This window comes from Diceros bicornis, chromosome 32 (genome assembly GCF_020826845.1).
Source record: "Diceros bicornis minor isolate mBicDic1 chromosome 32, mDicBic1.mat.cur, whole genome shotgun sequence".
NCBI lineage: Eukaryota > Metazoa > Chordata > Mammalia > Perissodactyla > Rhinocerotidae > Diceros > Diceros bicornis.
In genome coordinates this window covers 5,677,137-5,749,225 of record NC_080771.1, presented here as the reverse complement: position 1 = coordinate 5,749,225, position 72,089 = coordinate 5,677,137, and positions in this window count along the sequence as shown.

Genomic DNA, 72,089 nt, shown 5'->3' with positions numbered 1-72,089 from the left:
CATGAATGTTTGACCTTTTAACATTGTCCCACAGGTCTCTGTCACTCTGTTCATCCTTTTTTCCTCAATCTTTTTTCTCTCTATTATTTAGATTTAATATTTCTATTGATCTATCTATAAGTTCACCGATTCTTTCTTCTGTCATCTCCATTCTGCTATCAAACCCATCAAGTAAATGTTTTATTTCAGTTGATGTGTTTTTCAATTCTAATATTTATGTTTTGTTCTTTTTTTTTCCTTTTATATCTTCTATTTATCTGCTGAAACTTTCTATCTTTTCATTTTTAAAAAAGATTATTCACTCTTACTTTTTGGAACATGGTTAAAATAGATGATTTAAAGTCTATATCTGATAATTCCAGCATCCATGTTATCTTCAGGTTGGTGTCTGTTTATTGTCTTTTCCTTGTCCAAATGTTGATATTTTTCTGGTTATTTGTATGTAGATTAATTTTGAATTGTTTTCTGGACTTTTTGAATATTATGTTAGGACTTTCTTGCTTTTATTAAATAATAGGGAATATGCTATTTATTTGTTTGTTTGTTTTAGCAGGCAGTCAACCAGATTTTGTTCAGACTGCAAGTTCCTACCTGTCTCCTCTGAGCTATTGTTCCAATGTCAGTCTAGTTTTCAAAGCCTTTGCAGAGCTCTTTTGGTCTATCTCATGTGAGTGCCATCTAGGTGCTTGTTTGGGAATGGGATGGTGGTCTACCATATAGTTCAGTTCTTAAAGTTTTTGGCATGTTTTTGGGGATCAGATGCACATATGCATAGCTCGGGGTGAGAATAGGAGATCATACAAGATGTTTTGGCATCATTTTCTCAAGCTCTGTACTCTCTGTGACATCCCAGATGATAACTGGCTTACAGGAATTTCCTTTCCTGGTCTTTTGACTAGAAAGCTATGACTTAATTTCTCCTCTCTGTTATGCCCTTCCCACAATATCTGCTTCTGAGGCTAAGTGGCAAAAGGATATGCAGAGAAAAAAAGCAATGGGCATTACCCCCTGCTCTTGGGACCAGTCTCTCTGGTCAGAAAGAAGGATTCCTTTCCTGCAAGTTTTAGGCAACTGCTCAAATTCTGGTGCCATTCCTACCACCATCATTGTGTGATTAGCTGGGAGCTGAGGTGAGAGAAAGTGGGAAAAAAATGAGAGTTTTCCAACTCTCTTTTATCCAGAGGCTCCCCCCTTCCCACTCCTTGGACTAGAAATAGAGCTCTTTTGGAGCTCTTCCTGTCTGCTCCTCATACTCATTCTGTGTTTCAAGATGCCTTTGAGTCTGAGTCAGGAGATACTAGAAAGGGGAAAGTGAGGAGCTTACTACTAGTGTAGTAGTTCTCAGAGTTCTGGTTTCCTTCCCTAGTCTGCCTGCTGCCATTTACTTTTCAGGGTCCTCAACCAGCTGCTTCATGCATTTTGTTGGGGGTTTTAGTTTCATTGAGTGCCTACTCCATTTTGAACAGAACCTGAGCTTTCCCTCAATTTTGGCAGAAGAAAAAGATGTTTTGATGCTGTAGCTAAACTCTGGCCACTTTTTAATTGTGAAAATTATGTAGAGTGGTAGTTAAGCACAGGGACTCTGGAGCCTCTGTTTGGGTTCAAATCTTGATTCTGTCACTTTCTAGATGTGCAGCATTCAGCAAGTTACTTGATCCCTGTGACTCAAAGTGACATCTTTGATAATAATAGAAGCTATTTCATAGAGTTAATATTATACAAGTTGATATTTGTAAAGCATTAGAACCTTTCCTGACACATAGTAAGTGATATTTAAGTGTTTTTTTTTATATAAACTAATATCTATTGGCTCCATAGATTATAAGGAAGGAACTTCCCTTTTGTATTTTCTAATTTCCTTGGTGTCTAACATAATTTTGTTTGTAGAAGGCTACAGAGTAGAGTAAAAAGACGATGGGCATTAAAATCAGGATAATCTGAATTATCAAGTGTAAAATATCTAGCCCAATAAACATCACATGTGGAGAGCATTGTAAATGTTTCCTCCTCCTTAATTTAAAAGAAAATGTACAATGCCCAAAGCCCACCATTCTTGATTGTTGCCCTAGACCTACTTCCTCATGCATTCATCCATTAATTCATTTCTTCATTTGTTTATTGATTAATTCACTTGTTCATTTACTTTTTAAAAAATGTGTTAAGTACCTACTTTGTGCCAGGATATGTGCTAGGTGCCAGGGAAATAATGAGGAGCAAAATATACATGATTCCTGCCATCATGGAGTTTACGTTAATCAAAGAATCATCTACATATACAATTACAAAATATGATGGGTATATTGAAGAAAAAGTACGTAGTGCTTTCTGAACATATAACAAAGGGATCTAACCTAGTTAGGGGAGGTGAGGGAGGAAGGTGGTCAATAATGGCTTGGGCTGAGATCTGAATAATGAATGGGAGCTAAATTGGCCAACTGGTGGGGAAGGACAGGGTAGAGGAAGGGGGAAGAGTGTCTCTGATAGAGAGGACATCACTTTCAATGGCCCTGTGGTGGGATGAGAGTGACATGATCAGGAACTAATATAGTTGATGAGGTGGTTATTGAGGGAGTTCAGAGGAGAACGGCACCAGAAGAGAGTGAAGCAAGCTGGAGATTTAGGTTGGGCAGGCCTCTTGAGCTTTGTGAAGGACTGTATTGTAAGAACCTGGTAAAAGAATCGAATATTTTTAAATGGGGAGGGGACAATGATGTGATCAGATTTCTCTGGAAAATGATACCCATGACTGCCCCAATGAGGGGAATAGGAGACTTATAGTCATTGCTCCAAGTCTCGGTTTGCTTAGAATCAATGTCCTCCACAATTACTTCCTCTGGGCTCTTAAGGGGCACCACCAATCTCTCCACGATGAAAGCCAAAAAGGTTGGCATCAGCATCTAGAAATATGGTTGGTGATGTCACCCACTGCCTAATATTCTCCCCACATCTTCTGGATATATTTTGTTGGTTTAGGCAAATCATCTTCCTCTGGAAGCTAACATCAAAAATTGCAGGACTGAGTTTTCCTTGTGCTGGAAAATAATGAAACAGACCCACCAAGAGAGGTACAAACTGGGGATGAGAGTCCTCATGATATTTGAATTTCTGGACCCAGTCAATCCTGAAACTGCTTCCACTCTTTTTTTCCCCCATAGTTTGGGTTTCCTGGGCCAACAAATTTCTTTTTGTACTTAAGCCAAATTGCAACTGAAAGATTCCTGTCTAATACACTCTTTTGGGAAGTTCTCAGGGAGCGAGTTTTACTTTGTGTGCTAATTAACTTAACTCAAGGATGAGCTGGGGTCATCCTGTCCTTTGGATTTAAATAAAATTGGCACATACTCCCATCTCACACGCAGAGGAAAAGGCAGTATTTTCCCCTTGGGACTCATGTTTGTGTGGGGGGGACAGGAGATGGGGAGGGGGAAGGAGGGAGGGTGTGAAAGTTCTCTGGCACCTGGTTCTGCCCTCAGTGAACTCTCAGCCATATTCAGTTCTCATGTCTGGTTACTGTTCTCTTCCTCTGTGGATCGGCAACTCAGCCCCGTTACCTTGATTACCCCAGATCATTCTCACCAGGCATCCGTGTGTTGGGTAAATCTTGCTCCAAGTCTGGGTGGTAGAGATGTTGACATTTTGAAATTGCAAACAACTTTAAAGTACACATGAGACTTCTTAAAATATGCCAGAATTTCTCAAGATCACTCTTTGTTTTATGCTTCTGCCTCCATCATGCTGTTCTCACCTTACCCCTTGCTGCGTTGTCCAGTCCTAAATCCTTTGAACTTCCTATGCAGACAAGTTTCCTATCTTCTGATTTCACTGTCTCCTTATAGAACCTCCCACCCAGAGAGGTTCTATACAGTCCCCTCCTTGAGCAAAACTCCCTACTAGCCGTTACATAAAGGGTTTTTTCTACCCCACTACATTATCTATCTATATTCTCTGTTTTTACTTCTTTGACATCTCTTTCTCTTTCTATCATTTATTTTTAACCTCTCCCCCCAAATTCAGCAAAAAACAAACAAAAATCTCCTGGCATTGATTCCTAATGGTGTGCTTTGCTCTCATTGAGCAAATGGCTTTGAAAGGATTATTTTCACTCATCTACTGGGATCTAGGGAGAGGACCCCTCCTCCCCACTCCTGCAACTCAGTAATTCTAAGGTACCAAGTTGGCATCAGCTCTGAACAGTCTCTTTTGCGTCCTGCAAACCTTCCCCTTTCCTCCCTCCCCCCATGCCTAATAGGAGATTTGGCAAAAGAAAGAAAAAAAACCTGACTGGGTTCCAGCTTTTCTCTTGCCTTTTTCTTCCAGGTCTCACATTACTTGAATGAGGGGGCTCTCTGCGATTGAACCTCCGTGTTCAGCTGTTTAAGCTGACAGCTTCCCTTTCTTCTCCTGCCATGAGAAAACTTTCGGGGGCTCAGGCATGCTAGCTCTTCCCTGGCACAGAGATGGAAGAATGCTCCGGCTCAGATCGGCCTCAGAAGTATAAGATTTATCAGCCCCTGACCCCGCAGTAGCTGGCCCTGGCTCTGCTGTCCCTCTGCTGTCTGCTCATGCACCTTGTTCCAGGAAACACCAATATTGGTGGTTGATCTTTCATCCCAGGCATAGCTTTCTTCTCCTCGGACACATGAGAAGGAAATGCAGGGAGGGCAGAGCCGTGAGGTATACCTTTTGTGGCACAAACACAAGGCCTTACTAATGTCAGTGGTTGAGTAGATTTTCCTAACAATTACAGCCAGGAAGAATGCCTGTAGGAGACAGAATAAGCTTGTAAACACTCTTTTCACGTTTCCTTCTTCCCTTTAAGCTGTAGAATGCAAGTGTTATGCATTATTTTTGCATGCCATAAAATTCCTAGCCCATACATTCCCCATGCCAGATCCTAAAAAATGTTCAATTCAATATAAAAGGTGAAAAGATGTCAGGTGTCACTAATAATGTTAATCATAACAATTAATACTTGTTGACACTATAACTATTTATTGAGCACTTAGTTATACACCAGGTACTGTGCTAAGTCAGATGTCCTGGGAGGTATCTTTGAAGTAAAATTGGAAGTTTAGAGATTCCTTCTCTCATCCCTAACACTGCATAAGTGTTTTAAGGAACAAGAAAGCCAGAGTTTTGGTGTGCAACGTAGAAACGCAAAGCAGAGAGCTATAGAAAGGTCCAGAGTTTGGATTTTTGCAGGAAACTGAAAGGCGTGGTGACTCCTCACTGTAGAGGGAATTTGTAACTCTCTCATTTAGTCAGCATCAAGCAACCATGGGCCAAGCTCTGCCTGTGAGCTAAGTATTGTGAGTGTAGTGTGATAGCCTGGCCCTTGTCCTCTGGGGCTTACATTTTAGTGCAGATAGACAGATAGAAACAAGCAAATGTGGTGGTTTCAGGTAGTGGTAAATCTGCCACGTGGAGAGTAAAGTAACAGGATAGATAGAGACTGGCTAGACCAAGTCAACTGGGAAGACCTCTTGGGGTGGTGGGGACAGTTGAGCTGAGGCCCCTTGACAAAAAGAGTCAGCCGTGTGAGGTGTGGAAAGAACCCTTCAGAGAGGGAGAGCAGAAATCACAAAGGCGATGAGCCAGGGATGAGCTTGACATGTTTGAGAAACAGAAGGAACGCCAGTGTGACTGGAGAACAGCTGATGAGGAGGGTGTTGTGAGAAGAGGCCAGGGCTGGATGAAGCCGGGCTTTGTAGGGCACTGAGGGCAGTTTGGGGAAGCCACTAAAGATTTTATAGCAAGGGATTGACATGATCCACTTTCCATTTTTAAATGAATGTGCTGGCTGCTGTTTGGAGAATAGATTGTTGTGGGGCAATCTCAGAGAGGAGCAGGGAGACCATTAGGACGCTACTAGACCTAGACAGGTGAGAGATGATGGGGACTCAGAATAGGGAAATAGTAGTGGAGATACAGAGGAGAGGACAGATGCAAGATCTTTTGCCCATTTTTTAATTGGGTTGTTCTTGTCTTGTTGAATTTTGAGAATTCTTTATTTATTTTGAATACTAGTCCTTTGTCACATACATGGTTGCAAATATTTTCTCCCAGTCTTTAGCTTTTCTTCCATTCTAACAGTGTCCTTTGAAGAACAGAGGTTTCTGATTTTGAGGAAGTCCAACTTATCAACTTTTCCTTTTATGAATCATGCTTTTAGTGTCACATCTAAGAAATCTTTGCCTAACTCAGAGTTGCAAAGATTTTTCTCTTATGTTTTGTTCCAGAAGTTCTATAATTTTGTGTTTTAAATTTCAGTCTATGACTTATTTTGAATTAATTTTTATGTATAGTGTGAGGTATGAATTGAATTATTTTTTGTTGCATATGAATATCCAATTGTGAAAGCACCATTTATTGATGTCTAACTTTATCCACTGATTTTCTTCTCGAAAATCAGTTGCCCATACATGTGTGGATCTACTTCTGTACACTTTATTTTGTTCAATGGTTTGTTTGTCTACCTTAATGCCAACACCACCCTGTCTTCATAACCGTAGCTTTATAAAAAAAATCTTAAAGACAGGTAGTGTTAGTCTCTTAACATGGTTCTTTGTTTTCAAATAAATTTTAGAATTAGCTTGTCAATTTCTACAAGAAAGTCTTTTAGATTTTTTTGAGATTGCATTGAATTATTCATCAATTTGGGGAGATTTACGTCTTAACGTAATGAATCTTTCAATCCATGAACATGGACTATCTCTCTCCATTTATTTAGATCTTCTTTAATTTCTCTCAACAATGTTTTGTAGTATTTAATATACAGGTGTTGCATATCTTTTATCAGATTTATTGGCAAGTATTTAGTATTTTTTCTTTTTTAATAAAAATTGTTATATTTAAGGTGTATAATATGATGATTTGATATACAGAGTGAAATGATTACTACAATCAAATTAACATCACCTCCTCACAGAATTTAAGGAACCTCCACACTGTTTTCCATAATGTCTGTACTAATTTAGATTCCCACCAGCAGTGCTCTAGGGTTCCCTTTTCTTTACATCCTCACCAACACTTGTTATCCTTTATCATTTTGATAATAACCATCCTAACAAGGGTGAGGTGATATCTCATTGTGGTTTTGATTTTCATTTCCCTGATGATTAATAATGTTGAGCACGTTTTCATATACCCGCTGGCCATGTCTTCTCAGGAAAAATGTCTATTCGGGTCCTTTGCCCATTTTTAAAATTGGGTTGTTTGTTTTTTTTGCTTTTGAGTTTTATAAGTTCCTTATATATTATGGATATTAACCTCTTATCAAATATCTTCTCCCAGTCTGCAGGTTGCCTCTTCATTTTGTGGATGGTTTCCTTTGCTGAGCAGAAGCTTTTTAGTTTGATGTAGTCCCACTTGTTTATTTTTGCTTTTGTTGCCTTTGCTTTTGGTGTCAAATCAAAAGGTCATTACCAAAGCCAATGTCGAGGAGATTTTCCCAAATGTTTTCTTCTAAGAGTTTTACAGTTTCAGGTCTTACATTTAAGTCTTTAACCCATTTGAGCTGATTTTTCTGGAAAGAGTAAGATAAGGGTCTAATTTCATTCTTTTCCATGTGGATATTCAGTTTTCCCAACACCATTTATTGAAGAGACTATCATTTCTCCATTTTGTATTTTTTGGTACCCTTGTCAAAAATTAATTGACTGTGTTTGCTTAGGTTTATTTATGGGCTTTCTATTCTGTTCCATTGGTCTATATGTCTGTTTTTATGCCAGTACCATATTGTTTTGATTACTATAGCTTTATAACATAGTTTGAAATCAGGGAGTGTAATGCCTCCAACTCTGTTCTTCTTTCTCAAGACTGCTTTGACTATTCAGGGTCTTTTGTGGTTTCATACAAATTTTAGAATTGTTTTTTCCACTCTGTGGAAAACACCATTGGAATTTTGACAGGGATTGTATTGAAACTGTGTGTTGCTTTGGATAGTAAGGACATTTTAACAATATTAATTCTTCTAGTTCATTCCATTTATGTGTATTTTCTTCAATTTCCTTTGTCAATCTTTTATAGTTTTCAGTGCACAGATATTTCATCTCTTAGGTTAAATTTATTCCTCAGTATTTCCTTCTTTTTGGTGCTACTATAAAGGGGATTGTTTTCTTGATTTCATTTTGGATAGATCTAGTTAGTATAAAGAAATACAATTGATTTTTGTATGTTGATTTTGCATGCTGCAACTTTACTGAATTTGTTTACTAGTTCTAACAGTGTTTTTGTGGAGTCTTTAGGGTTTTCTACATGTAGGATCATGACATCCACAAGCAGAGATAATTTTACTCCTTCCTTTATGATTTGAATGTCTTTTATTTATTTTTCTTGCCTTGTTGCTCTGGCTAGGACTTCTAGTACTATGTTGAATAGGAGTGGTGAGAGTGGGCACTCTTGTCTTGTTCCTCATCTTAGAGGAAAAGCTTTCAACCTTTCACCATTCAGCGTGATGTTAGCTGTGGGTTTATCATATATGGCCTTTATTATATTGAGGTATGTTCCTTCTATACCCAATTTGTTGAGTCTTTTTTGTCATGAAAGGATGTTGTATTTTGTCAAGTGCTTTTTCTGCATCTCTTGAGATGATATGTGGTTTTCATCTTTCATTCCGTTAACGTAGTGTATCACAATGATTGATTTGCTAAACGACAATGTGATTGATATGTTAAACCAAGCTTGCATCCCAGGGATAAATTCCACTTGGTCATGGTGTATAATCTTTTTGATGTGTTAAATTTGATTTGATAGTATTTCATTGAGGATTTTTGCATTTATGTTCATCAGAGATATTGACCTGTAGTTTTCTTTTCTTGTGGTGTCTTTGTCTGGCTTTGGCATCAGGGCAATGCTGGCCTCATAAAATGAATTTGTAAACATTCTCTCTACTTCTATATTTTGGAAGAGTTTAAGAAGGGTTGGTATTAATTTTTCTTTGAATGTTGGATTGAATTGAGCCACAAAGCCGTCTTGTCCTTTTTTTTTTTTTTTTTTTTTTTTTGGGGAAGTTTTTGATTACTATGTCAATGTCCTTGTTTGTTATTAGTCTGTTCAAGCTTTCTCTTTCTTCTTGATTCAGTCTTGGCAGGTTGTTTGTTTCTAGGAATTTGTAAACGGTATTGTTCGTAAATTTTAATTTCTGATTGCTTTTTGCTAGTAAAGAGAAATAAAATTGGATTTTTTATATTAATCTTATAACCCGTAACCTTGCTAAACTCACTTATTTTTTCTAGTAGTTTTTTAGTAGATTCCATGATATTTTCTATATGGACTATCATATCATCTGTGGATAAAGACCACTTTACTTCTTCCTTTCCAACATGGATGCTTTTTATTTCCTTTTCTTGCCTTATTGACCAGCTTGAACCTCCAATATAATATTGACTAGAAGTGGTAAGAGTGGACATTTTTGCTTTGTGCCTAATATTAGGGAGAAAGTATTCAGTCTTTCACCATTAAGTATTATGTTTTCTATAAATTTTTCATGGAATCTCTTTATCAGGTTGAGGAAATTCCCTCCTAGCTTTAGTTTGCTGAGAATTTTTATCAGGAATGAATGTGTGATTTTGTCAAATGCTTTTTTAGAGTGTCCATTAAGATGATTATAGATGGTTATATATTTTTTGTTAACATGGTGAATAACGTTAATTGATTTTCATGTGGTAAACCAATCTTATATTCCTGGAATAAATCTCACATGGTCATGATGTATTATCACTTTTATATGTTATTTGACTCCGTTTGCTAAGATTTAATAAGAATTTTTACATCCACGTTCATGACAGATGTAGGTCTGTAGTTTTCTTTTTTCATAATATCTTTGTCTGGATTTGGTATCAGGGTAACGCCAACATTATAGAATAAGTTGGGGAAAATTCTCTCCTATTCCAATTTCTGGAAGAATTTGTAAAGAATTGGTATTTTTTCTTTATTAAATATTTTAGTTGAATTGTCCAGTGAAGTCATCTGGGCCTGGAGTTTCCTTTGAGTGAGGACTTTATCTATAAATTCAAGTTCTTTAATAGATATAGGCTTATTCACAATATCTATTATTTCTTCTTGAGTGAGCTTTGTTATTTTATCTTTCAAGGAATTTGTCCATTTCATCTAAGTTGTTGTAATTATTGCTATAAAATTGCTTGTAATATTCCCTTATCATTCTCTTAATATCTGCAGACTGTATAGTGGTGTCACCTCACTTAGTCCTGATACTTGTAATTTGTGCCTTCTCTCTTTTCCCTGATGGGTCTTACTGGAGATTTATCAATTTTATTGATCTTCCTAAAGAACCAGCTTTTGGTTTCATTGATTTTAAAATTTTTTCTAATGTCTTTATTTTTTCTACTTCATTGATTTCCACTCTGACCTTTATTATTTTTTCTCTTTTCTTTGGGTTTTCTTTGTAATTCTTCTCCTCGTTTCTTAAGGTGGAATGTAAGGTCATTGATTTGAGACCTTTCTTCTTTTCTAATATAGCCATGTGGGGCTATAAATTTGCTTCTAAATATTACTTTAGTGGCATCCCACAAAAATGTTAATATGTTGTGCTTCTATTTTCATTAATTTCAAAATAATTTCTAATATACCTTTTAATTTCTTCCTTGACCCATGGATTATTTAGAAATTTATTAGTTTTCAGAAATTTGGGGCTTTTCTACATATTTTTCAGTTATTAATTTCTTATTTAATTCCACTGGGTTGTGAGAACATACTCTGTATTACTTGAATCCTTTAAAATTTATTAACTTGTTTTATGACCTTCAATATGGTCTATCTTGGTAAATGTTTTATGTGAAATTAACAAGCATATATATTCTGCTGTTGTTTGGTGCAGTGTTCTATTACTGTAAATTGAGCTAAGTTGGTTGATAGCTGGTTGACTTCTATATACCCTTACTGATTTTCTGTTTACTTTTTCTATTAACTATTGAGAGAGAGGTATAAAAATTTATGACTATAATTGTGAATTTGTCTCAAATGTTTAGGATCGTTATGCCCTCTTAATAAATTGATCCTTTTTTCATTATGAAATGACCTTCTCTATCCCTGGTAATATTCTTTGCTCTGAAATCTACTTTGTTGGATATTAATAGTTCCACTCCAGATTTCTTTTGACTTATGTTAGCATGCTAAATATTATTCCATTCTTCTACTTTTTAACTTATTTGTCTTTCTGTATTTAATTTTGATACCTTATAGACTGCACGTAGTTGGGTCTTGATTTTTTAAAAATCTGGGTTGACAATCTTTGCCTTTTATTTGGAGTGTTAGGACTACTTATATTTAATGTGATTATCAATATGGTTGGTTTAAATCTATCACTTTGCTATTTATTTTTTATTTGTCTCATCTATACTTTGTCCCCTTTCTCCTCTTTTCTGCCTTCTTTTGGATCGAGTGTTACTTATGATTTCATCTTATCTCCTTTGTTGGCTTATTAGCTGTAAATCTTTGTTTTATATTTAAGTGATTGCTTTAAAACTTATAGTATACATTTTTAACGTATTTCAATCTATATTCAAATAATATTATATCACTTCATATGTACTATAAAAATCTTAAAACAGAATACTTTTATTTCTCACCTGCCAATCTTTTTGCTATTTTTGTCATACATTTTACTTCTACACGTTAGAACCCTCCCATTACATTCCTATTATTTTTGTTTAAACAGTTTATCTTTTAGATAAATTTAAGTAATAAAAAAATATATTTATCAATGTAGTTACCGTTTCCAATATTTCTTATTTCTTTGTGTATATCTATATTTCCGTCTGGTATCTCCTTTTCCTTCTGCCTGCAGGCCTTTCTTTACCATGTCTGGTAGTGCAGATCTGACTATTAAATTTAACTTTCAGGTTTTTTTTTTTTAATGTCTGAAAAAGTCTTCATTTTCCCTTTGCTTTTGAAAAGATTTTTCACTTTGGTATAGAATTCTAGGTTGGTAGTTTCGTCTTTCAGTACTTTAAAGATGTTGCTTTATTGTCTTGTCACTTGTATTGTTTCTGGTGAGAAGTATACCATCATCCTTATCTTTCTTCTTTTGTACATATTGTATCTGTTTAATTTAGCTTAAGATTTTCACTTTTCTCTAGATTTAAGCAATTTGAGCTCTAGTTTTAAGCAATTTGATTATGTGGTGCCTTGGTGTAATTTTTTTTCACGTTTCTTGTTCTTGGAGTTACTAGAACTTCTTAAACACTTGGGCTTGTAGTTTTTGTTAAATTGGAAAAGAATTTCAGCCATTATTTCTTCAAATATTTTTTTCTGTCCATGTCTTCCTTCAAGCACTCCAAACACACATATATTACTTTTCTTGACATTGTGCCACAGTTCGCTGAACCTCTGTTCATTTTTCTTCTATTCTTTTCTCTTTTTCTTCTTCATTTTGGATAGGTTCTAATTTTGTATCTTTAAATTCACTAATCTTTTCTTGTACAATGTCTAATCTGTCATTAACATCATCTAGTACTTTTCCTCTTACACATTGTAGTTCTTATTTCTCCAAATTCAATTTGACTGTTTTTTATATTGTCTATGTTTCTACTTAACGTGTGCAATCTTTCCTCTAGATTTTTTTTTAATATCTAGAATGCAGTTAGAATAATTTTAATGTCCCTTTTTGTTAATTCTAACATCTAGGTCAATTTTGGGTCAGTTTCAGTGCATTGATTTTTCTCCTCATAATGGATTCTATTTTACCATTTCTTTGCATACCTGATAACTTTTCATTGGATGCCAGATATTTGCCAGTCATATGCTGAATTCTCCAGGGGGACTCTCTGCACATCTACAGAGTCTTTTTCTGTATAACTCCTTCCTCTCTGGTACTCTGCTTGTGAACTCTAGCTGTCATGCTCTCCTTCGACCTTCACATTCATGTCCTCGATCAGGGAATTTGCCTGGCTCCACTTGAGTTTCTCCTTCCTGTGCTATGGACTAGAAAGTCTCCCAGCAGAGTAAGCTGGGGCAACTGTGGGGCTCCTCTCATTTGTTTCCTGCCTCTCAGGGACCACTGTCCTTTGGTGACTGATGCCCTGTGTCTTGAAAACCATTGTTTCATATATTTTGTCTGCATTTTAGTGATTTCAGGAGCAAGGGTCCCTATTACTATATCTTGGCTGGAAATGAAAGCCCTGAAGGTTTTTTTTAATGAATGACTTATAATAGCAGAAAGGGTTACTAATACTATGTGATCCCTTTGGCTTTCAGATGTCTCATGAGCTGACTTAGCACAGTAGGTGAGGGCATATTCATTACATATTTATTACAAAAGATAAAGAACATTTCACTTTTAAAAAGTAATATTAAGGTTCAAGGTGTATGAGTATAGCAGTAAAGTGTTTAAATATTGATTGACTAATCTTTCAGAACTCTGGGAGTTCAACTTGACACAATATCAGTGAAAGTATTCACAGGACACAGGACAATTACTTATGACAGCTCATTTATGGTGCTAATGAAACAAATAATGATTCAGTAAAGTTTTAGAACAGATGGGCAGTTATTTCTGTTTCTACAAAGTTGATGCTCAAGACAAGAGTAAATTCATTTTCTTCTAACCAGGGGATTTTGTTTATGATATGGGAAAACTCATTCTTCGTAAAGAAGAGGAGTTAGCTTGTCATTATCTTAGAGGGCCTAGAAAACCCTCAGGCAAATGGTAGTCACTTTCATAGATATTTATTGAATAAAAAATAGTATTATTTATCAATTATAGAAATAGCAAACTGTTGGCTTGTATGTAGTATTCTTCCTGTCCACAAAGTGTTTTAAAAAATCAGGAGATTTCACATAAAAATCCAGATTTTCAGTTTCTCTTTGAGAGGGAAGCTCCCCAATAATAACCTTGGCCTCTTTCATACATTTCCATTAACTGCATGGCCTGTGTATTCATTAAAGTTTGCATTGCCTTCCTCAATACTTCATCTTTCCTAATGTTTTCATTGACATATATTCCTAATAAAGATAATGTCTAGAATATTGTGAGTAGTAAAAATACATCATTGAAGCAGGATTGCTCTAAGATGCACTTTGAACTTATTACTTCTATCTTGTGATAGTTTAAAATAATGGCCACAAAATCTCTGACACTACTCTTATTGAAAGAAGAAATTATGTCCTTTCTCTTTTTTTCCTTCTCTCAAATCTAGGTAGACTTATGACACAATTGGAACCAAAAGAGTGAGACAGAAGTAACACTGTGCAGCTTCCTAGTATAGGTAATAAAGAAAAATGCACCTTCTCTCTTATTTGCTGAGATACCCACTTTTGGAGCCTACAGTTGCCATTTGGCGGTTCACTCATCCTGAGGCTGCCATACTGTGGGGAAGCCCTGGCCACACGGAGTAGGGGCTGTAGCCAACAGGTCCACCTGAGGACCCAGCCAATAGCCATCATGAACTGCTAGACACAAGTGAAGATGCCTTCAGGTGATTTCATACTCCAGCCCTCAAGTCATCCTCAGGCATCAGGAACTCTCAGCTGAGGCCTCAGACATTGTGGAGCAGAGATGAACTATTCCCTCTGGGCCCTGCCTGGATTTTGATTCACAGAATGTATAAACATGAAAAAAATGGTTGTTTTAAGCTGCTAAGATATGGGGTAGTTTTTCACACAGCAGTAGTAACTGGGACATAGCTATTTCAAAATTCATTTGAAGTAATTCTACACCAAAGAACACATACACTGATCTGAACGTCTCTATCTGTAAAATGGGGATGATAGTTTCTATAAGATTAAAGGAGTGAGAGCGTGTAATGTGCCAACCCCAGTGCCTGCACGTGGTAGGTTGTTGCTTTCAAAAATAATTAAACCAAGAACAATGTATCTCTATGTAATAGTGGTTCTGCAATAGAAATTTAGAAGGGATACTTGTACTAAAATGATTTCATCTTGTCCTGTTGGTATTTTTCCCTGCAAATCCAACCCATCATTACCAAATAGTGCGGGAGAAATTATTTGGATTCTAGGTGACAAATCTGATTAAAAGGAAGGCACACTACATAAAGGCAGCATTCTAAGCACGTTAGGAAAAGAACAAAAACATGATTTTTCACCCTTTAATAAGCTGTACCTGTAGGTTTTTCAGATGGTTGAAAAAGTCAGTTAATTCCAGGAATCATAAAACATTTGGTACTTAGATATCTCAAACTCTTTGTTGTAACTAAACTCAGCCACCCCACCTGCTACAAATAGGTAAACTACCTTTATAGTCTTTTTCTCTAGGGCCAAGGCATTTTCTTTAGGTATGGGTTCCCTAATTGGAGTTTCAAATTGCCTCTCTTGCATTAAAAGCATACATGTAGTCCATTGGTTATGATTTTTACTTCAGTTTCTTTAAGGAGGAGTGAGAACTTAATGGAACTCAAGAAGCAATTGAGAAAAGACCCCTTTTATATTTTTGCAGCCTAATTAGATAGACATTTTTAAAGTCACTCATCACTTACTGATTCTTTTTGAAGCGTTTATTTTAGTTTTGAACACCTATTTTTTTTGCAGTCATATTACATAGGTAGCTACACCTGTGAATTTTTCATGGCAGCTCCCTCAAGTCCCTTATATCTTTGTATGTGTATTATAGTTAAATTCCATAAAAGATATAGATAGTTTTCAGTGAGAGGGAGAAGGGAGTTCTAACTTTCCACCCTGGCATTGGAAAGGTGTCATTAAAGACTTCTTGAATCAGGATGTCCTTTGTTGGATCTGGAAGGATGGCAGCATTGGAAAAGGTAGCAACACGGTAGAGAATACTCTCTGCAGATGGGAAGTCACGTGCAGAGATGGAGGCACTCAGTTTCAGGGCATATTGAGTGGACGGTGAACACTCAAGTTTCCTGGGGGTAAGATGTATCTACAGGGAGGGTGATTCTTACACATCAGTTTTCCTGGAACATTCTTGACTTATGCCTATTGTTCAAGAATCCTATACAACTTAGCATTTGTCACAGATGAAAGTGTCCTGGTTTGGACAATAAATTATACAGTAATCCTACCTAAAGGAGAGGAAGAGGAAATAAGTTTGAAATGCCAGCTAAAGTTTTTCCACTTTAGTAGGCACTTGAGAGTCATGGAAGATTTGGGGAGTTGAGAGAATCAGGACTGAATTTTAGAAGGATCAATTCAGTAACACAGCAGATTATACAACAGGGAAAAGAGAAGGGGAAAGAGGAGAAGAAATCGAAGTTTCTGGTAATAAGTAGTTTAGGAAAGCAGCCAGGAGAAGAGCAGGGCTTGAGGAAATGCAGGTGAAGACGAGGACAGGAGCAATGATTAGAATCTAATATTGAAGCATCAACACTGGGCAAGAGATAGACAGGGGACAGGATTTCCTGCTCTTTCCCTTGGGTCCCTTGGTGGCATGGTTTAATTGGTGAATCCAGATCCTTCTGGAATGGAAGGAATAAGAAACCAATCCTTAGGTCTTGCAGCTCTACCGATTTGGGGAAGGGCTTTTTTGGTGTGCACCACATTGCCATTGGGAATAAATGTTCATGATTCTGTATCACACCTACATTTTTGAAAATGAACAGAAGTGAATTCATCTGGAGGGCTTACCTCCATTCTGGACTCACTTCTCACCTCTAGTTTCTCATTGGAAATCTGAGAAAAGGTAAATCTCTTTATGTGTGTTGGGACCTTCCTTTGAAGAGGAAGTGACTAGAAAAAATAAAAATTTTGTGGCCCAGTCCTCCCAGAGGTAATTTCTTTTCTCTTTTCCAAGCCAGAAAAATCACCTTTTGCCCCAACTCCCCTGTGCAAAAGCCTTTGATGCTGTGTTTTTATCTTGGTGCCTGGAAAACATTTGGATAATACTAAGTTCTGTACACAGATGTGGAACACTTTATATAAAAGACACATGTTCAAAACCCTGCTTTAAATCCATCTGCCCCTCTTTCAGCACACATTTCTGCTGGCGCTTTTCTTCCTATTAGAAAGACTCTGAAATCCAATGGAAACTTCCTGGGGAGTTTACGCAGAGGAAGCTCTTTCTCTTTTTCTCTCTAAGATGTGGAGCTTACGGAGGCTGTGTCAGCACGTGTCTGGGTCCTGAGCTGGAGCTCGGTGACAGAGCTGTGCACTTCCCCTTTCTCTTCCTGCCAGGTCACCACCAGCTGGCCTTGGGCTCTGCTACGGCCAGTGTCTGCCTCTTCTCCGCCAGGTAACCATTTTCAGGTGCATGGAGAAATCTGTTTGGATGCGTGAGAGCGTGTGTTTGGGTGCTGTGTAGAAGGTTAACTAACTTGCTGGAAGTCTGGTTCCTCACTGCAGGGATCAAAATGACTCTGGGTGTTCATCAATGAGAACAGCATCATTAACCACCACAGAAACACGGCCACGGAGGTGTTTGTTCTCTCAACAAGTGTTTGACCCCCTCCTCTACGGCAAGGACTGCTCCAAGTCCTGGAGACACAGCAGTGAGCAAAACAGACAAAAATTCCTACCCCCCCCACCCCCCGCCCCGGAGCCTACATTCTAGTGAGGTGGAGAGAGATGATAAACAATACAGTAAATAAAATATATAACATATTAGAGGATGAAAAGTGCTAATGACGAAAAAATAATCAGAAGGTAAAGGAAATGACGAGGATGAGGGAGTTTGAGATAATGGATAAGGAAGCCAGCGAAGACTTCACAATAAGGTGACAGTCTAGGAAATAGCCAAAGGAAGCAAGAGACCAGGCCATGTCTGGTGAGGGGATGTCCCAGGCAAAGGGCACAGAAAATGCAAAAACCCTGATATGGCATGTTCAAGGAAGAACCAACAGGCAAGTGTGCTGGGATGGGCTGTTTGTCTGTAGTTGCTTTTCATGTTCTCTCTCCATAGTGGAGAAGACATAGGGTCTGACCTAACAGAGGGCTAGTATATGTCTTCATATACTAGCAAGATTATCACCAACCTTAGGGAGAATTTGGAAAATATAGGTGCTTGAATTCCTGCCCAAGCTATTCCGTTTGAGTGATGGCCAGGCATGTGTCTTTGTAGACAGCTTCCCAGGTAGTTTAGATGATCTGTAGATCTGAGGATCAGCTATCAAAATCCAATCCATTATGATCTTCAGCGTCATCCTGGCTACAGCATGTATGGATCCCCTTTGCAGGGCAATGAAACATTGAGGCCAACATGATTAGTGTTGGATTCAGTGGCTTTAGCAGCATAGTGATGACAGGCTAATGTTTTTGTGTCTTATGCTCAAGAATTGCAACACAATGTGGGGTTTACAATCATTTGCCATTGTGCTATAGATTTGTGCTGTGCTTTCCTCTCCTTCCATGAGACCTGGCCTCTGTCTCTAGCAGGTTCTAGTTGCTTGATTCCACGTCTTCCTGTATCCAAGGAAGGATTAAACAAGCTAACTGTAGATAGGGATAGGGATAGGGATATAAGTAGGATTCACCAGGAAGTTGAATACAACTTGGAATATTCTGTTCTTGTCTTTGTTGGTCTCTGCCTTGTGGCTTGTGCTCCCCCATTCCCACAAAGTAGAAAACATAATCACCCCCAACTCTTGAGTTTTACACCTGAGAGCTTCTGCCATGGTAAAGGGTCTGATTTCTATTCTCTGAGTCTCAAGTCTAACAGATTCCCAAGGAGGAGACTTGGTGGACTGTTCCTGATCAGCTGCATTCTATTGAGTGGATTGAACATGGCCAGTGTCATGTGAGAACATGGCAGCTCCTGTGGTGGCCGTAAATGAGGACAGATGACAACTCCTGAGAGAAGGAAGGGGTGGGGTGTGTATGAACACCTCCTTAGATGTTCACTCCAGAGCTGAAGCTTGCCTTGAAACTTTTCTTGTGAAATTGATTTAGAACCAGGGTAATCCAAAACCAGAGTCCTTAAAATTGGATAAATGGCTCTGCTAGATCTAATTCCCTATTACTGCTCTATAACTTCATCACTGAACGTCCTTTCTGTGCTCATGCCACTCTATCCACACTGGTCACCCCAAGCAAGGCCTTTGAACTTGCTGTTACCATTACCTGGAAAAGTCCTGCCCCACAAATCTACATGGCTCACTCCCCTCACCTCCTTCTGATCTTTGCCAGATTCTAGTGAAAGATTCCATTCAATCTTTCCCTGTCCATCTTATTTAACATTGTACTTCTACCCCAGAGCTCCCAGTACTCCACAGTAATTTTACCCATATGACTCATTACCATGTGACTTACTATGTCTTACTTGCGTATTTGTTGTCTCTTTCGTTCACTGCAGCATCAGTTCCATAAAGCCAGGGATTTTTGTCTGTCTCATTCACTGCTGTATCCCCAGAGCCTGGAACAGTGCCTGGCACATAGTAGACACTCAATAAATAGTGAATGACTAGTAAAATTCATGTATATTTTCTTAAACACTCATAGTTATTCCACAGCTATACTTTTCTATGACATTCCATAATTAGGAACCCCTAGATAGAGAGCCTCACCTGAGACTCCTTTGGATTGAATCCAACAATTATTCCAGAAAACAAACAGAAGAGCAGGGAGGCTGGTGTTGGCATAGCAGCAGCTGAGTTGGGAAGGGGGCAGCATCTATATTACTCAAACACAACAGCATCCCTGGAGAGAGGGTAACCCTGAGGCTCTGCAGGTCTTTTCAATATCTTGGATTAAATGAACTGTGAAATATTTGTTTTATTAGAAGAGCTTGGGTTTGTTTCTGAGGCCTTAAATTGTGTCTGTTCTGGTCAGCTGGTATGTAGCAGAGTGGAGTGTGCACAATGTTTAGAAGGCTCATAGGAACCTTCTCCATCATTTGGGGCCTGTTCAGGGTCCCTTCTCATTTCTCTTCCAAGACCAGCAATCCCCTCATTGGTACAAAGCACTGGGGAAAGAGGTTACTGTCGGTAAAGGAATGTGGAGAGGAGCAGCCTCATGTAGCCCTGTGTGCAGAGGCACTCAGGAAATTTTTTGCCTGAATGTCTGCAATCTATAGAATTTCAGGCCTGGGCAAGTGCATTAAATGATGACAGGACTAGGGGTGCAGGAAGAGTCGGTTCCTAAAGCTGATACAAATTAGAGAACTTTTATAGGACTTGAAAGAATAGCCCTTCATGTGTACAGATGTGCCCAACACAGCTCCACAACATCTCCCGCCAAGTGTGTCACTCTTAAATTACATTTTCCACCTGTGTCTAGGAAAGCTGAGGGCCTCTGAGGTTCATGAGGGAAGTCCTACTTTCTGAGTGGGGAATGATAATGTCTAAATCTCATGGTGAGTTCCCATGGTGAATGGAGTGGGAGCCTCCACATTCTTAGCTATGAATATGGAGCTTCTTTCTGCCTGTTAGAAATGTCATAAATTTATGTATATATATGTGTGAATAGATGTGTGTACCTGTATGCACATGCATATATGGGCAGGTGCGTATGAATGTATGAGTATAGATGTAAGTATATATAAATGCATGAGAGAAGTTTTGGAGTATATCCTTTCCCAATGGTTAAATGTTTAACTCTGGAAAGGGAAGAAAAAATGAGACAAGGTGAAATAAGAGGGTGGAGGGTGGTTTCATTTTTAGTCTTATAAAATCTAAAGTTTTTGCCTCTCTTTTGCTACCAAAATTTATCCATGCATTATTTGCGTAGTTTTAAAAAATTATTTAAAAATCATAATTGACAAATGAAGTCCTTAACCAAAGACAAATTGACTGGTGTTTCCTTTTCTGCTCTACTCCATTTCCTGCCCATTCTGAATGACCACAATGGCAGTGGATTGGGCAGGGAAATCTAATCACAACATGTGGGAATCATCGTTTCTCTAATGCCACCGACCTTCTTTCCTACATTACATACGTGTCATTTTTTTCATGCTGTCCAATATACTTAGAATGTATCCTTCCTCAGCACTTCCTGTCTTCAATTACCAAATTTGGCTCATCCTTTAAGACCTATCTTAATTAAGTCACCACCATGAAGCTTCTCATTTGTACATTATCCTTATCCATCCATCCATCCATCCGTCCGTCCTTTAGTGTGTGCCTACTGAATGCCAAACACTATGTGAAACTTTAGGTAATACAGATATCATTCTTGCCCTCCTGAAGATAACATTATAAAAAGAAGACAGAAAATATATAATCAGGGAACCAAATGAATATAAAATTTAAAATTGTAATGAATTCTGGGAAAAAAATAAACATGGTATCCTGATGGAGAGTAATGAAACAATATCCAAATTAAATAGGGTGGTTGGAGATGGCATTTATTTTAAGACATAACAATGGAAAAAATGAGACACATACTGAAGGATGAGAGAGGGGAAGGAAAGGGATGTTTTCATAGGTGGAACCATATATAGATCTCTTCTGCTTCTGAAATCCTTCTATATTTGCTTATTACATTGTTCATGGTATTTATTATGTCTACGTTCATATTCTTGATATTCAAACTTCTTTTTTTTTTGCAGCTTTCAGTTTCCTATCATGTAGCAGAAGCTCAATAAACTGAGTCAAGCATCTGTGGACTCTAAAGTCAGAAGAAGAAATTCTCTTATACTGTCTCAAAGACATCTTAAATTTCATTGATAGCCTCTCTGGAAAGTCTCTAAAGACACAGAGATTATTTCCAAAGTGATCTTTAGGACTGAATATTAAAATTGTTCTACTTTTCCAAGTTGCCTCTCTTCTTGATCTTTACTCTGAACCAGGAAAGAAAGATCACCGTTATCTACAAATCCAATTCTGGTTGGGTAGAATCGATCCTTATGCAAAATTTTATTTAAAATCATTTAAAGTCTTGTTAAAGAGGAAATACTTTCTTCTTTTTGTGTTCCCTTGGACCTGTGGTCTTTTTTTTTTTTTTAGAGTAAAGAGAAAGTACACTTTTGGTAGACTGTAAATTGTTTTCTTTAGTGTAATATATGGACTACTGAATATATCCAGGCTATAATCACTTCTCCATGCGTCTAAATTGAGTTGGTGCTATTTTACCAATTTAATGAGTTGTTAGTCACCTCTATTTTTCCCTAAGATCTGGCCTTGAGGCACGGAAAGGTTTTTATTTTCTGAACCAGAAGCCATCTTTGCTTTCTCCCTCAGGCATAGTGTCTTCAAGACTAAGGCTTTAGAAAGAACAACTCCAAATTTAGAAAAATATGGTGGTCAGAATAAAGTGGAAAAGACCTTGCCATCTCTGGGAAGTCATAGGATCTTAGAGGTAGAAGGAATCTTAGAAATTATTTAGGTCTCTCCTCTACCCAATGCTGGAATTTGTTTACAACAGCTCTAAAAAATATTCGTATGTCTCACACATGAATATTCTCCTTGATGAAGAATGTAGTACATTCTAAGAAAGACTTCTATTTTTCAATTATCTCTGGTTATTAGATATTACTTATTCATACCAGTGTATTCATACCATTCATACCATTACTTATTTTCATCTCATAACCTTCAATGAGGAAAAACCTACGTTTCTATCTTCTATCTGGTAATCCTAAGAACAGGTCTTCTCTATGGCCTAATTAAAACTAAGTTGGGCTTTGAACTGGGAGACTTAAATTATGGCTCCACAAATTAGTTGATCTTGGGTAAATTTTTAATTTCTATGACTCAATTTACTTTAGGCTATAGAATGTTTATAGTCACCTAGCTCACTGAATAATTGTGAAGATCAAATAGGGAAATATGTGTGAAAACACCTAACATATGCCCAACACATAGTAGGTCCTCAATAAATTTTCTGTTCTGTCCTGTTTTCTTTTCTCATGATCACTTAAAGAGCTTGGGGACAGCTATATGGGTAAGGAATGCACTTCACTAGAAGTAATAGAAAACCCAAATAACATTGGCTTTATCGTAAGGACGTTTATTATCTGTTTAATAAGATGTTCAAAGATAGATGGCCTTAGGCTAGGTCTGGTAGCTCATTGATCTCATCAAGGACCAAGGCTCTACCTCTCTGCTCCACCATTCTTATCGTTATTGGCTTTTTTCTTCATACTGTCTGCACTCGGGCTGTAAGATGGCTGCCATAGCTCCAAGCATCATGGATGAATTCAAGGCAGCAAGAAAGAGGGAGGAGTGGCATCTATAACTCTCCTCTCACTCCCTTTCCTTTTCTTAGGAAGCAAAATAGTGTTCCCTGAAGTCTCCCCATAGATTTTTGCTTGTCTTTCATTGACCAGACTGGACGAAATGGCCATACTCACTGTAAGGTGAGCTGGGAAAGCGATATAGGCAAGGGGGAAAGAGGGTGGGGATGGCTATGCACTAGCCAACTAACCACAGCTGCTGCTGTAGCAGCTTTCATATCTCCCCCAAGTTGTCACTTCTCTAGGCTTATCACTCTCTGTGGCCTCAGTAGCTCTGAAAATGACTTTATTTACATACTCCTCTGCCTTTTGTTTCTCCTTGGTTGGGGTAATCATGGTCAGAACCAGGTAATGGCTGTCCTCCTGGGGGTTCAACCAAGGAGCAGGACCACTATGAGTATTATGGACTACAGAATTTATTATGGGATTAGATCTCACAGAATGTGGGAGGAGCTGGAGAAGTAAGGTCCAGAAAGGGAAGTTGTAAGATCAGAGAAACTAACCAGCTCTCCCATGGCATGGTCACAAGGGAACAAGTCATAACTTGTAGAGAAATCTGGGAAGCCAGGCATCTCCAGCTGCCAGAGCAGAGCCGCAAAAGTGATCTGGTACAGAAGTTTCTCGAAGGCGGTTGTCTCTGTGTCTAGTGGTGAACCAGGGTCACTTTTGGTCAGTTGGGCCTGTGATCAGGAAGAAGAGCTGTGTGCAGGGCAAAGCTAGGCTGAGCTAGAATCCATTGGCACCTCTTTGTCTGTCTCTCACTTAATCTAACCACAATTAATCTTAAAGTTTAAGTTCAGAATGATTTGAATGGGCTCAGTGTAGCTTCTCCAAACCCAGGATGTGTCAAGCACAGGGAAAGAGAATGGGGCTGTGCACCCAAATGGACTTTGGTCATCATGAGGTTTTACACATTTTCATTGCAGCGAGATGCAATCTTAGGGAGAGAAGATTCTGTGAGGGTGTATAAAATGATGGAAATAGGGCCTATGCCAAAGGTAAAAATAGGATTAGCATGGAGTATGAACGTAGGTTGCTTATATGAATTCACTAGGGGAAGGAAAAGCAGGAACTTAGATTGGGAAGATAAATAAGAAGGAAAATGAAATATTGACACAGAAACTGTGCCCCTAATCATGTTTCTATAGAAGCCTTTCACATCTCCACTATTAATTTTTGTTTCTTTAACTTCTGTTTCAAAACTCTATGACAACAGTGTCTCCTTAAGTGTATTTTTCCTTTGGAACTAAATCCTTTATCTTTGTCTTGACTTGTATATCAGTAAATGTTTAGCAGCATGTTAACTGTTATCTTTTGCGTACTAAAGCCCAGATTGTTTAGAATAATTAAATCACAGGGTGTCTCTTGTACCCATCTTAGCTCTGATATTCTTTTCATCTAGGTGATAAAAGCCAGACAAACATTAATCCACATCAAATTGTCTCATGATAACTTGAAAAATTATGAGAGAATGTTATCTAATCATGAAAATAAGTTAAATTCTTCCTTTCCTATAAATGAGTTTTTTTTTTTTTTTTTTTTTTTTTCTATTTACTAAGCAGACAGAAGATCAGCAAGTAGGGCCATTTTTCTATTCCTTATGGAACACATATGACGTATTTACTGTTTCTAAGATTTGTTCTTTAGGGGCAATTTGTCAAAAGGACAGCCTGACCTATGTCTTCTCTACATGGCAAGATGAATGCCAAACAAATGTCTCCTTCATTCCAAAGACACCATTCTATTCTATTTGGGTAGAAGATGATACTGACTTAACTCAGCAGCAGGAAATTGCTTGACTGGAGTACCTTCTGATGGCAAACTTATTTCACAGACCTTTGTAGAGAAGGTAAGTTTTGATGTCGGTGCCAGTTAAAGCAATAGTTCCAACCTGATTTCCAATTATTATTGTCCAAATGGGAACATTCAAGTGCTGGAATTTCCTTATAAAACTTGTAACCCTAGAAAAGTCACATTTTAAAAAACAACACAACTTAAGAGTATATACAAAAGCCAGCACTGTAAATTCTGTATTGCTGTGGACTTGGGGAAATAAGCAGATGGAATATATTGGAAGGGCTGAGGGCACAGATGTCTTCTTGGCTTGGGTTCAGAGTGTAGGAAGAAGCCCATTTTGTAGCTGAGTCTGGGACAGGAAAGATCCAGATACACGGAGGACTGAAAAATTAAGTACACAAGGTTTAACGAACTGTTTTTTAACACAATTATTACAATATTTAAGCAACAAGTTAGTGTTTGGGACCATGCTCTTCTAACTGATTCAAACATGTATTTTGAGTGGGAAAAGCTTTTCAGTGGTGGTTGAGTTATGTAAAGTGTCCTTAGATTTTCCACTTCCAATAGCATTGCCATTGCTCTGGCCAAAAGAAAGCTTACCTTGTTGAAGCTCTAAGTCCTTTGTTCTTTACAAACATTGTCTCCACAATGTTTAGTAAACGGGGAATGGATGTTTACTTTGTCAACCTTTCCTTTAAAAGTTAGAAAATAGAATTAGCTGCTATACTCGGTTAAGGAACCATATTGTTATAGGAGAAGCCAAGAAAAAATAATTAACTTCTATTGTTTAGTTCTTGTTACAAAATTTATGCGTACTTTTTGGAGAGCATATAAGAAAATACAGACAAAAAGAAAAAGTTCAAATCACCAGAAATCTGTCTATCAGAAAACAAGTTAACATTTTATAATAAAACTTTCCAGTTATATATGCAATTGCTCTGTATTCTTCATTATATTTCTGCTGTTTTCTTTCAGCAATATGTTATAGAGGTTGTTCCTTGTCAATAAATACAGATATACATTGCCAATTTTAATGGGTGCCTATATTTTATCTAATCTATAATTTATCTAACCTATTCACCATTCGTAGACACTGATTGTCTTTATCTGTTTATCTATCTGTCTGTCTATCTACCTATCTATTCTTCTTTTCAATAACATTGCAATGACTATCCATGTACTTCTCTGTGTGCTTGTCTGAATTATTTCCTTGAGTTGAATTCCCAGAAGCAGAATTGCTGGATCAACGGATCTGCACAAAGTTTAACTTTTGATAGGTATTGCCAAATTGCCTGCCAAAATTTCATACCCATTATACTCCCTTCAACAGGGTATGAGAGTGTCTTTTCTCCATATGCTCCCTAACACTGGGTAATATCAATCCAATTAATCTTTGCCAAGTTGAAAGGCTAAAACAACCACAGCATCAACATTTGTTGTTCTTATTTGTATATTTAAGATTATTATTGAGTTTGCACATCTTGTTACATATTAATTAGCCCTTTGCACAGAACATTATGAATGTCCATACTATGAGCTTCCATTTACTGTGTTCGCACTTTCATTGTATTTTAAAGAGATCATATGATACGGCCTGGAATTTAGCAGGCCTGGCATTTAGTCCTGCCTGACAGCAGCTAAAGTGATTAGTTGCTACTTCTTCCTAGATGCATCTGTAAAATGGGAGCAATTATAACTCACACATAGCCACGAGGACTATTTTATTCTATATGTAATTGGAAAGAGGAGGTTTAGTGTTTGTTTTGGGTCTAGGTTTTTTGTTTGTTTTTAAAATTTCTGTTCACTCCTATGGTATGCAGCCTATAAAATGGCCCCCAATGATCCCAACTTCCTAGTATTCACATCCTATTTAATCTCCTCTTGAGTGTGAGCTAGACCTAGTGACTTACTTCCAACTAACAGTATACAGCAGAAGTGATGGGATGCCACTTCCAAGATTAGATTACAAAGACTCTGGCTCCCATCACGCTCACCTTCTCTCACTCTTTCTCACTGTCTATTACTCTCTCTTGGAGCCTGAGCTCTGGGGGAAGCAAGCTGCCGTGTTGTGAAGAGTTCTATGGAGAAGTCCGCGGAGCAAGAAACTGAGGTCTCTGGCCAACAACCAGCAAGGACCTGGGGCCTGCCTACAGCCACATGAGTGAGCTTGGAAGCAGACCCTGCCCCAGTCCGGCCTGGAGATGACAGCAGCCCCAGCCGTAACACCTCAATGCAGCCTGTGAGAGCCTCCGAGTCAGAGGAACCCAACTAAGTTGTGCCCAAATTCATGACCCTCAGAGACTATGAGAAAATAAATATTTGTTGTTTGAAGCCACTAGGCTGTGGGATAATTTCTTATGTAGGAATAGATAACTGATAGGACTCCTGAGTTATCCTCTTGGCAGTTACTACTAAGTGCTGTGTGCCCTACCTCCTGCTCCTGGCTCGGCCCTGCACCACCCCTCTGTCATCAGTGGTCACCACCTGGAACTTGGAGACCCTTGTCTCCTTGGCCTATCCTAGGAGAGGGTCAGGGAAAGCTACACTCCTGTAGTCACCATGTCTTTTATTTTCTCTATTCTGATGCTTTGACATCTGGGGCCTTGCTGACCCTGGTGGGACTGCCCATTCCAGGGTTACTGAATTCTAGAGATAGTAAACAGCCCTCCTGGGAGTGTGCTTTTCAAATGCAAATCAACCCACTCAGAGCCCACACCCTTAACCAGCTCCTTTATTGGGCTTTGTCAGGCTCTCACGCTCTAGGTGATTATGCTCCTGCCCTAATCACCCCAGGGCCAGGTACCAGACAACTAGGACAGTCCCTGTACCCCAGAGCCCACTGAAATTATTCAAACTAGCCAATCCTAAGCTGCTTACCTGGTCTGGCCCATTCCTTCCCACAGACACCACAATAAAGGCTCTTGTCCACAGTGTCCCCCTCTCCCTCTGCCTCCTGACTGACCCTGGTGCTTCCCCCTGTGACCCCCCCCCCTTTCTCCTCCTCTTGGAATCTGTGAGTATAACAAATTGTCTTCTGATCTGTTGGCCTTGCCATACCTGAAAAATAACAAAACCTATATTAAAACACTCTCCTTACTTATTCCTTTCCTTATTCCTTACGCTACTTCCTCTCAATACTTTTAAATAAAAGGCTATGACTACACATAACCAAAAGCAAATACTATTTCTCAGAGACCCACATTAGCTAAAAACACAATAAGAAAGCGAAACATGGGGCTGGCCTGATAGCATAGTGGTTAAGTTCACACGCTCTGCTTTGGAGGCCCAAGGTTCATAGGTTCAGATCCCGGGCACAGACATACGTGTCGCTTATCAAGCCATGCTGTGGCAGGCATCCCACATATAAAATAGAGGAAGATGGGTACGGATGTTAGCCCAGGGCCTATCATCCTCAGAAAAAAGAGGAGGATTGGCAACAGATGTTAGATCAGGGCTAATCTTCCTCACCAAAAAAAAATAAATAAATAAGAGAAACACTTTTGTAAGTGCACTTGATCTCTGCAGATTCCCTTGTCTATTAATACACAAATAAGCATCAGTTCTCCTTTGTTTATGACAGCTTTCAGATTCTGCGTTAAGTTCACCAGTATTTAAGAAATGGGGCTTATTGGAGAACAGCTACCCCATGGTAGTTACCCTGAGTTACACAAAGATGCCTCTAAAGATCTGAAAGTGCTACTTTAAAAAATCAGATTATTTGCTGTCCACACTCCTCTTGCCCATTCCCCTTGCAAGTAGGAGGAGGGAAATAAAGAGGTTAGTTTTCCTGTTGTTTTGGTCAAAGGGCTAGACCAGATGATATTTCAAGGTCCCATTGAGCCTCTAAAGTTTCTTGCTTGTTTGTGGGTTGGGTCTGCAAGTTGTGGAATGAAGATCACGGATGCTATTGTTTACTCACTTATCATTATGATGTTTGTGTCCTTGTTTTGTTTCTTTTTGGAGAAATAACATTCCAGCTTGCATGACCCACAATCTTCTCTCAAGTCCTTATTTTCAAATGCGGTGGGGAATACATTCGAGCATAATTCACGTAGACTGTCTTCTGGATTTCCCATACACTTGTTTCCTTGAGCAGGATGTCATCTTTTGTCTTTAAAGGGATGTACTTTGAAATTATTCCAGGAGAGAAAAAGTGAAAGCCTATGCTTTCCTAAGGCACAATCAAATTTTGTCGCAATTTGCGTTCAGTGAGCCTGTTTGTCGACATTGCATTGTATCTAAAGATGGTTTTATCCACTCTTATTTGTCTTAGGTTGAACTAAACAGTATGTAATTTACTAAATCACTAAAACACAAGAAAGAAAAGAAAAATATTTCTTATTCTTTGTTCTACAACTCAGCTGTGAGGTGCAATGAATCTTGGGCTTCATCTGTCAATTATCCTTGATTTTTAGAACTCCTTAGTAAAAATTAAGATATTCTGATAGGTTATATTCTGATTCTATTTTTTTTTTTTTTGAGATTCGTCTCTGTGTTTAATGAACTGCTTCTTAAAAATAATGCTCTCAATCTGCTGAGGAAGAGAACTACTGAATTGTCATGTGTGTTGACTAGCAAACACACATAAATGGAATAGTAGCAGGGCTTCCGTAACCAGGAGAAGTTTATGAAACATTTAATTGTTCAGAGAGTCACTGTATTTCAGAGATTGACCTTGAAGTTTTAAAAAAGTGAATTGATCCACTGGAACAAGTACAAAGCCAGCTTTGGTGCTAAATGTAAATTGTTAAAAGTGGTACGGAGTAACATCTGCCTTGTAGTATGCCTTAATCAGCACTGTGAAAAATGAAAGTTTAACGATCTACTATAGTGGCTTCTAAGTGAAGGATAAACAAAGGATGAAAGAGTTTCTTGCATGGTTTGTAACTGATGCCATGAAAAATGTCAAGAACCATCTGCCTCAGACTTATCCAAACTGTCATCAAGTATTCTAATCCAGTCAAACGAGATACAACTAGAACAACCTATGCAACTTGCTGAAGGCTTATCAAAAGAGTTGTAAATAAAGAAGAAAAAAACCCATCAACTGTGTAGCCGCAGATTGCAGCCAGCTTGCCTGTAGCTTTGAAATTCAATCCTATTTCTCTAGTCTGACAAACTGTACTAAATAGCAAAATGGATTTTTATTGCTCTCAGCCATTTTCACTTTAGTTGCTATCAGGAGATGAATACATAGTTTCCTAATAGAATCAGAATCATGATTTATTTTTTAAAATGTACAGGCTGGTTTGGACCTTACCACTCAATCCATGAGTATGTGCAGAGGAGCTAAGCATTGCATTTCCACCTGTAAGAGATCACTCACCCAGGTATGGCTGGATTTCCAAGGCCTAAGACTCCATACATTTTTTTAAATTGGAGCCTCTCTTCATGCTACTTACTATATCAAATTTTCATAATCCACTCATTAAAAGTACAGAGGTCAGAATCACACTGATGGGGTTTAAATCCCAACTCTACCACTTACTGGCTGAATGATCTTAGGCAAGTTGCTTAACTTCCCCGGACTTATTGTGGTCATCTGCAACACCGAGATAATTATAATTACTCAGATCATAGACAGACATGAGTTTATGCTTCTGAAATTCCTGAAACATTGAAGCCAATTATGGCAGAGACAGGTAATGCTCTCTGAATAACCCTCTGCTCCCCTTGGTTTCCCAGTCTCCTTTGCAATTGGATTGGAGCCATGTCACTACTTCTGGCCAATGAACTGTTAATAGAAAGGTGCATGTCATTTCTGAGCCAAGATATTTAACTGCCTGTGTGCCCCCTCCATCTTTCTCCTTCCCTTCCAAGGCAACCATGGAATCGATGTGTTCCAGACAGAATAGCTACAAGATAAAGAAGGGCCACTGGTCCCATGCTAGACTTCCCATGAGGAAGAAATATATCTGTTGGATTTAGCTGCTGACATTCAGTGTTAGTTTGCTACCGCACATGGTACAGCTCAGCCTAATACGTAAATAAATGTGATGGTGTTTAAAATGATATATACCTACTTTGCTACCAATAGATACACAATAAATATGTATTTAAATGGCATATAGTCTTCTGACTATTCTAATCTCTTCTTCAGTATTTCTGACTAACTAGGAAAAGAAAGTGGGGGGAAGAAAGATGATCATACAAATAACTGTAGAACAAGGCAAAATATTGTTAAAGCCACAAGATAGTTTTACAAAAGGACCTCTGAGAAGTAAGAAGAGATTACTTATGGCTGAGGAGAAAATTCTGGAAAAATTCCATGGATGTGGAATCCCTTGAGCTAGCCTTAAAGGACAGGCAATAGTGAAACAGGTAGGTAAGTGTAGGGGGTGTGCAGGGCGTTTCTTGTCCTACATCCCCAGATGGAGAACAATGCATAAGTCTTTAGAAAAAAGAAGAAATAGGAATGACTAATGCACATATGAAAAGCTATTCGCTCCCAGTAGTAATCAAAATAATCAAACCAAAAGGAATCAAAATTGAAACAAGAAGCAGATTTTATTTTTCCACCCATCAAGTTGGCCAAAATAAGAAGACTGAGACTGTCTTGTGTAGGTCAGAGAGTGGGGAAATGGCACTCTCATTGACCTCCAGTGGAGGGTAACTTGCTACATTTCTGAGGATTTTAGCAATAAATATCAAAAGCCTTAAAAATGTGCCTATCTTTCACCCAGCAATTTCACAAAGATGATATCCACCACACAAAAAGTTCAGGTAGTAAAAACAAACAAAACAATCCATGACAACAGGAAACAATCTAAATGTCCACCAGCAGGAGATTGATAAAAAAATATAGTATTTATGAGAATATGATATTAATTTAAAATGATGTATATATAAACCTACTGACGTAGAAAGATCCATAATATATAGTTAAATAAAAAGATGTTTTAAATCATTATGGACTATATGATCCTGTTTATGTGTTTAATAATGAGATTATATATTGTTTATGTTACATTTTTAGAATTTAGAACTATAATATACAGAATTATATAATATCTAATTAAATTTGCATACATATATTTTATATATATATATTTTGGACTTTAGATTTAGATTGAAATACATATGCATATCTTTTCTAAATTTTTATATATCAAAATTTTAACAGATTATAATTAGGATTATAAATAAAATTTACTTTTACCCTTAGTTTCTGAATTCCCTCCCATGTTTTTGTGTTACTTTTACAATAAGAAGAAAGGTATTTCAAAAACCAAAAAAAAAGAGGGAGAAACTGAGAAAGGCCTTCATGTTTGGAGGTGGCTAAGAGGTCTTCTAATGGCCTCATCCCCTGTGTGATGGATAAGATTTCTTTCTTTCTTTTTTTTTGATGAGGAAGACTGGCTTTGAGCTAACATCTGTTGCCAATCTTCCTCTTTTTGCTCAGGAAGATCGGCACTGAGCTAACATCCATGCCCATCTTCCTCTATTTTTGTATATGGGATGCTGCCACAACATGGCTTGATGTGTGGTGCGTAGGTCCGCGCCTGGGATCCAAACTTGTGAACCCCCGGCCGCTGAAGCAGAGCACATGAACTTAACCACTATGCCATCACAGCCTGGTTGTATCTACTCTTTGTATAAGGAGATGAGCTGCACCATGAAAGGGCCATTTCCTGCTTATATAAATCATTTTGCATTGAAAACTACTGTTTACCAACATAGTTTTTATCTTCTTAGTATTATCTGCCATTTCTCTAAAAGTAATCATACTTCTAATTTTATAATAAGTCTGAAGAGGTTTGACAGGCCACACAAGAAAAGAGAAAAAGACGGATTGATACTTTAAGAGAGAAAAGACCATAAATCTCCTCCCTTGTCCAGTCAGGGCAGAGAATTCTTAGGTTTTTTATATGGAAAATAACAACAGCTACCATTTACTGAGTGCTTTCTAATTGATGCATTGTGCTGAGCACTTTCAGTGCAATATCTCATTTCATCCTCACCACAATCCTATAAGATCAGTTCAATTATTACTTCAATTTTACAGATGAGGAAACTGAGTTTAAGTAACTTATTGATTAAGTAACTTATCGAGGTTCCATAGCTAAAAAAGTGGCAGAGTCATTATTTTGCCTGATAATTGAGAGATGGTCCGATTCCAGATGGTGGAACAGCTTGATGAATAGAAACAGATCAAATTAGGGATTAGATGATCTAGATCATATTGCTGCTAATTTTTGATAAATTTCTTTCCCTTGGGTCAGAGTAAATATGGTAAATACAACACATATGTATTTACACACTTATTCATATGAGAGTAAAGGAATAAAAACTGTATATCTATATCTACATCCAGATTTATACCAAGAAAGACAGAGAATGGGAGAGGAGAGGCCACAGATGAGAGACGTCAAGGCATTTTTGAAAGATTGAAAGCAGAACAAAGCGTAGTAATTAAGTTAGAAGAGCAGAGAGAGCTGAAACCTCAATGCTTGCAGTAGAAGGAGATGATGCAAGGATATTTGTTCTGGAGAGTCATGTAAAAGTTCAGAGACTGAAGACATCCCAAAGAATATGTATTTATTTATCTATTTAGTTGTTTTCCTCAGAATATTTTAATCCATTTTGTAGAATTCTTGCTTTCCAGTTCTTACTTTATGATTGTTTCCTTTTTCTTGCTTTTTAATTTTTGCTTCAAATTTTAAATGTCGGAGGTTTTTAAATTATGAAAGTATCGTATTCATATTGCAAGAATTTCAAATAATGTAGAAATGTAGAAAGTAATAAAAAGAAAGTCTTTCACACCTCCATATGATTCTCTAGCTGTGCTACCCAATATAGTATCCACCAGCTACATGTTGGTATTCAAATTTAAGTTAATTAAAATGAACTAAAATTGAAAATCCAGTTCTTCAGTTGCACTAGTCACATTTCAAGCATTCCACAGCCACGTGTGGCTAGTAGCTACTGTTTCAAACAGCGCAGAAACAGATCATTTTTATTATCACAGAAAGGACGATGGACACCATTGCTCTAGAGGTATTCACTGTTAACAGTTTATTGTATAATTTTTTGAAATTTTTTCAGTTGCACATAGAAATACTAATGCATGGTTTTACACAAATAGTCCAGCTGCTTCAAAGGAAAAGTGACATTGCCTCCTCCATCCCTCCCTGTACCCAGCTCAGCTTCCCAGAAACACCTGTTTATAATTTTTAAAATCAAATTATAGTTTATGCATTGTAGCAAACTGAATAACGTAGAAACACAAGAAAAGCACCCCGACCACTCCAGTCCTATAATATAGAGACAAAATCTATTTAATGTTTCTGGTTTTTGTTCTTTTGGTGACTACTTCCACAACTCCATTTCTTGATTTATCACCCAGTCAATATCTATTAACTCCTCAATAAGGAAGATGAGGATTAAGCTCGCCCATATCGACCTCTCCCCTTTCTACCTTCCTCCTAGTATTTGAAATTTATATTATTACATCCTATTAGTTGCCTCTGTAACTCTAAATAACATTGTTTAACCTCTATTTCCTATTTCACCAACTTTCCCTTGAGTGGTAAAATTGCGATTCAACTCTTCAACCCTCCCCTCTCTCTTCCTCCTGTTTCTAAGTCCCAGCCCATGCTGCCACTCTTATACCCACACATTATATACTCTGTCTACCCGCCAAAGCTGCATTGTCTGTTTGCTCCATAGGTTGGCTCTAAAAGTCTCAAGCCAATTAGCAACATTCACTTGAAACAAAATGTGTGGCTTGAACTAAATACACTTTAAGGTCCCTAAGTTTGGATATTCTACAATTTATTTAGCTAGATTTGATGTTAGATCCTCTGATATAAACCCAACTCACACCAGTGAGGGAGTCTTCCTGTGAGTGTGAGTGTGTGTGCATGCGTGCACGCGTGCTCGCGCGTGCGCTAGTGTTTGCATGGGCAGGTGTTCTTCTTCCTCTAATCAAGTCAGGTGGGAGGTGCGTGTTTAGGGGCTCTGGAGGTCCCTGAGAGACAAGATACAGCAATATGATTCTGATCCCTCTGATTAAACACAGGCTTCACATTCTAGACCTTTGTTCAGACACTGTCTCTCCGGCATGGCCTGGGGGATGTGGATACTACTTAGCTTTCTGATCTTCCACAGTGTAAAAGATTCCCTTGACTGAGGCAGAAGCCCATGGACTAAAAGGTACAGAGAGCAGAATTTCAATCCCAGAGATCTATGCAAATGCATGGAGACAACTATATTACGTAGTCCTTGAAAGCTGATGCAAGTTATTCATAATTTCAATGACAATATTGAATTGCCTTTAATATGCACTAGTTGAAAGGGGGAACTAACCAAAAGCTAATGTTGGAGCTTGCTCTCAGGCTGCTGGGAGGCCCCCCAGAATCTCATTGGCAGTCTCTTTTGAAGATCAGTTCCCTATGTCCATTAAACCAAGATTAAATTAGTTTGTGGGAGCTGCTTTTAGCATTTGCACTATTACATTATGCATGATTTCTGACTGCACATTGCATGAACAAACTACATGGAGCTCCATTAGTGATTTTTAGGGCCGTGCTTAACTCGGAAATGGATTGATTTTGTGTAGGTTAATGTATAGCAATGATGCTGCCTTGTCCTTAAAAATACCCTCTTACATTTGATATCAATAGGGAAGCACTCTTTGGGGATTATGGCTCATTTTAAAAGGATAAATTATGTAGATGGCATGATTAGAGAGCAGTAAACCCTAGAACAGGATATTGTAATATCAGGAAAAGTAGCATTCCCTCCTCCATGACTTGGAGACATCAGGGTACCTTGTTCAGTGTGTTTCCCACCAAGAACTTCCCCACATGAGTAAAATGATACTCCCAGGATCAGTCAGCAATCAGGGCAGAGACCAAAATTGAACTATCTTTTAAATTCTGGTTGTGAGAATGAGAAGATTGGGTTTTTAGTGACCTTAGCTCATCCTTCCCACTACAGGGCCGCACCCATTTTTCTGTTCTTTCTAGAGCCAAGCAAGGTGTCTGAGATAGCGTAGGTGTTGGCATAGACATGCTGAATTGAACTGAATATAGTTCAGCTTCCTCATTTTATAGAGAAAGTGGCTGGGACACGGTATAAATATTTAGTTAAAAAGTACTTTTACTAAAGTGTACCTGAGGCCACGCACAAAGATAAATCACCCATAGTCGCTGCCCTCTGGAAGCTGAGTTCAGTGGCGGAGCAGACCGTGCACAGGCAATGCCCCCGGAAGGGAGTAGCACGCAGCAGGTGCGCTGGAAACACAGATGCTGCTTCGGGGCAATGATATTGGTGGTTAGTCAGGCAAATGAGTTGGTGGAGGGCAACTACACAAGGGGACAGGCACAAAAAGAGGAAACGATGTGGAGAGGACAAGCGTCAATAAACCACGGTGGGAGGTGGGGAGAGATCAGGAGCGGCAGGTAACAGACGAATCAGGAAGGAACTTTCCTGCCAGGCGACGTACTTTGCCCGGGAACATCTGATAATTCAATGGCGGAAGCAGGACTCAAATTCACTTCTCTTGATTCTCAAAACTGCACCATCCACCTGTATCACTCTGCAGTGGTTTGTCTCCCGCCTCTGTCCTGTAGTCTCTCTTTTGCTGCCCTTACTGGGAGAACTTCTGCTGGAGACCTTGCATTTTATTAGTATTTTTTAATTAGAAAAGTAATACATTCTAATTTATTTTTAAGGACCAAGGATATAAAGAGAAAAATAAAATCTCCTCTCTTGTCTACTTTCGTGATCCCAAACTGCTAATGGTTTCTGATGTATCTTTCTAGACATATTCCATGTGTGTAAGAAGTGTGGCATCCAAATGACATCAGGCAACTCGTACCGTTCTGTCCCTTGCTTTGGTTCTTGATAGTAAATCTCATACAACTTTCCGTGACTGTACAGTTCTGCCTCAGTTTTTAAAAAATTGCTGCATAGTATTTCATGGATCTAATTTATTTAACCAGTACTCTATCGCTTAAGCATTTGAGTATTTGAGTTTTTCTCATTCATATAAATATATATACTTATACATACACATACACACATACACATACATATGTATAGTATATATAGTGTATATATGTACTATGCACATGCTATTATAGATATGCTATACACCCACTATATATGTTTATATATAGTATATTACATAATGGTAGGAAAAATATAGACTCAGAAGTCATGAGAACAGTTGTCTCAAAAGAAGGAATGGGGAGGAAAAAAACCTATTTCATGTTTATCTGTAATGCTTTATTTCTTTAAAAAATATAGAGAGCAGGGGCCGGCCTGGTGGCGCAAGCAGTTAAGTGCGTGTGCTCCACTGTGGCGGCCCGGGGTTTGCAGGTTTGGATCCTGGGCGCGCACTGATGCACTGCTTGTCAAGCCATGCTGTGGCAGCGTCCCATATAAAGTGGACGAAGATGGGCATGGATGTTAGCTCAGGGCCAATCTTCCTCAGCAAAAAAGAAAAAAAGGAGGAGGATTGGCATCAGATGTTAGTTCAGAGCTGATCTCCCTCACAAAAAAAATATATATATAGAGAGAGAGAGAGCAAATAAGGTAGATACATTGATAGTTATTACATGGTACTTTTGTGATTTTCTGTATCTTTCAATTCTACAATTTCATTTAAAAAATACACACACATACAAAGCAGGTTGACATTTTCATCTTATAATATGCGTCATTTTATTTCCTGGAGGCATACACTTGTAGAAGCTCCATGAGATCATAGGAGAAGCTCCTCTGATATTCTTCTCAGATTCAATCCCAGGATTAATGGAGAGCTCTTAAGTTTCTAGCTTATTTTACACCATGAGACCAATGGGAAGCAACAGACGGAGAGAAATCAGACAGATGATTTTCTCCTCATTTCACCCTTCTGTGGTTCTTTCTTGGAGCCCTTCTGGAAAAGTCCAGTGTGCCAAGCAAATTTACTCACTGAGGGACCTACGGTGTTACACTGTGGCTCATTGAGAAGTGGTGGCCAGTCCAGGAAACCATCTCCTCAAATGCTCACATCATTTCCCGTGTCCTCACCTTCACCACTGTGGGCTTGCACCTCCCAAATCCAATCTCAGCACTGAAGTCCTTGCCTTGCCTCTGCGTTCCGGAGTACTCAGCACATTCCCGCGACCCACATAGTGGCTATGATGTGGAATTCACGTGGAGCCTTGGACATGTTGTTCTGAAGTGTTTCCAGAGTCAGACACGGTGGAGCCAGGTGTCCTAGATTCAACCTTGGCTCTAGTTCTTATTAACTGTGTGACTTTTAATCTCTGTCATCGGTCTAATGGAAATAATATTACTTGCCTTCCTTATCTTGAAATGCCATCATCAGGATCAGGAGAGATAAGATTTGAGAAGGTAATGTGTAAGCCATAAAGCAGCATACGAATGATAATTACTGCTATCAAACGTGAATTTGGTCCAATGAATTGTTGCCATTTTCAGCCGATTCAAGATCAGTGTTAAAAATTTATAAAATTGTGAAAAGTTCAGGTAGTTCATTGTACTGGTTTCCTAGGGCTGACGTAACAAAGCACCACAAACTGAGAGGCTTAAAACAACATAAATTTATTCTCAGACAGTTCTGTAGGCTAGAAGTCCGAAATCAAGGTGCCAGCAGGGCCATGCTCCCTCCAAAGGCTGGGATCCCTCTGTGCTTATTCCAGATTCTGGTGACCTCAGGCGTTTCTTGGTGGTGGCAGCATAACTCCAATCTCTGCCTCTGCCTTTACATGACCACCTCCTCTCTGTCTCCAAATCTCTCTCTCCTTATAAAGAAATTTGTCATTGGATTTAGGATCCACCCTAATCCTGTATGACCTCATCTTAGCTTGATTACATCTGCAAAAACCCTGTTCCTAAATAAAGTCACGTTCACAAGTACCTGGGGTTAGGAATTCAACATATCTTTCTGGAGGATACAATTCAACCTACAATAGTCATGTAAGCTCTTAAAAATATATATGTATATTTATTTGTATATGCATATCTGTATACAATATTATGAATTTATGAAGTAAACAACATAAAGAGAAGTACAATTCTTATTAATAAGCAAAATAATCTAGCTCTTAGAAATCTCTCCCCAAGATCCAGGTTCAAATTGCCACTCTTTCAATTCAAAGTTCCCTGCCCCAAATATATCATAACTTAGCTATACAACAGTCATTTAAGTCTGTGCCATAAAACCATCCTATAAAGAGGTCCCTTCAGCCTTCCAATAAGTGACTCATCTTGGCTTAGAGAAAGGAAGGAAAAATGGAGAAAGGAATTCACATTTATTGTACGCTTATCATTACCCAAGGTTAAAATAATTGTTTCACTTAATCATTATAACCAACCAGTAAGGGAAATGCTGTGTCTTGTTTGTTTTATAGATAAGCAAACCAAAGTTCAAAAGAGTAAAGTGTCACGTCTAAAGACACATAGTTTTGGGGCCGGCCCCGTGGCTTAGCGGTTAAGTGCGCGCGCTCCGCTGCTGGTGGCCTAGGGTTTGGATCCTGGGCGCGCACCGACGCACCGCTTCTCCGGCCATTCTGAGGCCATGTCCCACATACAGCAACTAGAAGGATGTGCAGCTATGACATATAACTATCTACTGGGGCTTTGGGGGAAAAATAAATAAATAAAAATTAAAAAAAAATAGACACATAGTTTTTATTGGGGAATATGAGACTCAAATTCTGGTGTTCGAAATAAAATCTCAAGATGACCTTTCTTATTCTCAGCTTAATTCTAGAGTAAATACTATGGGCAATAAATGTCCCATCTCTTTAGCAACTAAACAACATCAAAGATATAATCTGAACAGTGAAGCATGGTCTCCCAATCTATCTACACTTTAGTGCCCAAGTTTTATGGTTAAAGAATCTCTCACTTAGGACTCTTCTCATATGTAATGAGTGAGTGGCCCAGCTGCTGGCTTATGGCTACCTCCCACCTCAGTGCTTGGTTTGTTCACCAATGAATCCATTCATTGAATAGTATTGGGCATCTACTATATTCTAGGTGTGGGGTTCCAGCGGTGGCTGAAATACTCCCTTACTAAGCTCAGAGTTTCGTGGTAGCTAAAGCATTGGCCCTGTAAGTCAAACTAGTGTTTCACTTTTAGTACCAAGGATGAAAATGATATTGGTCAAATCGACGTAAAACTCAAACAAAAGGCAAGGAGAAAGAAGCAACATGCATACACCTGATGTGCATCAGTTGCCACGGGCCATAGAGTGCTCATAGCCCAGTAAATGACATTACAAGGCTCATAGCCCAGTAAATGACATTAAGAGAGAGAGAGAGAGAGAGTGCTAGAGAAGGAGAAAGAGGGAGGGAAAAAGGGGGAGGGAGGGAGAGAAAAGCTAACGAATGGAGAAACTGCCAACAATAACAACAAAAATAGAGGGAATAGAAAAACTATCCATGCAGGTAACTGATGGTTGAAAAACTTCCTCTTCCATATCACAGGGATGATTGAAAAAAAGAATCTTGCTTCTAAATGCACAAATAGTGATCTGCTTTAACAATTCAAATCAGAGTACAGGTTCACAGAGCTTCCAGAATCCTGCCTAAAATCAAAGATACACGAGACAGAAAAAGCTGCAGTCTAATTAGAGAGCTTAGAAGCCAGCTAGCTTGGGGGAGGGGGAAAGGTGAGGTCGCCGTTCAAGGAGCCAGGGAGGAGCCCTGACCAATGTCAGTCAACAGTGGAGACAGGTGAGAAGTAGGGGAGTCTGAGGCCCCTCAGATTAGTTTCTTTCTTTCTATAGATTCCTAGGTTAGTGGAGTCTGTGAGACCTTTCTTTCCCTTTTGTCTTCTGAAACTCATGAAAATTTTCAGTGTAATCCATTTGTTATCCACCAGATAGAGCACACGTGCAGTCAGCCAAGAATAATGCAGCGATGGCCCAACTGTGTTGGGCTCCGGATTTTACTCGCCCTATGGCGTTCCCAAACCCGGACAAGGCCAGAATAAGTTCTTATCGCCAGGCTTTACCAAGTAAGGATGGATCTGGGAGAAAGCACGTCATGCATGTTTACTGCCTCATCTTTTGTAGCAGTAAAAACTGAGAGCAACCCAAATATTAATCAAGGGGGAATGGATACGTATACTGTGAAATACTCAGATAATGTAACACCATACAAGACTTCAGGCAAAATAACTAGGTCTATATGTAGCAACATGGCTGAATCTCAGAGACTTGTTTTTATAAACATTTTTAACTATACCTCAAATATAATTATTTATGTGTGTATTTATATGTAAATTATGTACATGTTCAGTCATACCAGTAAAATTTGTACTTTCTAAAACATATACTAAAATGGAAATGAGAAAAAATGAGACAAAAAATAAAAATGATAATATTGTCTTCTGGACCCTGATGTATCATCCTGCATATATATAAAATTTGAAGAGCACAGCTCTAATATACAATGTTAACTGAAGAGGACTACGCACCTAGCATTTCTTCCAGTACAGGCATTGGCAGTGAAGGGCCAAATAGTAAATATTTTAGGCTTTGTGGACTAAACAGTCTCTGTTACAACCGCAAATACTCAGTTCTGCCCCTGGAGTATGAAAGCAGCTATAGATAGTATGTAAAGGAATGGGTGTGGTAAGTTCCAATAAAACTTTATTTACAAAAAAAAAAGGCTGCCCTCAGAATCTGGCCTGTGGCAGGTCATAGTTTAGTGACCCCTGCTTTAGTAAGATGTTATTTCTCTAAAAGCCAAAAAACACACATAACCTACCTGAGGTTTTCATAATTTTATAAATTTTAACACTATCTTATTTTGACAGAAAAATGTGACAGTGTTCATTGAACCAAATTCATGTTCAGTTGCGATAATTATCATTCGTATGCTACTTTATGGCTTACACATTACTTTCTCAAACCTTATCTCTCCTGATCCTGATGATGGCATTTCAAGATAAGGAAGGCAGGTAATATTATTTCCATCAGACCCATGACAGAGATTAAAGGTCACACAATTAATAAGAACTAGAGCCAAGGTTGAATCTAGGACACCTGGATTCACGGTGTCTGACTCTGGAAACACTTCAGAACAACATGTCTAAGGCTCCACGTGAACTCCACATCATAGCCACGATGTGGGTCGTAGGAATGTGCTGAGTACTCCGGAACGCAGAGGCAAGGCAAGGACTTCAGTGCTGAGATTGAATTTGGGAGGTGCAAGCCCACAGTGGTGAAGGTGAGGACACGGGAAATGATGCGAGCATTTGAGGAGATGGGTTCCTGAACTGACCACCACTTCTCAATGAGCCACAGTGTAACACCGTAGGTCCCTCAGTGAGTAAATTTGCTTGGCACACTGGACTTTTCCAGAAGGGCTCCAAGAAAGAACCACAGAATGGTGAAATGAGAGGGAAATTATCTGTCTGACTTCCCCCTATCTCTTGCTTCCCATTAGTTAATATTCATCCCATGATAAGCTGACTTACCTTCCACTCTCTTCCGGGTGACCTCATCTGGCCCCCTGTGGTTGTAATTTTGTATTCCAGAGCAATTAGAAAAGGTTGCACTGTTCATCTATGCTCAACTTAATGATAAGTTTTTATTAGTGAATTTTTCTCATCTTTGGCCACTAAAATGCTCTTGTAGAAATGGTAAAAAAAAACCAACCACAGTTCTCGCAGAGCCTCCTGCCCCTAAGGAAAAAGGGAAAGGACAGGATGTTGGGTGGCCTCTGCCCAAGCAGGTCAAGATCAAGAGCTGTTCACATATTAAACACCTGTCTGCTCTCTGCTAAGTGTCTTCCATGCATTGTCTCCTTTAGTCATCGCTGTTATGAAACAGGCACCTGCATTTTCTAGACGGGCTATCGAGGTTTCAAGAAGATGAGAAATTTGAGGAAATCAACCAAAGGAATACGTTGTCAAGCTCAAGTTATCTGCTGTCAAAACCAGAGTTTATAAGCATTGTGTTATACTACTTGATCATTACCGTATTTCACTGAATCTAAACCATCAATGATTGAAGTCAAACCATTATTTTATGTGTGATTAATACAGTAAAGAAAACCAGTACCAATTAAACTGGTCCCCTGCTTTCTTATTGCTCAGAACATTCACTTTTTACCTATTGAAAGATTTCTTTAAAACTCGTTTAGACACATCTTTATTATGTATAGAAAGGAAAACAGAGTTGAAACAAATTTGTTAGGATATTCCTAAAACATCTACACTTTTGATGTCTTGAAGATATTTTGAGGAATGTTTAATCTAGGTTGTTGATGCCTGCCTATTCTAGTCTAAGAATCTTGGTGATGAATATTTTTGCTTAAGAGAATCTACTGTTGTCTCCAGGATTTTCTTGCAAGCCATTGACACCCATTCTACACATGTTGACACCCATAAGCAGGCAATGACAACGACATTATGGTTGTGACCTGGGCAGCAGCGATTATGATATGCACCCAATTTCAGAGATGCAAAAAGGTGAAAAATACACATTTTAGAATCTATGAAGTATAGAAATTTTATTCCTGGTCAAATCTAGTGGTTCTTTTTCATTTAGAATAAAATATTTTCCTCCCATGACCTAGGGGATTTCTGCTGGCTGTATAGGCTTATTTGGGGGAAAAAAATGTAGAAAACCTCCCTGCTGCTGGGTTTCAGTAGTCCCAGCAACAACATAAATGAATTGTTTTATTTTATAGGTAAAACCAACCCCCTCCATTCTTTGCAAGCTATGAGATTTAACTGTGTTTGAGAAAGTGTTCCACTAAAACTGCTGGGCTTTTAACTTATGTGGAGTCTTAAGTACAATTCATCATCTTATCTAATCTGATATCCAAGGATAGCTTTGTCAAAGCAGCGTCAAGTATTGGCAATCCCTCAGAAACCTCAGAAGAATGAACAAAAGAAAAATGATGTAAAGCTGGAAGATTTAAGCAGAAGTTTGAAATCTTTTTAAAAACTGAACAATGGACCCCTTCCTGAATCTGCTAATGCTGGCTTTGGAATATGAATAGAAAAGCAGACTCTGGGAGCAGAGACGGATCTTGGGATATCATCTTGTCTATTGCAAGAGGTGTATCTAGCATCCTGGCCAGATGATAATACACTGTGGTGATCCCAGAAGATTTCCACGAAGAATAGATTCCCTAACCTGCAGTAATTGTTCAGTGCCTCTCTTCCCCCTGGAGAAATGCTGCAGAATTTTGTTGATACTATTTATCCTTGCCCTTAGAAGCTATGCAGACAGATGACCCTGTGCCTTATACACCAAAGGGGCTACATAGTATAGGGGTTAAAATTCTAGTTCCAGACTCAGGTTTGAATCTCAGCTCTGGCATTTATTAGCTGTGTGACCTTGGGCTAATTTTGTAACCTCTCTGTGCCTTTACTTTCTTGTCTATAAAATGAAGAAAATAATTGCATCTATTTAATGGTATAGTTATAAAGATTAAATGTGAATGTTTGTTAAGCTTTAATGCAAATAAATGCCTGGCACCTAGTAGGTGCTTTGTAAGTGCTTTCTAAATAGAACAAAAGTAACAACTATTCTTACCAAGTTCTTATAAATAGTATAAACTAAATTGGAGTCCTTTATTATGTCATATATCTATTACAAAACCAGCATAGTCATCTGGACTGTTTTTCCATCAGCATACCTACCTCAGAAGATATACTTCCATGTTTTTCCTAAATTCTGGAAATGGAGATGAGAATTTTCTGGATTGATGTACAGCCTGCTCTGTGTGTAAATGCAATATGCATATTTTGGTTGTTCTTTTTTTTGGTTGAGTTTAAGTGTGTGCTTCTTGCTACATCAGAACAGATGGAACTTAACAGGGTCTTCTGGCCAAGGCAACTTGGACATTGCATGTTAAAGAAATCTTGCCTGGCACCAACGGCAGAGCTCTTAACTGCAAGATTTAAGCTCTTCACTCCGGGCTCTGCTCTGTGACTCAGCCCCACTCCAGGGAGGGCTTCTGTCTATTGTGTTACCTTGTGGTAAAGATTTTTTGGATTTTGATTGTTAATGGAAGGAATCTGAATGTCCAGTATACTTTTCTTTCAGTCAGGCTATGTCTTAGGCCACCCACTAGCCCCACTCCAACCCACAGCCACCCTCGTGTACCAGCATAGTGCTACCTCCGTGGTTAGAGCGTGAACAGAGGCCATGGATACATTGATCAGAGCATTAAAGGCAAAATTTACTCCAGCAGCAAATAAATTGACATGTCTGATGCAGACATCTGAGGCCTACTTTTTCCATTCATGGAAGCAAAATTCAGCAAATGATGATAAGCACATCTTTTCGTTCTAGAAATTTCCTATTTCAAACTCAGAATTTTCAACCTAGATTTGCTAGTAGGATATGATCTCCATCAGAGCAGGACACATCACTGGGTCAGCCTTGTTTGCCTGTGTGTGCCCAGAGCCTTTCATGTTGTCTAGCCCATGATGGGCCCTCACTCAATATTAAATGAGTGGATTTGTTTCCTTTGATGTGACTTATGTTTTAAATTAACATATCAGTCAGCCAACTGGACCGGTCATTGTAATTGTACTGAATTATTTTAAGGAAAGTTTCAGTTACGCTTGATGAATACGTCTAGAAATCCGCTGTACAACACAGCGCCTTCAGTTAACAATACGGTATTGTGGACCTCAAAAAGGTTAAAATCTCATGTTGAGCGTCCTTGCCACAAAATAACAATGGGGAAAACAATAAAAACCAAAGGGACACAAGGAAACTCTGGGACATTTTGGATATGTATTATTATCTTGATAGTGGTGATGGTATCGTGGGTGATTGCATATGTTCAAACTCATCAGATTGTACACATTAAATACATACAGTTCTATGTATATCACTTATACCTCAACAAAGCTGTAAAAAAATATAATGGAAGGGAGGAGGGAGGGAGAAAAAAGTGAGAGGAGGAAAGAAGGAACGAGGCCTCAGTTTCTCTAAGTAGTCGAGTTGAGAATGACTTCTTGCTTGTTCTCATTGCTGGCTGTGGTTTGGGACCACACTTACTTCTCAAGACGTCCACCACTTTGTCCTAGTAACTGCCAAGAAATTCAAGCAGGTTGGAAAACCCATCAGATTAAAAATGAAAATGAGTATCTGAAATGTGCTTGGGTCTTTTTCTCTTTTAAAAATTATAATAGTAATGATTGCCTATTAAATTTTTTAATAAGATGTCAAAAAATGAGAAATGCAACAAAATGAAAATCTCCTTTCCTCTTCTTACCCTTGCATTCTTATGTCCATCCTCGAAAGTAGCCTCAACAGTTTGGTGTCTATAGTTCTGGGACACTCTTCTGTGATATAACACAAATATAGGTAGGTGTGTGTGTGTGTGTGTGTGTGTGTGTGTGTATGTGTGCACATTATATACATTTACAGAGAAACTGACATGTATGTTAGGCATGGATCTTAGGACCCAAACTCAAAAGATACATTTCTTTATTTTCAATAAATCAACATAACTTGCTTCTGAATTTCTATGCTTGCAAGCCAGCAGGAAACTCTGCCTCAAATTAAGGTCCTGTAGCTCCCAAGGCTTGTGTCAAGATCCTAGGATCTTATGAGGCACTACATAATCACGAAGGGTCCTTGGGTCTTCCATCCATATTGGTTACTGCTGAGATGTCCATTGTTTCCTTTAACATGGTCCTTTCCAGAAATCCTTGGCGAAACATCTGCTGGTGGCAAGGATACTTGAATGGGCAAAAGGAATGGTGGAAAAAACCAGGAGAAAATATTGTTTATTCTCTAACAAGGCATTCTACCTACGTGCGTTTATATTATTTCAGAAGAGCCAGAAATGAAGATATCATGGCACATATCTGTGTAAAAAATAATTATAGTTAACCAAAAAAACTATCTTTATAATATCTGTGAAATTACATTGCTGGTTCTACCCTTTCTTCCTGCCTGTAAATTAACAGATTTCAATAAGCACAAGGCGAAAGATGAATAGGCCTCCTATCCGATTCGCGTGTGCATGAAGTTCTTCCCTAATGAATCCTGTCTGGTGGTGCTCAGAGCTAAGCCTCATAATTCAATATAAGCACAATAATATGAAAAGTGGAGTGAATTATTGCTTGAATTGTGAGAGAGGCCCTGGGTGCTCTGTGAAACTACCCTTGGTATCTCTCATTCTGCTTTTCTCTCCCTTTCCTCGTTACTTCGTGGGTGTATTGATTAGTTTTTTTATTCCTACTTTCTTTTCCTTCTGTTTGTTCTCCTCTTTGTCCTTATTTTCCTGGCTGCAGCAGATTCTCAGCCCACTCCGCTGTGAGAGACGGAGTCCCTTAATGAAACAACTGGTGATAAGGACCCAGCTCCTCACAGGCTGTCAATAACTGTCTTTGAAGTTTAAAGGGGAAACATGAACCTTGTGAGCTTGGAGGAGCCACCTCGCTTTGCAATTTAAGCTGATCAGTTTGACAATGTATTCGAGGTGCTGAGGGAGGGGGAGGCTTGACTCATTTCACATTACAGACCGAACGTGTGTTCCAACTGATTTCTCAGGCTTCAGCTAAGTCAAAGAACTTTCAGAGCTCCAGGATTCACAAAGTACATGCGCAGTCTGAGGACATTCATCATGTTATCCTGTCTGGTAGTGCCGTTCCCACCTTCTGTCCACCAAAATAGAAAAGTCAGTGCATCTGGGTGATGTGCCCTTGGCACTGCAGTATAAGGCATCTTGGAGAAGTTCACTTGGCCAAGTTGACATGTGCTGTTGGGGTGTGAGAAGGCAGTTTTATCTTTCCATTCCTAAAATCTCTATCAGTTGGAAGTGCAGCTGCTATCTGAAATCTCAAGGTCCATTTAGATAACATGTCAACCTCTAAAATTTATATTAGAGTGGCTAAAAAAACTGGATATCAATTAAGTGTTGTGCTTAAGGGTAAGGAGGAAAATGTAAGAAATTGGAATGCTTCATCTTTTTAGCAAACTGTCTACTTGGCTCTTTATTATTATCAATTTTAATCTTTTCCATTATCATGAAATTTTAGGTTATTAAATTCTAACAGGTTTGTAAGTCTTAATGACCCCAAATGGTACATAGGACTCAGTAAACTCCAAATTTGTTTTGATTTCCCACCACTTCTTCACCCCCTAAACCTTTCTACCTGTGGCACATGAGACTCATGATCATCAACAACATCTCCTGTACCTTGTTCTTTGAACATTCTCTTTAACCTTGTGCTCTGACACCTGGCTACCCTTTGAGGACATGGCTTCCCGTAATCTTGGACCAGAGCCTGGAGATAGACCATTTCTTTCTTTCCCTCATTGCTCTTTGTGGATCATTTCCCAACTCCTGATCCCTAAACACTAGTTCCTTTGAGATGCATGCTATCAGACTATTTACTATTATCCCTTTTTGATACGGTCATTTGTTAATGTCTGAGCCACTCCACATCCCATTCATTGACAATTTAAACAGCTCAATTGGTCTCTCCCATAGTCACATCTTTGTCATTTTTGGTGACTTCAACATCTCCAAGGATGATCCATCCAACCCGTTGGCATCTCACGCTCTTGCCTTCCTCCCTTCTGAAGGTCTTTTTTCTCTACCCTGCCTGTTTTAGTTATCCGTTTCCATGATACCACACTAGATCTCTAAGCTCATTCTCAGTCCAAGACTAGGACATTTTCTCCAGATCTCTAATAGCTTATCCTCTCAATTACTCAGGTCTTTGTTAAAAAGAAACTTCCTTGGAGAGGCCTTTTGGATTACTCTATCTAAAATAACCATCTCACCCTAACGCTCACCCCTCCCTATCTTCTTCTCCTACTCTATTTTTCTTCATACTTCTTAATACCAACTTGATAATATAAAAGTATTTCCTGTCTCTCTCTAGAATGTATGCCCCTGGGGATAGGATTTTGTCTGCTTGTTCACCACCGTGTTCCTTGAACCTAAACTCTGTCAACTCATATTAGACCCTAAATAGGTATTTGAGAATTAAATAATGAACAGATTATATGTGTTTATAGCTATGTACCAATTTACTATGAACACTTTCAGGCCATTTAGTAAATTATCACACTTTCTCAATACTCATATGGTAACTCTGATATGTTAAGAGCATTCCTGGGAATAATTTCCATCAGAATTTTTATACCTCCCCACTTTAAATTTTTCTCATGTGTTCTAATTAATCCAATCACATTCATAGCCTATCCTGAACTGCTGTGTAGATTCCTCGTGGGAGCAATTTTGAAACAGGCAGGCCAGCTCTTAATAATATTCCTAGCATAAGTTTTGATAATTCTTTTTAGACTGGATGAGAAAAATTGCATAGATGGCAAGGGTGAGAGAACTTGGGTCATTCTTGTGAATGAGAAGATTTATTGCTTGCTTAATTCTCAAGGAAATACCTTTAACTTCTTCTTAAACTATGGGTCAACAGTTTTTCCTGTGTTTATGTAGTAGCTTTATTCATGGCCTGATATTCGGCTCCGTCTGAGGAGTTCTGAGATCTTGAATCGGAAAAATGCTCTGCTTTGTGTACAGAGATGATCTGTTGACCTGCCTGCCATGAGGCCTCCTGCTGGGCTCTTTCTCCAGAGGTGGGGATTTTTAATTTTTCTAAAGCACTTACTAATTCTTTTCTCATTTTACTCCTGATCAGTGGCCTGAATTTTTAAGACATCTAGCAGTATCCAAAGGCACAGACCAATGCCAAAGAAAAGAGTTTCCCCTTGTGCAAACCCAGCTAAACTTTATATAGACTTTGACCTCATTAGCTCCTTTTTCTAAGCAATTCTGTAGCACACTGTCTACCAAGATTAAGGAGCATGGAAGAAAGCCTTCCCTAAGGTAACCTCCTCTGAAAATTTAATTTTATGTCTGGAGACTAATGATTCTGATTCTGATCACCATTGTGTGAAGATTTTCCTCACACCACCAAGCAGTTCTCTGGCACCAACTGGGTATCCTACAATTCAACTCAATTCTGACACTATCTACCTGGAGAAAGTATCAGATCCTACAGGTTAAGGGCTCAATCCTACAAGACTGCACCCAACCTGGACTCCAAATGGTAGTTGCAAGTCTAGGTTGTCACCCGTGCATCTGATCAGCCGGCTATAGATGGGGGGTTCCAATGATCCTCTCCTTGGATTTGATTAATTTGCTGAGAATTCAGAGAAACATTTTACTTACTAGATTACGGGTTTATTATAAAAGGATATAACTCAGGAACAACCAGATGGAAGAGATGCGTAAGGCAAGGTATGGGGAAAGGACTCAAAACTTCTAACCTCCATGCCCTCTCCAAGAGCTCCACTCTCCCCAAATCTCCACATGTTCACCAACCTGGAAGCTCTCCAAACCCCGTCCTTTTGGGTTTTTATGGAGGCTTCATTACATAGGCACGATTGATTAAATCATTGCCCATTGGAGATTGAACTCAATCTCCAGCTCCTCTCACCTCTCCCGAGGTGGGTTGGAAGGGAAGGCTTGGGACTGAAAGTTCCAATCCTCTAATGACATGCTTGGCTCCACTGACAACCAGCTCCCATGCTTAGGTGACCTAGGGGTTTTCCAAAAGTCACTCATTAACAGAGCAAAAGACACCTTTATAGCTCTCATAACTTAGGAAATTCCAAGGGTTTTAGAGGCTCTGTGCCAGGAACAGGTCAAAGACCAAGTATATATTTCTTATTAGAGATCACAATATCACATGGAGAAAACCACAGGGCCTCTGAACTTGAATACAAAGGTCCCTCTCTGTACTTTGTCACCTTCCATATTCATTAAATGGTAAATAATTGATCGAATAATAATGGGAAAAAAATTGGAGGTTAGAAAAGAATATACTTTTTTCACTGGAAGAGAATATTCTTATGTTTTGGAGAAATCTTTGTTGGTAGAAATTTTAAAAATCAGACTGGGAACCTCTCTGCCTTAAACATTAATCACAGGCCTGGAGAGGAAGATAAGATATTAATAGCACAAACTCTCATATGCGTGTGATGGGGAAAATGCATACATATTAACACCCCTTTTTCCTTCATCCTCCTCCCACTATTATTCTGGAAAGAAGAGAGAATAAATTACTGAAGCAGAGAAAAGAGACCAGAGATGATAAAGAGCCAAGGTGGATATGTTTTTGGTAGAAAGTGGTTGGTATGAGAAGTAAGTACTGAACGTGAGAAATATAAGAAGAGAATTAAAAAGAAAAAAAAAAGGAATCACTGTGTATCCATGTGGTTCATCTTGTACTTTCCTGAGAGCATGTACTAATGATGTAAATTATTTTTAGTCATTTTTTCCAGTACTGTTATTTATCGAATGCCCATTTGTGTCTTGTGGGGCCCAGTTTTACGTGGTTTGCGTAAGGTGAACCATCACTGAAGTTGTAATGGAGGGAGGGTCGTTCACTCTGTCTCTGGATGTTCAAGTGATTAGAGAGAGAACTAACTTCTTATCTAGGGTGTCAGAGAAGGTTTCTTGGAAGGGATGGTATTTTGTTCAGGCCTTGAAGAATGGGTGGGACATGGATCAGCAGAGACAAGGGGCAGAGCTTCCAGATGGAGGCAATGATTAAACTGACTAATACAGCAAAGATCAGGGAGCAATGAGGAGCTCAGTGTAGCTGGAACCCTTTGCCTGGAATATGTCCTTTACACCCGACCATTCCCAACCCCTTGTCCTTCCCCCCCATACTTTTATCTGGACAACTCTTACTCATCCTCGAGGCCTCAGTAGACCTCATTCCCTCCAATCAAGTTTCCCCTGATTGCTCTCTGCAGAGTGTTATATGAGAAGCTCTTGGATGAGAATTCAGTGATACCCAGGGCTGTTATGACAGCATGGAAGGCAGTGGTCTTCTTGGACACCTTACCCACCAGGTGAGCTGATTATTCAGTCATAAGCTACAATAGTTGGAGGGGGTCTTTAGAAATATTGAAGTCATTCCCTCATTGTAACAGACATTTTAGAGTTGAGGAAACAGAGATAATGAGAAGAAAGACATCCAAAAGAAGTGCCCAGTTAGTGACAGCTGGACCACTCTTTATTGATTGCCACATTGGTGCACTTTCCCCTGTGCCATGTGGTTACGCAAAAAATGAAGCATTATTTTTATTTAAGAATCCGAAGTTCGCAATCCAAGATGCAAAACGACTGAAAAAAAAATTCGTGGCTAAAATGTCATGCCCTGAAGCAAAGCTAAGTCTTACAGAAATGGCAGAATTTATTTGCCTGGATATATTAACTATAGAATCCAGTCAGCAAACTGCCCCCCCCAGCTCACTTCTTGCTCCAAAGTCTGCTGTCACTGCTGTCGATCACAGCCACTCCATCTCTCACCCACTCACATTTATATTGAATGCATCTGTGTGACTTTAAGGTACAAGAAGCCATAATAATAGGGGATTTGCCGTAAAAATTTTCTCCCATTGAACGTATAAACCCCATAAACTATTGACTTAAAACAACAGACTGAGGATTGATTAATATATTATTTGTATTTGTAAATATGTTAATCATCTCCACAAAAAGATGTGTTTTTTCAATTTTCTTGGGAGTTATAGGAGCAAAGGGATGGTAAAAACTTATGACTTCACTGTGGGTCTTCCATGGTTATACATCCAACGCTGATTTACCATGATAGGTTCCAGGGGTGCAGCAGTGATCCACAGAGCTGGCCCTTCATTTCAGGATGTCACTGTATAAAGGGCAAGATGGATGGTGACCACGTGATCACAGATGTAACCATTCAATCCCATGGATGCTGAGTGCTGGAAGGAAGCATGTGGGTATCCTGAGAACCCTCACCAAGAGGTGTGGTTCTCTCTCTCTCTCTCTCTCTCTCTCTCTCTCTCTCGGTCTATCTACCCATCTATATGTATCTATATAGACATCTCTACCTGTCTATATATCTATATCTATCTCTATATATCTTGATGTAGTTGTCTATCTATCTATCTATCTATCTATCTATCTATCTATCTATCTATTTAGAAAGATTGTAAAGAATTGGCTCACTTGAATGTAGAAGCTTGGTAAGTCCAAAATCTGCAAATCTGTATTAGTTTGCTAGTGCTACCATAACAAAATACCACAGACTAGGTGGCTTAAATAACAGAAATTTCTTTTCTTGCAGTTCTGGAGGCTAGAAGTCCAAGATCAAGGTGTCAGCAGCTTTGATGTAGTCTGGGGCCTCTCCTTGGCTTGTAGACAGCTGCTCTCTTGCTGTGTCCTCACATGCTCTGTGTATGCATTCCTGCTGTCTCTTTGTGTGTCCAAATTTCCTCTTCTTATAAGGATACAGTCATATTGGATTAGGGCCCACACTAATGACCTCATTTTAACGTAATCACCTCTTTAAAGACCCTATCTCCAAACACAGTCATTTTCTGAGGTACTGGGGATTAGAACCTCAACATATGAAATTTGAGGAGACACAATTCAGTGCCTAACAGATAGTAGTTGATGAATAGCTAGGATTTGCCATGTGGGAAGGAGATGGGGAAAGAGACTCCCTTTCTCAGAAAGAATAAAATCTTAAAAGATCCTAAGGCCCTCTGGCTAGGTCATCTCTGGTCTAAGTTATTTTAACTCACATAATCCCGACAACAACCTGAACAATAGGGACCCTTATTGCCCCTGTCTTACCGATGAGGCAAGTGGGGAGGTTAAGTAACTCCCTCAAGATCATGCAGCTAATCAACTGGGGAGCCAGGATTTGGCCCTTGTAAGTCTGGCTGCAGAGTTCATGCTTCTAACCAGGACACTGGGACGTGCGTCTCCAGGCCAGAGCTCAAGGTAGGGAGGGTATAAGAGAGACAGTAAATGGTGAGAGATGAAGCTGGAGAGGGAGACAAACGCAAAAAATGCAGGGCCTTAGAGGCTTCCAGAGGGAAATAGGACTCCATCCTGAGGTGGGTCCAGGAGCCTGTGAGGGATTTAGAATGGGAGTGACAGGATTAGAAGACTCTTTTTGCCTCCATTGGAGGACATGATGCAAAGAGGGAGACCCGGGAAGAGGCTTTCCCAGTTGTCTAATGAAAGAGGACATTGGCAATACAGACGGGGATTCCCAAAAATAAAATTTATTTATTTTTATTTATTCCCTTGAATAAAAATTCCGGATGTATTTTGGCGGTAGAAGAAACAGGACTGGATGATTGATTGGATATTGGGAGATGAGCCTTTAAAAAATTATGATGGTGTGACTCATTGTATATAATATTCAATTGTACATTATCATACAAAACATTTTTAGTAGTATTCCATTATGTATATATATGTATACATACCACATCTTCTTTATCTATTCCTCCATTGATGGGCACTTAGGTTGCTTCCACGTCTTGGCTATTGCGAATAACGCTGCAATGAACATAGGGGTGCACATATCTTTTTGAACTAGTTTTTTCCTGTTCTTTGGATAAATACTCAGAAGTGGAATAGCTGGATGATATAATATTTCCATTTTTAGTTTTTTGAGGAATCTCCATACTGTACCAATAGCTGCTGTACGAATTTGCATACCCACCAGCAGTATATGAGCGTTCCTTTTTCTCCACTCCAATGCTTGTTATTGCTCTTTCTAACAATAGCCATTCTGATGGCTGTGAGGTGATATCTCATTATAGTGTTTCTGTTTTTTTTTCCTGAGGAAGATTAGCCCTGAGCTAACATCTGTTGCCAACCTTCCTTGTGTTTTTTTTCTTTTTTGCTCGAGGAAGATTAGCCCTGAGCTAACACGTGTGCCAGTCTTCCTCTACTTTACATGTGGGTCACTGACACAGTGTGGCTGGTGAGTGGCATAAGTCCGCAACCAGGATCCGAACCTGTGAACTCAGGGCCTTCAAAGCTGAACATGCGGAACTTAACAACTACTGCACAGGCTGGCCCCTCATTGTAGTTTTGATTTGCATTTCCTTAATAATTAGTGATGTTGAACATGGATGGACCTTGAAGGTATCACGCTAAGCAAAATATATCACACAGAGAAAGACAATCACCTTATGGCTTCACTCATATGTGGAAGATAAATAAACAAACACGTAGATATAGAGAACAGATTGGTAGTTATCAGAAGGGAAGGGAGTGGGGGGAGGCTGAAAAGGTAAAGGAGCAGGTACGTACGGTGATGGATGGCAGCTAGACTTTTGGTGGTGAACATGATGTAGTCTATAAAGAAGTTGAAATATAATGATGTACACCCGAAATTTACATTTATTAAACCAATGTGACCTCAATAAAATACATAAAAAAACCCATTTTTAAATCACAATACATCCAGGTGATGACAAATAACTTAAGATATGCTGAACATATTTCTATTTGTCCAAGTGCAATGCTCTGTTGTTAGCTTTTGTCTCCTTCTGCTTCCCATCTCACCTCACTGAGAAAAAATTAAAGAAAGAAAAAGTGCCACATGCAAGTCTGGTTACCGCAGAGTCTAAGCTGGTGGGCTCATACTCTAGTTCAGCTCCCATAGTTTCTGTACATATGCCTTTTTTTAAACACCTACAGCATGTGGAGTTATAAAATGAGTCCGTTTATAATGACACATTTAGCTCTAAGATGTGTTATCCTAGCCAGCATATTCATAGATGAACTGCCTTTTGTAAAGTGTATTATCTTTGTTACTGGTGAAAAGAGGTTTCGCGCCCAGCATGAGGAATTGGGGTGAGATAAGGTAGGATTTATCCCAGTCACATTCTCTGTGGGCATTCCGGATGCATTCTGTCTGGTCAACGAGATCTTTCCACTTGCAGTGTTCGCTATGGTGGTGAGTTCCTTGGCGGATCTATCCCAGGTTCAACTCTGTGCTTTGCCGCTAAGCTTCTCACTTGGCTGTCTTTGTCACAGGGGGAGGATGGTGGGACATGAGCTCCATAGTGGGTCCTCAGTGAGAACAGCACCATTAGTGACAAAGATTTGTGCTGAGCAAAAATAATTCTATGAAATGAATGCTAACTGGAGTGAGAAGCAACTGACACAAAAATAACGTGAAATGTGTAAATGCTTGAAGACTGAATGGAACAGAGGCTCCCTGCTCCCCACTGTACTGACTGAATGCTCTGACCCTGAGGACACTCAGACAGGACTGGGCATTGGGCAGACCTAATCGTGAGCTTCTCCTGTGCCCGCAATCTTACCACATGGCATTTCTACAGCAGACAGGCCAGCACCATCCCTACCCTGTGAGGCCAAGCTTCCAGGAAGTCTTCACCAATGCCGCTTACCTGGTCCACCCCTCTCCCTAATTCCTGTGGCCTGCTGCCTCCCATAGTCATCTCTCATGGGTGGTATGTGATCATTTTTAGGTAGCACATGGGCAAGATATTCAATAATATCCCATAGTGAGGAATTTATTGCCTTTATACTTCTTCTTCAATCCTTACGTTGAAATCAAGGAAAAGAGTTCAAGTTTGGTGCTAATATGTCTTTAACAATTGTCTGATACTTACTAGTCACTTTTTTTTTAATGAAGAGAGAGCCCGCCTTGGGCTTAAGCCTTGCCAGTGAACAGTGTCTAGCTAGAATTTAATAACATTGTTTGATTTTTCAGATACTTTCTATTTCTGGCAAGGGATACCAGTGTTCCATTTATGTTTGTGATACAGATCTTCTTTTAAAAATAAATGTATTTAAGGAAAAAAGGGAGTTAATGGGAAATGCTAGGTAATAGTAGAGGAGTTATGCAAATATACAAAGATCGTGAATAACTAAAGTTTAGGAAACAGTTAGAGCACGTATGCTCCGATGCACAGATAGGCAGTTCTCTGCTTTCATATAATAGAGTCTGGAATAGTACAGAAAAGAAATATGTTCAAGAGGCAGACTTATTGTAAGAACTGAAAAAATCATATTTCCGGAGTTTAGGGCATGTTCTTTAATTTTCTTCTTTTACTTTTGAACTCCCAGTCAAATGTGGTCCTTTGAACGTTCAGCTGAGGAGCAAGATTTGCTGCATTTTCTTCGTCTAATGATAGTCATGCTTGAACTTCGTTAAGTTTATAAGAACTATACTTTTGTAACCATTTTGTGTGCTTTCTTTTTTTATCTTTTATTTATTTTCAAAAGGCAAAACACAATAAAATAGGCGCCAATTGCTTGAACACTACTGTAGAAAGATGGCAACAAGACCAGATCTGAACTATTTACTGCCTGGCAGTGCCACACTGATAGCTTGGACAGAGGATATGCAAATATCAAGTCACAGGTGGTTTGGGGGTGTCAATCTATGGAAAGCAAAACTGCACATCAAAAGGAAGTTGAAGCTTCAGGAGTGAGCGATAGTTTTATGGAGTAAGTCTAATATGCTCATGTTGTAAGTGCAAGTTCAGACTTGATCTTAATCAAATGCTATTTTATGTTACTTATGATTTGATTCGTGTTTTTCTCCCAGCATAAATTAAGCTCCTGAAGCTTTGGGACTTTTCTTATAACTTTGACTCCCAGCCCCGATTTGGGGTGGGAATGTGTATGCTCTTTACCTTCACAGCATCTCTTCGTTTGGATGGGTCACCCCAATTTTATTTTAGGGAATTCCTCTTGGTCCAGTCCCTGTAGTTTGGATGTGGCTGACTCCATCCCAGGTGCCATGGGTGGACACATGACCCAAACCTGGTTAAGTGAATTACTGCATCCCGTTGGTCAGTGTAACTCACTGAATAGGTACATAATCCAGGCTGGACCTACCTACCTAGGCTAGGACCTGGAAGCCTACCTAGAGTTTGGCTTGAATTGCTGGGATAAAGGGATTTTCTTTCAACTGCTAAATGAGTAGGATGTAAGCCTGGAACTACCAAGGATACAGTCTACAGAAATCTTAACCAAGAGTGAAGCCAATGTAGAGAAAAAGCAGAGCCCTGAGTGATGCAGAGAGTAATAAAATCCAGATAACCCTTTTAGTGTTCCTAGTTCCAGCCATTCCTGCAGGCATCACCCTTGAGCTTTCCAGTTATATGAACTAATGAATCTCTTCCACCTTCCACATCCCTTTTTAGGTTTAAGCTAATTTCAGTTGGGTTTTTGCATCTTGCTTCTGAAAGAGTCCCCACTAATACATTCCTTCGTTCCACCAGGCAACCTAGCACAGTGCCAGGAATGTGATGTGTACATGGTAAATACTTGTTGATTTGAGTGGTCCAAGGGCCCCTAGGTTACAGGATGGTGTAATCATAGGACTTTGGGGTAAGAGTCTGGAGATTTCAATCAGTGTCTTATTTAACACATTTTTATTGAGCACCTACTCTGTGCCAGGTGCTGTTCTAGGTGCTGAGGATACAGCAGTGAACAATTAGACAAAGTCCCCCTTTTAATGGAGATGATATTCCAGTGGGAGAACACACAATATGTCAGTTGGTGATATATTATATGCAGCTGTGAAGAAAGACTTGCTACTAATTAGGTGTGGGACCTTGAGAGAACCACTTTATCTTTCTGGGTTTCTGTTTCCTCATATGTAAAGGGAGAGAGTTGCAATTCTTACTCTTTTTTCTGCCCCTTTCCACCACCACAATCAGCACCACCATCAACAACAATAACATTTCCATTTCTTAACACTTTCATAAACCTGAATTCTTGAGCATACCTGAATATGTGTTTGTTGGTAGTTATTTCCAGGAAATTTTATATTTTGCTGTGTTTATTGGTACATTTCTCCATGTATAGTATTGAGAACTATGATTACTTTCTTGCTTAGGTTTCTCAGAAATAAGCCAGATTCCCATGGGATTTGGGGGCGGCCCAAGCTTGGTGAATTCCCTTGAGATCTTCCCCTGAAAGCACTATCTGAGTCTGTCTGTTCTGTCCGTGAGCTTTCCCTGAAATCAATGACAGACAGTCTCTTCACAGTTACCTTTCAAGTTTCTGTTATCTCTGAACCTTGGCGAAGTTGAGACTTTTCTCGCCCCACACAGCTTCTTGGTTAATCACTATACTTATCGCGATCTCTGGTCTTGCTTGTCTCTCAGTACAGGTTTTCAGAATCCTCGGTACTTCTCTCCCAGTGGAAATGTTCCCAGTAGCACAACTGCCGCTGACTTTTAAAGTGACACCATAAATATAATTTGGCTCTGAAGAGTGGATAACATCATGTGGTTCTCAAGTAATGTTTTCGTATCTTATTTCCATATTGGAATATTCTTTTAACCAATATTTATTGAACGTGTGCTATGTGCCAGTGGATGCTGCATTGATTGGGTACGTCTGGTAGGAGTAGGGGAGAATGAAGTTTGATTTGGGGCAACCACTTTCTTATTCTCACCTTGCCTAATGTTCTGTCACTCTGTGTACTACGCATACTCAACTCACTCTTCCTCATTCCTACATCTCGCCCACAACTACTTCTCAAGTCACTCCCTTCTGAGGCAATGCACAAGTGTAGGCGAACTGCCTTGCCAGGCCACTAGGCCGTCAGGCTCTTGGAACAACATATCTTTTGGTTTTTCCTAAAAGCTGTTTGGAAAGATCACTATGAATCCTCCAAGAGTGATTTCCTAAGAGGTGATTTGGAGCTTGGGCATGTGGTGAATCCCTCACAAACCGTTCCCAGTCATTCTGCCAGTAGTGCAAGTTTATTTCAGGCTGAAAGCCTTTGGAGTGTCCACTGAAGGGATGCAAGCTTCCACTTAATCCCAAACTGACATGACTTTGGTAGGCTGTAGTTTGGGGGTCTCCAGCATCCTCAGTGTAGTTTATGTAACCCCAGAGAGCTTGACTTCAGTTTCAACCTGCTGAGAAAGCCACATGGCCTTTGCCATGTTTGTCTCTGTGTAAGGCATGTTGGAATCACTCCTCTGGTCCCATGCTCATGTTATTTGGTGACATTTCTCCCAAGAAGGGAGACTGCATCTTATTTCTCTTAATCTTCCCAGCATCTTGCACTCTGTTTTGCATGCAATGAGTGCCCAGTGTGTGTTTTGACAATTGGATTTTGAATCAGTTACTTTCTTGGATAGCTGTTGACAATATCCCGTCTTCTTGATAAAAGTAAAACCTCATGTTAGTCATTGAATTTCTATCAAAGGCATTGCAAACTGGTTATTGATTTTTTAAAAAAAAAGAGAAATAAATCTACCACTTGATACTTACTCTTGCACTAAAACGTGAGCTAGGACAACCAGATGTGACTCTAAAGTCAGATGGAGCCCCTGTGAAATTAAGAACACTACAAATAAAAGAATAACATCAAATGGGGACTTAGTTAACTTTAAACAACAGCTAATTACCCTATGTTGGGAAAGTCTCAAGCACTCTCTGCAATTTTGGAAAGGTTTTAGGGTTTAACTCTATGTTTTTCTCTATTTACCCATTTCTTCATTACCTATGCTGCTCTAAATCTGTCCCATTCTACATCAATCTAAGCATGAAGCTCAGTCTCTTCACTGTTTCCACCAAAAATTCATTTACACACAAGCCTTTTATGAATTTCATAACATGATTACAGAATTGGGAGAGCCAAGAGAGAAGCCACATGGAGAGCATATGCTTCGCTATCTTCCTGGATATACCCATCTCCTTCACTTTTCTCGTCCTCCTCCCTTCCCTCAGTGGAGAAACCACGTCACTCTTCACCTTGTGTCACACCAAAGTCTCCCACCTGTATTCATGCCCCGTTCAACCTAAGGCACTTTTCCAAACAGTCTCCTTCCTAAGAGTTCTGGTAAAATAAAAGTGTCTCCATCATATGCCACAGAAAATAGATCTCCCATATTTAATACGGGCTTGAAGTGGAAATGTTAGGTCGTCATTTGAAGCTCCACTTCTCCAAAGGATAATACTCTAGAAATGAGGTGAAACTGGCCGACGAAGTGGAACATCCAAACACCCAAAAGATGAAGGAGCTGATCTTCAACACACTAGCTTCACAAGGCAGCTACTCAACAGCTGCCTCCTTTGCCTTCTGCTCCAGCAGGGCAGGACCTGAGAGGTCTCTGGAGTCCTGCAGCACAAAATCTACAGAGCCATGTATAGGCTGGGAGAGAGTTCAGTTCCCATCCTGGAAGAAGCACCTTAACTTCAATGGGGAAGACTCTGTGTATCCTACTTGCACTTTGGAAAAGAGACCAGAAGTTTGCCATGAAAGGTTATTTAATGGGTGTCCATCAATGGCTCTGTAGAGTGGGCTGTGTTAAAACAAATGCAGCAACTAGAGGCCCTGTCTTCACCTACCAGAGAGGTCTTTCCACTCAAGAATGGTATAGAGTCCCAGTTCAGACGGCTAATTGCCAAAGTTTTTGACATGCAAGTGTAGCAATTTCTGGTTTCTGCAGGATGAATTAGATGAAGGGCACTCTGTAAATGCTTGTAAATGACGATGCTCTGGCAGCAGCAGCATGTATCCATGCTTGAGCTCAACATGGTGCTGACTCGTGCTCTTCCAGTGGGAACTCAACTGCTCTGCCAACACTCCTCACTCTGCAGCCTTCAGGGAGTGCTTGCTCTCAGCTGCAATGCAGCCCTGCAGTAGCTTGCTAGAGGTGTAGAGTGAGGTGGGCAAATAAAGGGTGGAGGACACCAAGATGACCAAACGGAATGTGGGGTCAACGTGGTCATTGTGTTCTGGGTCAAAGCAAAGAATGCATTAGATCACGGAAACTCCAGGGCTAAGATCTCTAGACCAGGAGTCAACAAGCTATAGCCTGTGGGCCAAAGTTGGCCATGGCCTGTTTTTGTACAGCCCACACCTAAGAATGGTTTTTACATTTTTAAAGTGTTGTAAAAAACAAAGAATATACGATGGAGAATGTAGCATGTGGCTCTCAAAGCCTAAAATATTTACTATCTGGGCCTTCACAGGAAAAGTTTGCCGACCCTTGATCTAGATTAGTGATAGTCAATCTTGGCTACACACCAGGGCCACTTGGGGAATCTTGAAAACAAAACAAAACAACACAAATAAACCGATAGGTAACTCTGCTCTAAACGAACTTACTGGATTAGGCTCTCCAAAATGTCGTTTGTATTTTTGTAAACTTTCACAGGTAGTTCTGAGGGTTACCAGTGTTGAAAATGATGTAGACCTTTTACTTTTGAAAGTTACCTGATAGCTCGCCTTGCACTCTACTTACCATTACGCAGAGCATCAGGTCGACATCGGGTTAATCACAGCCTCTGCTTCAGCAGAAGGGATGTCTGGGGCAGGACTGAGTAAGAGAAAGACCCCAAGAAAGTTTTTACCTTGCCTAGGAAAAATCTAAATTTGCTAACCACGTAACATTTTCACCACGATTCTTGCAGCACTCTATGAAATAAATTATTATTATGAAGCAACTGAGGCTTAAGAATGTCAAATAATCCATCCCAGATTATCTAGTTATCAAGGCAGAGCTGGAATTTGCACCTGGGTGTGTCTGCCACCAGAACTTAATTCTTAACCATTGCGCTTTGCTGTCAGGCTGTCATTGAGCAGAACTGCCAATAACCAGAGATCTGATAGACCCTCTTGGGAGTGGATGGTAAGAGTGTGTGAAATGCATTGACTGATGCCCGTGCTCTCACATAGAGCCACAGATACTGGGAATTTGGGGCATCCCTGCTGGCTGTCTTGGAAAGGAATAAGAGGGGTATCTGGATTTAAGCCCCTTACTCACCAGCAATATTTATTCAGTGTTGTTGGCTTTCATCCCTTCTAGGTCTAAAATGCCACACACAGACCCCTGCCTCTGCCCTTTCAACCCCCAGGGCATTGTAGAAGGCAAGCATATGCTCACTGGAATGAAGCTAGGCAAGGACAAACTGTAACTTCAGTGATGCTCTCTGGAGCTGTCCAATGGAGAGGTCTCAATATTGCCTAATTTTATGGAGGAAACTGAACCTTAGAGAGATGAATGAAGTCGCTCAAAGTTGCGCTGATTTTGTGGGTGGTGTCTGTCTAGAGTCCATGCTCTTTCTGCAATCACTACTGCCTTACCTGCTGCCAGTTAATAATGGACCAGCCTGATTTGGAGAGGCCCCTCTGCCCTTCATCCATTTCTTTGGAAACCCACCAGGGCCTTTCCCAACAAAGAGACAGCCCAGTGATTCCTGGGGCCTTCTCAAGAGGCCTGAGTATGAGCTGTCCCGTCTTGAGCCTCTCAGTGGCCTGGTCTCAGTTGAAGATTTTCCCCTTCAGGAGGCCCAACTGCCACCACATTGTCAATTGCTGGCTGGTTACTATGGAAACAGGTCTCAAGAGGGATCTGCTTTTCTCCCTCTTTGAATGAGGAGGAGTATAGGGCTTTGTGAGGGGCAGCGCTTCCCCCTTCGTGGCCAGGAGAAGGACTGGCTTTGGGTGATGGGGCTTATACGATTTTGCCTAAGGACCCCACTCTTTGTTGGCATAAGATAGCCAGTTTTTCATTCTGGAGCACAACTGTCCTTACTGGGAATACATCTCCATTCTCCTTTTTGATGGTTAAAATGCCTTTTCTTTTATAAAATGATTATGACAGTAGAAAGAATGGTTTAAAAGATGTCATCACTTGGTAAAGTAAAAAGTTTGTTAATACATGCAGCAATATGGATGAATCTCAAAATCCTTATGCTGAGTGAAATACGACTTGCAAAAAAAGAGTACATGCTGAATGAGTCCATTTACATAAAATTCTAGAAAGTGCAAACTAATCTATAGTGACAGAAATCAGAAAAGTGGTTACTAGTGGTGGGATGGAGAGAGGGATGGATTATAAAAGGGCATGAGGAAACGTTTGGGGTGATAAAAATATTTCTTATCTTGATTATGGCGATGGTTTCACAGTATACACATATTTCAAAACTGATCAAATGATACATTTTGAATATATACAGTTTAATGTACTCCAGTTATACCTCTACGAAGCTGAAACAAAATAGCAGTCTTTTGTTGGTCTTCAATTTTATTTTTATTTTTTGTAATTTAAACTATCTGTGGAAAATCCAAGTGTCTGAAGCAAAGGACCCTGGTAACAACGTTTCTGGGTACAATAACGAAAGAGGCAAAGTTGGCTTCTGTTGTTCTTTTTAGACTCAACCCCCATCCCCAGGAGATGGGGGATGTGACAGGAGAAGGTGATTCTATAAGCTAATTGATGCTAATGTATCTGGAGACTTAAATGTGGCTGGTTTCCTAAGAGTATTTATATTTTGTAAAGAATTCTTGCCTGTGAGTCATGTTCAACCTGAAAGCATCAACCTTCAGTGGTGGAATTTTAAGATCCAAGGTACCTAGTTAAAGTAGTACTTTGAGACTCTTTATATTTGATCCCCTTTGTCAAATGTTGGAATTAATAATTCGTTCTTTGTTCTTGGAGCACTTTGTTGTTTTTAGGCTTATCGTACTTACCATTTCTGTTTCCAGTTATCATTCTACCTAGAGTTTTTATATAAATATGTGTGTAATTTTATATATGTATACATATGTATGTAATTTTATATATGTATATACCCGTGTGTGTGTATACATGTATTTATATTTGAAACTATAGTTTTAACCCATGAGGGAAAAATCTGAATGGGATGAAGCATTGAGTAAGAATATCTTTGCAGCCCACCCAATGTTTTGCATGTATTTGTTCAACACCAAAATAAACCTCCTCACCTACTGTGTGCTCATAACTCTCTTAGGAACTAGAGACACAAGCAAAAATAAGGCATAGTCCCTGACTTGGAGGCAGTAATAGTGTAGTAGGGAGTGCAGTTCAGTAAGTGGGCCATTAAATGAAGTGGCATAGATACTAAGATCTTGGTAAGCACAGGGAAATAGGACCTAGGGCAACCTTTGGGGTGTCAGCAGAGTTCCTGAAAGAGGTAACAGCTATGCTGGATCTGAAGGACCAGGAGTTAGGCAGCAATGAGATGGGAGGACTTTCCTGGTAATGGTGCTTGTGAGACTGAAAGAACTGATTCTTTTGGAATGCGAGCCGGTCACTGCGAGAGATGGACCTGGAGAGATATTCAGGAACCCGATTGTGATGTGCCTCTTTTAAGTCATATTAAAGAGGTTGGGCTTTGTCATATGGTCGGTGGGCAGCCTTTTTGAGGTTTTAAGCAGGGTAGTGCAGAAACCAAAATTCGAATTTAGGAGGATCATTTTGGCTACTGTAGGTTTGTTCACATGTGGACAAGGTAACAGTTGGGAATCAAGTTAGAAGACCACGTTGGCAACCTAGTGAAAGACAATGGTGCGCTGAACTAGAGTACTAGAGAGGGGATGGAGGCAAGTGGATATATTTGAAAGGTATAGTGTCTTAGTCAGTTAGATCTGCTGTAACAGAATACCATAGACCACGTGGCTTAAACAACCAACATTTATTTTTCACTGTTCTGGAGGCTGGGAAGTCCAAGATCAAGGTGCTGGCAAATCCAATATCTGGTGAGGGCCTGCTTCCTGGTTTGCAGATGGCCATCTCCTCATTGTATCCTCACATGGCCAAGAGAGAAATCATCACTCTTGTATTTCTTCTCATAAGCGCACTAATCGTGAGGGCTCCACCCTCGTGACCTGATTAGCACCCAAAGGCTCTACCTCCATATCATCACAACGGGGGGTTAGGATTTCAACATATGAATTTGAGGGGGGCACAAACATTCAGCCCATAACATATAGCAAAATTAGAATCAACACAACTAGAGTCAACAAGCTAGGAATGATGCCTGACGGTTGGGCTTAGGTAACTGCGTGGTTAGTTAATGGAAGATGAGTTCAGGTTTAAATAAGGCTGTGGGAGATGATGAGTTCAGTTGGGGACATGCTGAGTTGGAGATGCCAGACACACAACTAGAAGTATCAAGAAGGAAGTCAACTGAAGGATCTGGAACTCAGGAGGGGAATCCATCCTATAGGTACAGATGTTGGGACATGAAACCATCAGAAGAGAATGAAACAGTAAATGCATGTTGAATTAAATTCTCTGTGTTTGGTCATTTTAGTCATTACTTTTCATGTTTCAAGGCAACCGTTTGTTTACACAAGGGAGAAAGAAGTCCCCAGTTAGTGGCAGGTAAAACTGAGAATCCATTCTATTTTGACTGTAAAGAAGAGTTTGGTTGTTGGGGATAGAAATGCGGAGTTTGGATTAGAATTACCAAAAGTCCTCAATCCTTCAGTTTTTATCAGATTATGCACTTTTAGATTTTTAGAAAATATTCCCTCATTGATGTTCCCACTGCACTAGATCCACACCTCCATGAGAGTACTTTTTAACTTTGGCCCTTATTATGCATTTACGCATCTGGTTCCCCTGTCCATTAAGCCTGTTGAGGCCAAGTACTTATTTAAGTTTGGGCATGCAGTGAAGCATTGGTGTGCTAAACTGAGTGCTTCATCTCCGTAGTTCCCATGCTGAGTTTTCTAGCAAATTATTTTTGACTCTCGACTTCCCCATTGACGTTTGTGTATTCAAGAGAGCAAATTTAAATGGGGCGGTATATGTACCCAACCGAAAAGAGAATTTTCCTCATTCTTACATAAGAAATGAGTGGTTGTTGTATAATGCGTTGAGTCCTAAGTTTAAAGGCACGTCCTTGCTGCTTCCTATAAATCTGAACCACTGGACAGAAGCTGCTCTTGGTTTTCTGTGCAAACACCCAAGAGATCCCTTTTGATTTGGTCCATGGACTTTCTGTGATTTCCCTTCGCTTGCCAAACCAAATCTTAGTTCTCTAAAATCACCCAGAAAAGAAAAGCAACCAAAAAATGCTAAGATAAACCGAAGCCATCAGGATGTTGTCCGTTTGTGTTTACGTCTTAATTTTAAGCCCACTGTTTTCGCGTTTACAGTCTGCATTAATTAATTTAGGACATCATGAAAACGGTTTATGTTTGATGGGTGAGTTTCATAATGAGCAGAATTTCTGCATGGATTTCTTACTCATTTAACAGTTGAGAACATGTCATTATTTTATAAGCACTACTGATAAATCATTTGGCAAATACTTCCCAGTCCTTTAAAATAATTTTTATTTCCTGTGATTTCAATTGTCTCTGCATTTTTCCTTGTAAATAGTTGAAGAGTAAGCACATTTTCAAAGAGCTGTAGGGAGGCTAAGATGCCAGTTGCATTTTAACGATATAGGGCATTATCATTCTTACTGTAGCCAATTCTCTTTTAAATCATTGCAGTTTCTGCTCTAGCCTCCAGCTATAGAATTCTTTTCAAGCTGGCAGTGAACTTGGCAGGCTGCCAGAAGAAATATAAAGGTGTTTTGGTCCACCAAAGTATTTTGAGTGGTTCTTAGTGATACAGTTTTCTTCAGTACATCTGCAAAACATTTTTCTGAAGTGAATTTTCATGTGAAAAGCCTCCTTAATCATCACCAGCATTGTTTGTTTCAATGCAGTTATTTAAGTGCCCCCCTGGGTGCCTACAAAATAAACAAGGGAATCTTCTAAAGAGTTTTAAAAGTGGCAGGTGCTGAGGCTGTGCCCTATTCACATAGTTTGCAATGACATTTTTGTGCTAATCTATAGACAAACAAGAGACAGGTGACACACCGAATCAAGTACAATGAACAAGAGAAGGCAGTTTTGGCCAGTGAGGTCAGATCTAGATAAGATGCTTTTGAGGCAAATGCTCCCAAGAAGCAACTGCTTTTTAACCTTCCTGCTGTTTGCATTCTGGCTGTAAAAATCTGATATTTAAACTTGAGATGTTAACTAAACTTTTTTGGTTTTAAAAGAAAACAAAAAGAGATTCAAGGTTCAAATTTCTATATCTATGTGTCTGTGAATACACAAGTAAACATGTATGTATGTATTTACGTATGTATACACATGCAAACATATATATTTGTATTTAAAGAATAGGAATACTATGATTAAACATGAAAACATGGGAAAATGACCATTTGTTTGCTATTTTGGCCACAAATTCAATCCACGTTTGTTGTATTTCCACAACAAACCACCTTATTTACATGCCAAACACCAATACACACGATGGAACTTAAGAAATAAATGATTAAGCACATTTTTATTTTGTTTCCTCTTTATTGACTGCTGTGTGTATGTACAAATTCTGTTTCTAGGGAACTTACTGCTTAAAAAAAAGTTGGATTAGTCATCTATTTAGAGATACTTGATAGAAAGTTGATTTTTTAAGCTTTAATGCAGACAAATTATTAACCACCACCCTCCTCTTTCTTTTTTCAAGTAATCCTACTTGTGAGGTGGTGACAAGAAGAGATCTGTGGAAGATTTTTTTTCAAAGCTTAATTTTTTTTGTAAAAAATGAAGCATACCTACTGTCAATAATACTGAATACACAAAAACACTGTAAAATTATTAAAATATTCCACTGCACTAAGGGGTAAACTTTTGAGGGCATTTACATACTGCTTAGGAAAAGTTAAAGGTTTTACATATAATCTCCCTTCCTCCCAAAAAGTAAAAAGAACCAGACAATGACATTTTATCCAGCCCTTTCCACCTTAAGAAGCCTTGGCAAGGTTCATTTTGATTATTGTGATCAAGAAGAAGTAATCGCTCTGTTGTTGCATAGAGCTTCAATATCATTAATTCTAAGTTCTGAGTCTATAGGTTTGGGCTTAGCTGCTTCCATGGAAAATCAGTCTTGGTTAAAAAAATGTATTATTTACGAGGTGGCTAATAGAAAGAAACATACACCTCCTTTTAGCAAGCAGGGCAATCCTAGAATTTAAGAACTAAATGAAACATATACCATTTATGTGACACTGAGAGAATATGGACTTCATTAAAACTGAATTCAAAATTCATGAACTAAGTGTAGTGCTTCATCAGATTTGGTTTGGGCTTGTTCGTGATAGGAAGCAGAGCCCTCTGCTACAATTAGAGATGGTTGCCTGTTGATCCAGCCACAGCGTGGTGAAGGGCCCATTGCCATCACTGGGAGGATTATTACGTTCTGAGCTTTATCAGAAAACTCAACCAACGAGGTAAGACGTCAGTGGAGAGAAAGGAATTGTCCACTGGCTGGTCTGCAGCAAGGCTGCAACAGCTTTCAAATTTGTAGTGTCCTACTTTTCCTACTGAACATATTATGATTGTTGTTCCATCAAAGAATGGCTCAGGATTTATGAAAACAGTAAAGTCTCCTGGTTGCCTTCTTTGGAGCTTGGCCTTCAGAGTCATCCTCCCAACCAGAACTGAAATGTCAACATTTCAATGCCCGCCAGAGGATGAGAGTGAACTGAATAGAAACTTAAAGAAATGGCAAACTTCGTAGGAGTAAATGCCTGTAGGGGATATGTTCTCTGAGATAATACTGTTCAGTTAAATACATTGTAGGCCCTCCTTCAATTTGAAAATGGGAACGATTACAATGAGATACAGATTATGCAGGTTGTGTATAACTACAAAAAAGTGGTAATGCCTCTTACTAAGAGGAAGAGGTTAGATCATGATCCCTTTAGTAATTTGATGAAATGTATGTACTCTTTGTGCACACACACACACACATGCTTGCACATGTACATACACACATATTTATTATATATACCTACAAATACACACACGCATATGATAAAACCTTAGAGGAAGCAGACACTCTCTTGAAGTGAATCCTCAGACCTCCCCAGGGACTGTGGACACCTGGTTAAGGACCTGGTTGCAGACCCCGCCACTACATATTTGGAGGGAGAGAAGGGTGTTAAATTTTGCTTTTGCATATGACAATCTCATTACCTTGATAGCCTACACAGAGTAGAAGAAAAGAAACACCTCCTTCAATTTTATGTTGGTGTAATCAAGATAACTTGCATTTCCATAGGGCTCTATATTTTTGAAACCACATTCCCATCTATAGCCTTGTTTAGCAAAGAAGGGTATTGTAGTATTATCTACATTCTACAAGAGGATAAACAAACGTGGGAGTTAAGTGCCTGCCCCAGGCCAGTGATTCCTAACCTTGTACTCCTGCTGCAACATTGCTCTGACAAGGGCTTTATTTGAATTTGAATCAAATCCTTGTCAAACTCGACTCTTGTTTTTTAGTTTTCAGGTACTTAAAGTAGGCCTATGGTTTTGATATAACCCACTTGTGTTCTTTCCTATGATGTTTGAGCAGATGATATTGATATTAGATGTTTTAAACAGGCCAGTATTTGGGGAATTTCTGTAGCCAAAGAAAGCATATCACTTTCACCCTAAATAAGATATTTACCATTGCCTAATTTCCATAGCTTCCTTTACCTGTTCCCTTCAGAGTTCCCAAATTCCAAACGTGATGTTTCTGCACTGGTTAACCATTTCATTTCAGAATGCCCAAAAGAAAATTAAATTGAGAACAGTGGCAATTTTCCAGGTGACTCAGATAGAATCAAAGCAAGAAAAAAAAATCATGACTTCCACTTGAAATATCCAAATCATTGATATAAATCTGACCCACAGGATGAGATCTCTGGTCATTTCCTGGGGCATTGCTGCTCAGAACAGGCATTTCCTTGCCCCTGTCATCAACATATTCCAGGTGGTCGCTTGTTTAGAAATGCAGTCACAATGCTCATCAAAAATAACCACACTTGATATTTATCCCATCTCTTTAACTTTGCAGTGTGATCTTGCACGTGTTTTCTCACAACAGCTTTGGAAGGTGCTCAATTTAGGATGGTTACACTCATTTTACAGGACACGATCAAACCCTGAGAAGTCAGATGTGGTTCAGGCTGCTGTCTTGATGGAGTCCAAGCCACCAGCTTGAAAAATGAAAAATTCAACTAACTATCTAGAAGATAATCTAATACCTCATACGTATATGGTGTTTTATCGTCTACAAAATATTTTCACGTCTGTAATTTCATTTCATCCTCATATATGGAATCGCTAGGCAGAAAGCTGGAATCAAGTGTTACAGACGGGACAATTGAGGCTGAGAAAGACTGAGGAAAAGAACTAAACTGGAACCAACATCTTCTTAATTCCAGCCTTTCCCATTGTCTTCCAATCACTGGTCCATTTTACTGACATGATTGTTATGCTAGAGAAGGGCCAATGAAGTTGGTTCTTATTTTATACCTATTTCTTCTGACCCTTCTACGTCCTTGTAGGCAGCACCTCAATTGACTTTCAAGATTCAGGTAACCAATTTTCTTGCTGTTTGTTTAAGAGTACTCATTTTGAAGTACACGAAACTGGCTTAGACCTTTAGACAGATCCCCAGGGGATGACTTATGTGTGCAGTGTTGAAAGTCGATTTAACAAAACCATTAATTTGAGTTTCTGGGAATAAACAGTAGCTGTCACCCGACATCAGAAAATACACAGAGAGTGCTTTGTAATCCAAATTGCAAAGTGCCTGAGACTACGACTGAATCAAGGAAAATAACTTTGGTGGTTGTTCAAGTCTGTGTATTGTTTTAACTTTCTGGCCAGGGTGGTTCATTTCAGTGTGGTTTTCTGAAAACTAGATATTGGGTTGTGCCTGCCACATTTCATCAGTCATGCCGCATTACATGCATTAGGAGGCCCTATGAATTCTTTTGGTCTCAGATTTACTGCAAGATGAGGCAGAAATCCATTTATGAATCCAAGGAAAGAGACTGTTAAAGATAGTCCCCCTTCACCAGAGGAGACAGCACAAGCTTTTCTCTCACCATTCTCTTGCGACCATCCTCCTGCCCAACCTCCCTCAAAACAAAAAGACATCTCAAGTAAAGCTAAATTCAAGAAGAGGGAAAATATTTTTTAAAGACCCATGGCTGATTGTAAAATTGTCTTTATTTTTTTAGACAATCCATATTAGGCAGCATTACTATGATGAGTATAAAGAACAGTTTTAACACCGATGATCTGACGAGCTTCCGGGAGAACAGCTACTGGTATTCTCAGATGTCTGCAGTCTATGCTCATGTGCGAGTCAAGTTCATTGACTTTCTGTTTCAAAATTATTAAAAAATATTTAATGTGGAATATTTCAAACACAGAAAAATAGAGTGTCATATCTGACACTGTCACCCAGACAGATATAACCAATGTGAACATTTTGCCATATTTTCTTCAGATCTCCCGTTTCTTATATAAACAACACAATTGAATATGTATAGACGGTCCCCAACTTTCTATGGTTCAACTTACAATTTTTCAGCCTTATGGTGGTAAGAAAGCAGTAGGCATTCAGAAGAAACCTTACTTTGACTTTTGAATTTTGATCTTTTCCAGGGCTAGCGATATGGTTCCAAACCCTCTCGTGATGCTGGGCAGTGGCAGTGAGCCACAGTGCCCAGTCAGCCACGTGATCATGAGGGTAAACAACTGATACACTTACAACGATTCTATATCCATACAACCACTATGTTTTTCACTTTCGGTACAGTATTCAATAAATTACATGAGATATTCAACACTTTATTATACAATAGGCTT